This window comes from Grampus griseus, assembly GCF_964374135.1.
Source record: "Grampus griseus genome assembly, chromosome: 1".
Taxonomy (NCBI): domain Eukaryota; kingdom Metazoa; phylum Chordata; class Mammalia; order Artiodactyla; family Delphinidae; genus Grampus; species Grampus griseus.
In genome coordinates, this window is record NC_139017.1 from 73955981 (window position 1) to 74026056 (window position 70076).

At 43.8% G+C, this 70076-nt stretch overlaps 2 protein-coding genes across 3 annotated transcripts; both read left to right on the top strand.

Moving 5' to 3' along the window:
* The first annotated feature begins 15117 nt into the window (after positions 1-15117).
* S100A11 (S100 calcium binding protein A11) lies at positions 15118-20301 on the top strand. The gene is made up of 3 exons (XM_082661563.1): positions 15118-15207; positions 18982-19134; positions 19978-20301. The coding sequence occupies exons 1-3, from the start codon at positions 15205-15207 to the stop codon at positions 20131-20133; spliced, it is 312 nt and encodes a 103-aa protein (XP_082517689.1). The 5' UTR covers positions 15118-15204; the 3' UTR covers positions 20134-20301.
* Positions 20302-45860: 25559 nt separating this feature from the next.
* Positions 45861-55880, top strand: S100A10 (S100 calcium binding protein A10). 2 transcript variants are annotated; one of them, XM_082678927.1, is made up of 3 exons: positions 45861-46006; positions 52393-52555; positions 55468-55880. In XM_082678927.1, the coding sequence occupies exons 2-3, from the start codon at positions 52424-52426 to the stop codon at positions 55627-55629; spliced, it is 294 nt and encodes a 97-aa protein (XP_082535053.1). In that variant the 5' UTR covers positions 45861-46006; positions 52393-52423; the 3' UTR covers positions 55630-55880. The 2 variants fall into 2 exon arrangements, with proteins under 2 accessions (XP_082535053.1, XP_082535054.1); XM_082678928.1 differs by lacking the exon at positions 45861-46006 and adding an exon at positions 46141-46158.
* The last annotated feature ends 14196 nt before the right edge of the window (positions 55881-70076 follow it).

Genomic DNA, 70076 nt, shown 5'->3' on the forward strand with positions numbered 1-70076 from the left:
AGGAAGAACTGTTTCACACAATATTATGCATGAACCTTAATTATCCCATTTTGCTAAAAAGACATGTGACTTTATTCTTTCATCTCTTATAATGTTTATGCACTAAAATGTACTTGATATATTTGCCATAACAATGCTGAAGACAGGTGTGTGTAACAAGGCAACTGGGAAGAAATAGGTGATATAGAAATAAAAACATTCATTGGATTATTTGGTATTTATAAATCTAAAAATGAAAATGTTTTGCAATTATGGAATAAAGATGATACACATACATATAAGCCTATATATGTGTGTGTGTGAATGTATACACACATCAAACACACACACACACAAAGTGAGTATGTGTGTGTATCTTCAAATCCAGGAAAATATGGAACAAATATTTGAGTTTGCTATATCTAAATTCTTATTATAATTTCTAATAAATTTATTTTTTACTATTTCCTTCTTCTTCTATAAATTATAAAATGATTCAAAAGATAGATAGGTGGGTAGGTAGATAGATTCGATAGATAGATAGATAGATAGATAGATAGATAGATAGATAGATAGATAGATAGTTAAAAAGAGTGCCTTGGACCCAGATGGTAAATGGTGATCATTATTTTTCCTGGTATACTAAGGGTGTAAGGCGTCATGCGACTCCTATAATTTGACAACTCCTTCTAGGTGAAACCTGTAATGAATTAGGTCTGTCTTCCCCACCCTCCCAACACCAGCTCTGCGACCCACAGTAACTCCAGCCCCGGCTGCTGTGCCCACAGTTGAAGCCATAGGGCTGCCACCTTCTGGGATTGTGGACAATGACGGTGGGTGGAGAGCATGAGGTAGCATGACAGCATTTCTCTCTGGCAACTTCTGGGGCACGGCTTCCTGGCATTTTTAGAGCCCCCAAATATTTGTGACAACAGGTGGTGCTCACATCTCTAAATTACTAGAGTTCTGGCTACCAAGGTGTCCAAACTCAGGAAATTGAGTGGAACTTAACAGAGCCGGACCACCCTGAGGGCTGGGATCATTGAGCCCATAGCAGCTCTACTCAGGGACCCACCCACAAGCTCTCCAGAAAGATAAGGAAAGCTGCAACTCAGACAGTACATGTTTCTGAGTCATTTCCTGGGGAGTGGCTCTGAGCCTCTACCCTGCCGCAGGCCCCAAATCTGCATGAGCAAACATAATTTTTTCCACTCGGACCATCAAAACCACCACAGTTCCTGGTCCACTGCTAGATCTCTTACTGACCAGCCTGGCTTGGAGGGGAGAGACAGAGCAGTGAGTCTTCCTCCACAGGGACGAAAATCAGGAGACAGACTAGAGACAGGGTTCCTCTCTGCTCCTGATTTGTGGGACCAGAACAGGAGGCGCTGCAGCACTCAGCCCTGCTGTGCCCAACACTCCCTCACACATTCAGTCTGTGCCTTGGTGCTCTGAACTGGCACAGGGTACGTGCTCAATAAATATTTACTGACTAAATAACCTTCCCATCCTCACATTGTGAGCCTGTTTAACCTGGTTTCTTTCGTGTTTTAAGTTTACGACTTAAAAATTCATACTGCTTTGCTCTAAAAGAGCATTTGCTTTTCTCTCTTCCTCTAAAGAGCACCCAGCAAACCACAAGGAGAGGCCACACTCTGGATAATAACTGGGAAATCATAGACCTTTCTGGCAGCAGGGGCTTGACTGAGAAACGGGAAATTCCTGTTCCTCGGGCTGACGGGTTTTTTTGCTTTGGCTCCTTATCAAGGGGTAACTAAGCAACAGAGGGGGATTTTGCCAAGTGCCGAGAGGCTCACAGTGGAGAAAAGGGAGCTCTATAGGCTGGGCTGGAAATGAGGAAAGGGTGGCTAAAGGAAGCCAACCAGAACCAAAGCAACATTCCCAGTGGGCTCCAGAAATGCCTCATATCTAGGATAAAACACAAAAATGTACCACAGCATTTAACTCCTTTGTAACCATTTGGTGTTTTATGCCTCAGCTGACTTGCTGATCCACAGACCTAAGAAGTGACTTGCTTTCTGTATCAAAAACTACTAACCTCTGAAGGACAATTTTGCAACATCTGTTAAAAATTTAAATGCTCGTATCAGGGAAACCATTGATTCCGTAATACTTCCAAGAATTTCTCCTCAGTTATACCTGTATGTGTACAGGATTTCTGGAACATTTCTTAGGGAAAAAATGAAACCATCTAACTGTCTTTCAGTAAAAGTCCACTACTAGACCTTTGATATTATATCTGTATTATAGAATACTATGTAGTCATTAAGAAGACTAAGGTGGAAATATATGCACTGATATGAAAAGATGTCCAAAATAAATCATTAATGAAAACAAAGTAAGTGGTGAATGATGATATACAGTGTGACTCCATATATGTAAATCAAACAAAATAAACTCCTCAAGAAACAGATTACAGAGGGTAGTGGATCTAGAAGGAACGAGAAGCTGCTGCTTTTCACTCTAAAGCCTTCTACATTATTGGAACTTCCAATAATAAGCCTGTATTTCTTTTTCTAATAATAACAATGAGTTTTAAGAGAAAAAATTAAAATGCATATATACAGACATATATACAATGTCTAAGGAAAATATTTTATTATAAAGTGTTGAAGCACTTGATCTGACAAGTCTACAGAACGGCTGAAATTCACTATCACAGGAGAAAAATCTAAGATATGCAGTCACTATATGCACTCACTCTTTCGTCTGTTCATTTACATATTGAAGGCCACAACTGCGTTATGTGTTAATTAAAAAAAAATAACTAAGACATGGCGTCCATCTGCAAGGAGCTTATAGTCTCAACAGGAAGAGATGTACGCATAGATAAATAACTGCTTGCAGCAGTCAAGGACATCAGGGTACTGTGGAGACACTGGTCAGCTCTACTGGATGGGGAGTGGGTGGGAGAGGCCATCAGGATCACCTTCAGAAAGAAAGGGCTGCTCTGTTGAGTCCTAGGATGAGCAAGTATTTACAGTAAAGCCGGAGACCTAGTTCTAAAGAGTCCTCACCAATTCCTGCAACCCCTCTGGACTTCAGCTTCTTTATCTCTAATGCAATCAGCTCCAAGAATTCCAACCCATAGAAAATCATTCAAATAGACAGCTAATGAAAACCTGACTGTATAACACAGGGAACTCTACTCAATGCTCTGTGGTGACCTAAACGGGAAGGAAATCCAAAAAAGAGGAGATATATGTATATGGATAACTGATTCACTTTGCTGTACAGCAGAAGCTAACACATTGTAAAGCAACTATACTTCAATAAAAAATAAATAAATAAATAAATAAAGTGTGGCTTGTGTAGACTAAAAAAAATTTTTAAATAAATTTAGACAAAAAAAGAAAATCATTCATTCACCCAGCAAATACTTACTGAGTATCTCAGTGGTCCGAATAACAGAAACCTTGAAATAATAAAAACCCAGAGGGACCAAAGTCTTAGGGATGTCTCATCTTATAATTCAGGAAGCAACCAAAGTTACCTCCACATTTGATCAGTGGAGGAGAAAGAGGAGAGAGTCTCTCCTCTGGAATCTAGAAGTTGTTCTCTTCCTGCCAAAGGCTCAGATGTTCTACATAAGCCCAACTGTTGCCAGGTTGCAGGGCAAAAGACGTGCAGAGAACGGAAAGCCAATTCCGGGAACAGGTCACTTTAGCAGAACACTGCAAAATGCACTCAACAGAGATTCAAGTCTGCAACCGCCAGTTAGCTGGTGAAGACAGTGCTTGAAGCCTGAACTTTAAGAAATTGTCAACAAACTCTTAGACTTCATAGTAGGAGCTTTGAATATCAGGAAAGGACCGATGTGGATCATATGACGGAGGCAGCAAGGCAAAGAGGAGGTACATAAAAGTTCAGGGAAATAAGCAAACCCAAGATTACAAAGTAGAAGATCAAGACAGCAATAATTCCTTTAACCACACCTACTTAAGGAGTTTAGTCAGATCCCTAAGAGACACAGAATTTGTTACCATTTAAATAACACTAGAGCATGGACTTGAGGATATGGGGAGGGGGAAGGGTAAGCTGTGACAAAGCGAGAGAGAGGCATGGACATATATACACTACCAAACGTAAGGTAGATAGCTAGTGGGAAGCAGTCGCATAGCACAGGGAGATCAGCTCGGTGCTTTGTGATCGCCTGGAGGGGTGGGATAGGGAGGGTGGGAGGGAGGGAGACGCAAGAGGGAAGAGATATGGGAACATATGTATATGTATAACTGATTCATTTTGTTGTAAAGCAGAAACTAACACACCGTTGTAAGGCAATTATACTCCAATAAAGATATGAAAAAAAATAAAATAAAATAAAAAAAGAACAATTATAAAATACACAGAAAAAAATAATAAATAAATAAATAACACCATATTACTCTATTACTTATATATTTATGATTGAGTTAACACTTTAAAAACAGTATATAGATTTTTCTAAAGTGTGAATTCAGTCATTCTCATCTTCAGTTAAAACAAATAAATAAGTTACTCTGGGGAATACTTACTTGAGCTGAGTGGACCCTTCTGACAGCGAGTCAAGATCCTGGTTCCTAGAATAGGCAAAACGGGTAAGAAGATGCCTTAACAAGGATTACTCCTTCCAGGGTGGGCCGTACTTTAAGTAAAAAGGGAGTAGATAGTTGTCATTGATTATTTTCCTTGGATCCTGAACATCCAAATCACAACCAGCCATCTCCTACTGCAACTTCTCAAGGGAGATGTGCAAAATCACTGCTTGTTATTATAAATCATGAACCTCCAAATCCCATATAGAAATCCCAGACAGCGAATAAGTTGAACTAAACAATAAAATTCCTTTCAGGCTTCAACTCTTTCCTCACTTTAGGCCTTGCCCTTGATACCTAACTAATCCAATGACAAAAAGAGTAAGACACCAGAGAAAGCACTGAGGAAACACAATTCTTTCCAGAGTGCACCCCTGTTCCAGCTGTCTACTGCCGCATAACAAACCACCCCAAAACTTAGTGCCTCATAGAACGGCTCTCCTCTGCTTCACATGGTGTCAGCGGGGTAGCTGGAGGCTGGAGGGTCCACTTCCAAGATACGCACCTCACACGGCTGGCTGTTCAGTGCTGGCTGGTGGTTTCCCTGCACATGGGTCTGTCCATGTGGCCGCTTGGGCTTCTTCACAGCATGGTGGCTGGTTTCCTTGAGTGCGCACCCCAAGAGAGAAGCAGATAGACTCCATGTCACCTTTTAACATCAAGTCTCAGAAATCACATAGTGTCACTTCCAAAGTAGTCACCACAAGCCCACCCAGGTTCAAAGGGAGGAAACATAGATCCTACCTCCTGAGGAGGGGAGTGTGAGGGTCACATTGTAAGAAGGGCGTGTGGGAGGGCAGATAGTGTTATGGCCATTTTTGGAAAATATAATCTCCCAACACAGCTCCCCAACATCCATTCCATCCCTAAACAATTTGTCTCAGCTAATTGGGGTAATTCCATCCCTTTGGCCATCTATTCCTTCAGGGATAGGCAGGCCTAAACCGTGTGAGGTAATGGGATTTAAGAGAAGGCTGTTCAGGATTTCTGGAAAAGAAAAGCAAGTCTCTCCACCCGAGATGTGAACAAGAAAATACATGCCCTGGATGTGTCACCTATGATTATAATGGTAAAGTGGATCATGGGATAAAAAGGTGAAAGAATCTCACCCCTAATGACATCCCTGAGCTGCTGAACCAATCAACCCTGCTCTTCTGCTCCGGGGGACTCCTGTTGTAAAGACAATAAATAATAACGTTATGGTTCCTCAAACTGTCTTAAGTCAATTTCCTATTATCTTCACCCAAAAGCACCCTAACTCATATATTTTCTCTCTAAAGCCTGGGAACAGAGCTGAACTAACCTGCCCACTCCTAGGCCTTCCAAGAGCTGGGGGGTGGGGATATGGGGACCAGGGAGAGGTGAATCAGAAGGAAGTCTTATTGCACAAAAATGTCAAACCGTTGAAAAAGACTGCAACGCAGACCACAAGAAACTTTAAATTCTTCATTTGTCACATAAAAGTCCTCATGCCTACTACTAACCCATCACACACTTGTCCTAGACCCAGAGTATGGGTAGTAGTAGTTTGAATGACATTTAGGGTGAGTGGGTGGTGCCCCACAAAAAAGGCATTATACTATACCTGGTCCTCAAGGAGCTGACAGTCTAACAGGAAAAAAAGTGGTACATACTTAAATAGCTATAATTCAAGATAGGCTGTAATACATGCCACAAAAAAAGTGCAGATAAAAGGCTGTGGTAGATCAATGAAGAGACAGATCCTTTTTAGTTGGAAGAGATAAGTAAAAAGCTTCCTGGAGAAGATTCTTTATGAGTTGGGTCTTTGTACAGGTAGAATTTGGACATGAGAAGATGAAGGAAAAATTTCAGATGAAAGGAAGGAAACACAAGAAAAAAAATCAGTAAGTGGGAAATTCTGGGGCTCCTAAAGACAGGAAGATATTCAAACTGTGACCTAGCACTGACCAATCAGAACAGTGGCCAGGCTACGAGGCTGGAGCAAGTCCTAGAGACCCTCACCACTCCGTGCATTAATCCTTAAGTTACTTGATTATGGGAATCACATGGCCCAGGAGAGGGACTGAGGTGGCTGGGGCTTCAGGTGAATGGCACTCAGGGATTCAGGCAAGAAGCGAGGACAGGGCTACCCTGGTGGGCAAGTGGTTAGGAATCTGCCTGCCAGTGCAGGGGACATGGGTTCAAGTCCTGGTCTGGGAAGATGCCACATGCTGCGGAGCACCTGAGCCTGTGGGCCACAACTACTGAAGCCCGTGAGCCTAGAGCCCGTGCTCTGCAACAAGAGAAGCCACAACAATGAGAAGCCCGTGCACTGCAAGGAAGAGTAGCCCCCATTCGCTGCAACTAGAGAAAGCCCGCGTGCAGCAACGAAGACCCAACGCAGCCATTAATTAATTAATTAATTAATTTTAAAAAATTAGAGAGGACACTTAGCAACTGGTAGAGAAGAACTTCAATATTGTAACAACTAGTGTGGGCGAACCAGTGAGAACCGGCAGGAGGATCAACCCTGCCTACAGGCAATAGCGAAAAGTTCCCACTTGACCAGAGTTCGCAGTAAATGAAAGAAAATAATGAAAAAACAGAAGCTGGGATTCGAATTTCATCTTGAATTCCAAGATGAAAAATTTGGACAAAAAATGAGCAATACAGATCCACTGAGAACACTTTGATGACACATTCAGATCACATCGGATTAGACATGGATCTGATATGGTGTGGCCTCCTCGGAGTAGAAATGTAACATACATGCAACTATTTGCTGTGGGTCATTGTGAAAGAGAAAATTTCTCAACTCTGCCTAACGACAGTTGGAGACTAAGAACAACTATGTGGAGGACTTTAATGGTTTCCAGCCACCAGCATGAAAGATGCCTAGAAGAATATGAAGGAAAATGTAGATGTGTGCAGACAATGGAGGAAAGCAGTTAACTTCCACCAGCTTGCCCAGGAACTCCATGTCTGTCCTGAAGATGCCATCACCATAGGACAAATGAGGGAATTAGTGAGGGCCAGCAATTAGGGCAGAGGCAACGGGAAGTGAAAAGACAAGGGCTTGAAGGGATAACAATAGTGACACCAAGATCTGCAAAGTAGAGCCTACAAAGCACACTTTCATTTAATCCACACAGCAACACTGCAAGTAGTAATTAACATTTGTATAACACACCACCATTTGAAGAGCCCTTTTATATTTATTTTCTCCTTTATTGCTATCACCATTTTACACAAGGAAAACTGAAGCTCAGAAGTAAAAACAGTTTATCTAGGGAGAGGGCTGGGACTCAAACTCAGGCCTTTAGATTTCTTGCCCAGCATTTACATTTACATCACAGTGGCCTCAGAGATTGATGGGTCATTCCTTAATATTGCAAATGTGGCCTCAGTGCTGTGGGCAAGCACTGCAGATTATGGGAGAAATCAAAGGCTCTCCCCTTACAGTCCTTATCTTCAAGAGGTAAATCTTCCAGCCCAGGACTTAAATGGGAAGAGCCTCAAGAGACTGAGTGTACACCTTCTGATGCAGATGACTCAGTTTCTAGAAGGAGCCCATTCCTGTTTTTTTTTTTTAAAAAAAAAATACTTATTTATTTATTTAATTTATTTGGTTGAGCCAGGTCTTAGTTGCAGCTCCAGGGCTCCTTAAGTTATGGCTCCAGGGCTCCTTAGTTGTGGCATGGAAACTCTTAGTTGTGGCATGCATGTGGGATTTAGTTCCCTGACCAGGGAAGGAACCTGGGCCCCCTGTACTGGGAGCGCAGTTTTATCCACTGCGCCACCAGGGAAATCCCAGCCCATTCCTGTTTTATTAATCAAATTAGATTTGGGGATCCTCAAAGGCAGGAACCATGACTTTTTTATCTTTGTACCCTCAGGCCCTAGCACAGGATCTGGTACTTAATAAATACTTGCTGAATAACTTAACTTATATAAAATTTAAAACTCTTAACAGAAATAGCTTGCGATCCTTCCCCCAAAAAAGAAAAACAAAACAAAGAGTCAACAATTCTTGGAACAATTATTTAACATTGTCCTGAATGTTAAATCACACAGAATTAAACCAAATACAGCCCCTACTCTGAAATCATACTATTCGTTCAATCCCATGAATGTTCACTGGGTCCTACTATGTGCAAATGGCTATGAATGACACAAAAATGAACATGACGGATCCATAATTTCAAGGAACTCACATGCTATCAGAAAAGATACATCTATTAACATAAATCCCTGTAATACACAGCAGAATATTAAAATCCCTCCCCACAAGAAACAATTTACAAAATATTATGGAAGGAAGGGTAAATGTGGGTGGTGGAGATCAGAAAAGCTTCATGAAGGAGGAACTTCATTGAAGGAGCCATAGAATTTCATCAGAGGGAACTGAAATTAAGGATGTTTCAAAGGCAGAGAAAGCTTGGGTAACAGCAAAGAGGTAAGAAAGTACAGAGGATCTTTGAGTGATAAACAGTGGTTCCATTTGTTAAAGCATGGAGCATAGAAAGGAAAGTGGCAGATGACACGCTGAGAACCCCTGCCACAACCTGTCAGCGTCCTATACCTGTTTCACTTCAGACAGCATAACCTGCTTCACACTCTTGCTCTCCACTCCAGCTCCTCTCATCATCCCGGCTGAGCTCAGCACTGACGAGGATCACCCACCCAATGCCCCACCCTCATAGCTCTTGACCTCCCTCCTTGATGCCCACGCCACATACACTGCAGTCAGTTTGAGGCCCTTAGGCATGCTTGGATTTTGCCATCATAAGAGTTCTATCTACAAATTACTAAACTCACTGGAAGTTTGTATTATACGAATAACTTCTTAAATCCCCAGCTCTCTCCATCCCTCTTTTCCATTTAACTTGTTCTTTGATGTTATGGAGAAATTTTTTTGTGCCCACCCACCTTCCATGTCCTCACTCCTTCCTTTTTCTTCCTGTACTCAATGCCCAATCAAGTGGATTACTTTCTCACCCACACCCTCAACTCCTTCACTGCTTTATCCTTTTGTTATATCCATTCTGTAAAACCCTAAACCTATTTCACAAGCCTCTCTCTTGGATCCGGTGACTAGATTTCTAAACACACCAGAAGAAAGCCATACAGCCTCACAATCATACAATCATGTGTATTAGAGTCACTGCAAAATTATAGCTTCCTAAGCTTTTGCACCACTCAGCCATCTGAGTCAGCTCCTGTTTCCATTTCCCTCTGGGACCATAGAGAACCTCTTCAAGTCTCCTACTCAAATCCTGTGGGCTCTGTCAAGCATGTCCTTACCTCCCTCTTCGTATGCCAACAAGGGTATCAGGAAGGATACTCCTCTGCAGCCCTCCCAAGGCTATGGTCCCTCTATAGTCTCACTCCTCATTTTCCCCTCTTCCACTCTGTGGAGTAATTCATCCACCATAGCTCCTGAGACCTTGCTCTATCGTTTGTATCATCTCAACCTTGTACATGTGCCTTCCCATTCTGGTGACTCCTCCATACCCTGTGAACCCCCTCAAGGGAACACTGCAGTAAGCAGGATACTGGCTCTGCCCTCAAGTAGATTGCTGTCTAGTGAGGAAAATAACCAAGTAAACAGAAAATGACCGTAGAGTATAGTAAGAATTACAGTACAAGGAGCTATGGGGGAACGTATAGTGGATACAGGACATGCTGAATTCCTCCAGCTTTGAATTGTGACAACACATGCGAAGTTCTGTCTACCAGAGAACCTCATTAGAGACTCGGTGCCCAAGGCTTTTACTGGAGGCTGGTCGCATACGCACACTCTCTCCAGCATGTACTGGAAAACTCCAAACTCCCAGAAGGAAAGCAGGTGCTTGGCATAAACTACATTGTTTGTACCAACAGTTTAGGCACAATGAGCCACCTTAGGCACAGTGAGGCACAGTGAGGGAACAGATGAGAACCCTCTTGAAATCCAAGTTCCCAGATGCCAGCCGAAGTCCAGCCTTGCAAGCAGGCCTTTCCAAGGACAGCAGTCTCGGGCAGCTATGCTAACTCTTTTTTTGCATAGATACCTAGCACTCTCTTAGGAGATGAGGAATGCTTAGGGAAGATGATTTCTAAGTTATATGAAGGATGACACTATGGACTTAACTGTGTCTGTCCCAACAACAACAACAACAAAATTTGCATATGTTAAAGCCCTAATGTGACTGTATCTGGATATAGGGTCTTTAGGAGGCAATTACAGTTAAATGATTAAATGCTTAAATGTCATAAGAGTGGAGCCCTAATTCAGTAGGAATGTGGCCTTATAACATAAGGAAGAGAGAGAACCCTCCCTCTCTCCACCATGTGAAGACTCAGCGAGAAAGCAACCATCTGCGAACCAGGAAAAGAGTCCTCATCAGGACCTGAGTCGACTAGTACCTTGATCTTGGACTTCCAGCCTCCAGAACTGTGAGAAAACAAATTTCTGTTTAAACCAGTCAGTCTGTGGGAGTTTGTTATGAGAGTCCAAGACGACTAAGATGAGAAAAAGACTATTGCAGGCAGACCAGACAGATGTGCAAAGGCCCTGAGGTGAGACAGAGATTTGAAGAGCTATAAGTAAATGTGACTGTTCCCGGTCCTATTCTCTCCTAAAGTGATTTCATTCCTCTTCCAAACCCCCCACATCTAAGCAGAGGCCAAGTTTGATTGCTTTTGCCTTCTCGGTACTTGGAAATTCCCTGCCCCACCTCCATGGCCATCTCACCTTGGTTATTGCAACAGTATCCTAATATGTTCCTTGCCTCTAGTCTGTCTCCTCTCTGGTACATTTTCTATGCTTCCCAAAAGGTGAAGTGGATCAAATCTCCTGATTTAAAATCTTCAGTGGTTCTTGATAGATAACCCTCAGATACAATCCAAATTTCCAAGCGTAGCCCTTAGTGCTCTGACCCTTACCTCTCCAGGCTCAGTGCCACAGCTCCTGGCTCACATTTACCATCACCCCATACCCAAAGCCCAGGACTACCGAACCACCTGCAAGTACTGAGAATACACATATGCTTCCCCCCTGCTTACTTTTGCACAAGCCATTACGGAAGGGTTCCTCTGAAGACACCACTCTACGTTCTAAGTATTTTACATGATTACATCTTCATCCTCACAACAACCATATGAAGTGAGTACTACTACTCTCCACTTTATAGTTGAGGAAACCAAGGCACAGAGCAGATAAATGACTTGCTGGAGCTCATACAGATAATATGTTGCAGCACTGTGCTTCACCTTGCTTCACCACTGTGCCCATCCACCTGATGAATTATTTTATTTACTTTTTTTTTTTTTACACCTGGTGGATTCTTATTCATCCTTCACTACCCAACTCAAGCACCACTCTCTCCACAACACTTTCTCTGCTCCTCCAGAGTTAACCACTCACTTCATTCCCAGCAGTATCACTGTGCCTTGGTCACACCCCTGTTATTACGGTTGGCTATTGTATCCATTTAAGATCCTGCCCAGCCCTGCACAGAGCTCAGGTTGCACATAAGAATTACCCTGCACAGTGGAAGTCCCCACATTTATTTCCTGAATAAATTGACTCATCTGTACCTCATTTTTGTCTCTTGGTATCAACTTATCAGCCCTCACTCATCCTCAGCTCCCTGTCCACTTTAGCCCTTCACTTTGACACACCATTTACCTACTTTGCCAATTCTACTTTGCGTGCCATCTTCCTGAACTCTCCCCTCCTTTAACTGAAAACCCCTTTCATCATGACCCTGGTGAGTTGTCAACACAGACAGCCCTCCCTGGGCGGGGCTGATTCCCCAACCTGGTTCTGGAGAATTCATACTTATTTGATTCAGCTCTTTTCTTTGGTTTCACTCAAGCTACCTCATAGGGCAGGGAAGTTATTGAAAGAATAGAGGCCTTACATGAAATCAGGAAAACTAAACAACCAGGTGCAGGGAGAACAAGAACACTATTCTGCACATTTTTCCCAAACTTCACAGCTCCTACTTATTTATGGTGTCTGCTTCTTCCTAATTTTTATTTGCCGTGACCTCATGATTCTGTCCATGCAAATGTTCAGCTTCACTTTTCTCAATGCCTAATTTGCTATGTGTTGCTAATTTCAGTTTCCCAAAAAGCTGAAGGGTCCCAGCTCATCTTTTCACGTCACGTCGTGAAACATCCACTACTATCCATTCTATGGACTAGCAGTCCTTGAGTCCAGCACTAACCTCAATCCAATCAGCTGTGACAGTGGGCACAGGGTCAAATCATGCAAAAATTCACTAACGGGGCTGGATTTTCAGCAGAGGCAATAAATGGGGTGTTTTTCCTTAAAGAGGAATGTTGTATGGGAGGTCCCATGATTCAGGTACGGAGTAATTTAGACCAATGATTCTTTACTATTTTTGATCATAGATTTTTCTGAGAAACAGATGAAAGCTCTGAAGAAGAAGTTCTCTTATGCAGAAAATTTCACATATACCTTTAGGGTATTTGTGGACCCCAGCAGCCATCCATGGAACACCCCCCAAAACACCATAGGTCTAAAGTCTATCCATAGACCACCCCAAAGGCAGGCATTAATATCACATTTATGTTTGTATCTCTTGTACCTAGCAGTGGGCCTGGCACATAGTAGTTTTCCAAAAATATTTTTTGAATGAATAAATTGAAGGAGTCATTCATTAATTAAGGTTAAAGAGGATTTTCAAAGCCAGATAGAAGCTAAGAAGTTTGGATTTGATATAAAAGGCATTAGAGAGCCATCTTGTTTGGTTCTTTTGTTGTGTTTCGTTTTTAAGCAGGCACTTGATCAGAGCTGTACATTAGAAAAATGTGTCTTTAACAGTCAATAGAACAGATTGGAGGGCAAGAGACCAGTTAGGAAACTGGAGGAAAGAGGGAATGCAAACCTAAACTAGAACACTAGAGGTGAGAATAGAAAGTATGAGGGGCAGATCCAAGAGAAAGTGTAAAAATAAAACTGATGGGGCTTCCCTGGTGGCGCAGTGGTTGAGAGTCCGCCTGCCAATGCAGGGGACACGGGTTCGCGCCCCGGTCCGGGAAGATGCCACATGCCGCGGAGCGGCTAGGCCCGTAAGCCATGGCCGCTGAGCCTGTGCGTCCAGAGCCTGTGCTCCGCAACACGAGAGGCCACAACAGTGAGAGGACTGCGTACCGCAAAAAAAAAAAAAAAAAAAAAAAACTGATGGTACTTGGCACTCGATAACATTTGGGGGTAAGAAAGGGATTTAGAGTCAAAACCTGGCTCCAAAGTTCTCAAGTCGGGAGAACAGAAGAGTGGCAATACCATTAGAAGAGGTAAGGAAGACAGAAGAGAAACAGATTTAGGGAAAACAAGTATCTCTTGAATTGAGTTTGAGGCTCAGGTGAGACTTTCAAGTGGATTCAAGAACTGAAAATGTGGGTCTGGAGTAGGTGAGAAGAGATGAAGGTCTGATCAGAAGTGACCAGCTGAAGCTGCAGGAGCAGAGGGGATGCCAGGAAGCAGTTTACACAATGCCCTGCAGCCCATTATCTTTCCTTTGCATCTATTCCCGTTTTTGAAGCCCTCCCAAAGCCATCTCTTTTTTTTTTTTTTTTTTTTTTTGGTACTCAGGCCTCTCACTGTTGTGGCCTCTCCCGCTGCGGAGCACAGGCTCCGGACGCACAGGCTCAGCGGCCATGGCTCACGGGCCCAGCCGCTCCGTGGCATGTTGGATCTTCCCGGACCGGGGCGTGAACCCGTGTCCCCTGCATCGGCAGGCGGACTCTCAACCACTGCACCACCAGGGAAGCCCAAAGCCATCATTTTATCTGATAGTCATAACAATTTTGTGAAGTAGGAAAGGAAAGGGCACCTACTTTTACAGGTAAGGAAATGGAGACTCAGAGGACTGAAGGGTTTTGCCAAACGTATTGCAACGAAGTAATTACAGATCTAGGATTAGAACCCAGAGCTTCTGATTCTTCATACAACTCCCAACTCCGTTGCCAACTGCACACAGATAAATGCCCTACTTGCAGGGTTCAGTAGTTTGCAGTAGTACTGTACCGTTGCAGTTCTTTGGGGTCTAGGGTCTTGCTTTGTTTTGTTTGTTTTTTTAACTGTTTTCGGTTTAGAGAGAAGTCTGAGACAACGGTGCTCCAGCTGGCACAAATCACTACCATTTAGTCTGTTAACGTCTCCAGTGCGAAAGAGACAGCCCTGGTTTCTAGGGAACTTATAGCCCACACTCCACGTTGCACGTTTTTCAAAGGGACCTTTCTGCCTGTCTAACATGCATGACCAGAATGAGCTCGTGAGCTTGTACAGGGAAAAGACCCACAGACTTGGACAGACTTCCAGAAGACCGCTATGCAAAACTTTCAATTCGGAAAAGTTCAAAATCTTCAAGGTTCACGGGACAGGGGAGAGAGATTATTTAGGGCTCAGGGAGGACAATGGGTTTTGTGTGAGTTTTAAGGTGAAGCCGTATGCTTGGCAAAGAAAGGCGACGGTGACCCGTCCGGATCCGCGCGGCGGCGGACGGAGCGGAGGAGGGGTCGCGTGAGTCAGGCGGAAGCCGCGCGGGGCGGAGCCGGGTGGGGCCGGACCTGGGAGTTAGCAGACCCGGCCCGCCGCCCAGTGCGCGCCTCGCCGCTCCTCGCTCGCAGCCCTGTGCTTCGCTCCTCTCCGAACATGGTAAGCCGCGCTTTTTATTTGTCTTCCTCTTGCATGAAAAGAAAAAAGCAACAGCATACTTTTCACCAGACTTGGTCTTTGATTTTTATATGGACGTGTTAGGAACCAGAGCAGGACGAATGAATCTATGGCAGGGAATTAGGAAAGAGCGGATGGAAGGAAGAAGCCCTGAATTATACCTGTAATAACAGCCTAGGGGTAGCAACGGGAGGTTCTTTTGTTTTCCAGGCGAAGGTCTAGGGCTGGGATAGAGGAAATGCACTGCGAGCCGCGCCCCGCTCGGAGCCCCGCACAGGGTGAAGCCGCCCCGACCCCTCGCTCAGGCGGGACGGGGGCAGGGGTGTCCGACCGGTGCGGGACGCCCCTCGCCGCCGCTGTCCGCGGAGCCCGGGGTACGACCTAAAGACAGGGGTTGGAATTCTGCGCGGCGACGCTAGTTATGTACAGTTCTAGAGACCAGAAAGGGAACGTTTCAGACCTAATGGTCTGACCCCTAGGGGAAATCAGAGTTTCGGTAAAAGACCGGCAAACGGCCAAGGCGCAGAGACTGAAACTGAAGCGGGTCCCAGCTAGCCGAGCGGCGCCCAGGAATGTGGGAGGAGCCCGGCGACCGGAAGCCCCCTCCTCCTTTCTTTTTCCCCCTAGCCCACCATCTTGTTAGGTGCTCACCCCGTCTCCTGTTTTTCTTCTCTCAGCTCCTGCCATCCCCATTTTGAACTCTTTTCTTTTCCATTAATACACCTCCAAAATCTGCCTCTTCCTTGGCCTCTCTTTAGTGAAGGGAGGTCTGCAAACTTCCGCCCAAGGGCCAAATCGGGGTTCTGTTCGCCCACGAGCTACGAACGGATTTTACATATTTAAATAGTTGAAAGAAAGTCAAAGGAAGAATAATACTTTGTAACACGTGAAAATTATATGAAAATCAAACTTCAGTGTTCATAAAGTTTTATTGGCGCACGACCACGCCCATTCATGAGTTTTCTGTGTGGTTGCTGCCCTGCTACAAAAGCAGAGTGACAGAGACCATATGAGCCGCACTGGCCTAAAACTTATACCATCTGGCCCTTTACAAAACACGTTTGCCAACCCCTGCTTTAGTCTGCCAGTCTGTACCCCCGACTGCGCTTTCTCCTTTCCGTGCAAAAGCGAGGAATCAATGTCCCATGGAACATAGAAAAGGCAGACCCAGCACCACCAAGTGGTAAAGACCTGGAATGACCGCCCCGGCGGAAGGTGGATGCCACCAGGACTCCTTGGGAGGAAAGGGAGCATGTTAGTTAAGAATGAGAACTGCAATACTTGAGTTTTTTCAGGCGTTACTTTTTTTTTTTTTTAACTTTCTCAAATGTTGAGTGTTTAGCATGCATTTTTTAACATTTATTTTTGTCTGCGTTGGGTCTTAGTTGCTGTGCGTGGGCTTTCTCAAGTTGTGGTGAGCGGGGGCTACTCTTTGTTGCAGTGCAAGGGCTTCTCATTGCGGTGGCTTCTCTTGTTGCAGAGCACAGGCTCTAGGTGCACGGGCTTCACTAGTTGCGGCATGCAGGCTCAGTAGTTGTGGCTCACGGGCTCTAGAGCGCAGGCTCAGTAGTTGTGGCACACGGGCTTAGTTGCTCCGCGGCATGTGGGATCTTCCCGGACCAGGGCTCGAACCTGTGTCCCCTGCATTGGCAGGCAGATTCTTCACCACTGCACCACGAGGGAAGTCCCTAGCATGCATTTTTTAAATTCTCTCACAGCACGCATTTATCACGCTGTTTTCTCCTTCCTATCATTGTTCCCATCAAATACAACTCTGAGGATGCAGTGATGGGGAGCAGTGGCCTCCATCCAAGCAGGAGATCTCCTCCTTCAGCCACTGCTCGAACTTGAGCAAAGCTTTCCTGTCTCTGGGCCTCTCTGCCCCTCCAGCACTACAAATTTTGCAATTCCATTTAAGTAATTTGATAATTGTGTTTCTTTTCCTCTGGAAATTACCTCTGGGAAGAAATGCAGGGGTTTTAACTTTCTCCATGTGGCTGATAGCAACAGTTTTAAAGGGGAAAAAAAAATCTGTCAAGATTGACGTTAAGGAGAGAAAAAGGAAAAGCAGAAAGCCACTTTGAAACTGGAAAATCAAAAAGCAATCTGAATTCCGCAAAGAAAAGAGGCAGAGGACACATCTGTAGGTCTAGAAAAAGATCACAAAGCCCTTGCTCCTCAACCTGGAACCTTCTACCCTATCTGGTGTGCCCTTCCAGTCAGCCTTGTTCCTGTAATCTGACACGTTAGTAAGACTGTGAGATTGTAGTCCTGGTAAGAAAAGCTGTTGTGCAAACACATCTGTTTCTAGGCTGTGGTATTTTGTTTCTCACCAAAACTCTGAAGCTACCAACACTTTTCTAAAGAAAAAGTTCTGACAGTGTGACCATTGAGGAAGAATAGATCTCCAGAAGGGGCTTTATAGATGCTTCAGGATGCAATGAGCACCAGGCACCTGGCTAGGCAGTTAAAGCACCTGGAGAGACTGAAGGAGGGAAGGAGACTGGCAGCTGTGCAGCTAAGAGCTCAGATCAATAACAGGGCTCACATCAATCCTTAACATATTAATTATGGGGCCTGAAAGTCTCTAGCTCTGGGCTCCAGGAAGTCCATCCCAAGAACAAATTAACGGGCTAAGTGCCACATTGCGAATGTCACCATCCAATGTAGACATTGTTAATGTCCACAGAGAAAGCTTTGGAGGAAGGGTGTGGCCCTGCAAGATTTCCAGAAAGTCTGCAGTTCCCCTTCTTATCCACCAGGGGGAGCCCACGAGTTCCTCACGTCTGGGGCCCAGGTGCTGGCTGGAATGAGGGGCAGACTCGGCATGACAGAATTTCCTTGAAGACATCTGTTGTAAGGAAGGCAGAGCCCAGAACAGGATATGAAGCTTGTGCTCCTTCTAGTGCAGCCACAGCTGTGGTTCAGCTCCGTAGATGCGATGGGAGCTGTGTGAGCGGCAACCTAAGAGCCCCCATATCAACCTTCCTGGTGTGAAGTGACCAGAGAAGTTCCACCAGCCTTTTCTGTGGGAATTAGTGGCATCTGGGAATAGAAGGAGCAAAGGCCAAGGGCTGCAGAAAGCAACCTGGAGGCTGAGATTGTAGCAGTAGCTCTGCCATGTCAGTTCCCTTCTTATGCCTGTTTCCTCACGTGTAAAATTAAGGGGTTCTAACTCTCAAATACGAAAGCTGCTTTCCAATATCCAAAAAGTTCTCAGATCTCCTACCCCATACACAATAATAACTATGCTTTTAGTTTTCTTCTAGAAAATGTATGAGTCCTGGGAATTCAGTATTCCTTTAAAAAGAAATGCCATTTCACTTATCACAGTAGCCTCCATATACTCTTGGAAAATAGGGAACTTTTTAATCTATAGACAATGCTTGGTATGTATATGGATTTGTGGATATATAGTTATACATATATTTATCCACACATTCTAAAAATATCAGTAAACCCTGTCACCTCACGCTCATCTAGGCAGTCTACTGCTTTCAAACATACCAGCATGCTCCATATTTACCCTCACTAATTTTCACCTGGAATAAACATGTGAGGAGATGTGGGGAGGAAGCTCACCGAATGTGACTTTCTGTGGTTGTCTTGGGCCCCTTAGCCCCCTAAACAACGACCGAGTCTTTCAGGAAACTGCTTGACCCAAAATGAAGAGACAAGATCCTCTGGAGTTTTCCCTAGCACCCAGCTTTTGATATCTTGCCCTTGTCTGAACCCTGAATTTTTTTTTTTCCAAAGGCAAAAACATCCAGCCCTACAGAGACTGAACGGTGCATCGAGTCTCTGATTGCTGTTTTCCAAAGGCATGCTGGAAGGGACGGTAACAACAGCAAACTCTCCAAGGCGGAGTTCCTTATCTTCATGAATACAGAGCTGGGTGCCTTCACAAAGGTATTGGTCCCTGCCCCCACCCCCAGGCCACACACAGCATGAAACAAGACCCTGGGAGAATGGCTAGGCGTGAAGGACAGCAGCTGAGCCCCTAGGGCTGAGCAAACTCTGAATGACTATTAAAGGACCTTCTGTTCTCCTCTTCTTTGAATAAAGTATGTTCTAAAGATCAAAGTTATCAAACTACACTGACATAGGGAACAGTGATTTTTTTCATTTAAGGAGAGGGGCTTACAAAATGGTAAATGGAGTAATAGAAGAGTTTTCAAATTTTATTCCTCCACCCCAAAGCCTCTAGGGCAGCCGTAGAACTTTCTGTAGTGATGGAATTAATGTTCTATATATGCGCTACCTGATATGGTAGCCACTAGCAACTAAAGGACTGACTTTCTAAATTAATTAAGTAGCCATATGTAACCAGTGGATGTAAGTGTGCGTATGTGCTGGGGGCTTGGATGAGTGGAGGATGGGGCTGATTAGGCAGGGACCGCATCCTCTTTCCACCTCCAGTCACTCTGCTTTTATGTAGTTTGTATATTGGAGTTGCATGCAACACTTAGAAAAAGTTTTCCACTGTTTTTACAAAATTGAGTAACCCCTGATGGTCACAGAAAGAACCCTGGACTAGGAGCTAGAAAAGCTGGGTTCGTGTCCTAGGTCTTCCGCTTAGGCCACTCACTTCACCTGTTTGAGTCTGTTTCTGTCTCTGAAAAGTGCGAATATTAATAACCCCTACCCGGTACCTCACACTCTTGTAAGAATAAAATGTGGAAACATTTTTGAAAGCATCTTAGAAAGTACAATATAAAGGTACTAATATCATTATTATTATTATCTTTGCAGAACCAGAAGGACCCTGGTGTCCTTGACCGCATGATGAAGAAGCTGGACCTCGACTCTGATGGACAGTTAGATTTCCAAGAATTTCTTAATCTTATTGGCGGCCTGGCCCTAGCTTGCCATGACTCCTTTATTAAGTCTACCTCTTCCCGGAAGTAAATCGGAGGAGCCTTTGGGCCTGGCCTCCAGCCCCACTCCCTTTCCTTCAGCCTCCCAATTATCATCTACCCCTCACAGCCCACACATACCCTGAGCCCAGTGTACCCACCACCCCATGCAGGCCACTCCTGCTGGTAGTAATAAAACAATATTGTTTTTTAAAGCACACACTGGAGAGTCAGTAAATTTGTGCAAGGGAGGGAGATGACTGGGAGGAATATAAATTAGATTGATGGAAACAGTTACCAGAAGTTGCAAAGTAAATAGTAAAAATGCATCTTGGGTGTATAAATATCATGACTAATGATACCAACATAATCATCTAAATTACTCAGACTGATGGAGAGACATCACTTATTGTTCACTCATTAAACATCTATACACCCCTACTACAGGCACTGTCATAGGCTTTGAAGATACAGTCAGCAAGACAGATAAGGTCCTGCCTTCACTGAGGTTACCTTCTAGTGGGGGGGGGAACAAATGAATAAACAAACAAATAAACAAAGAACTATGAGTGCAAAAAGATAGTTGTTGTCTTTCTGAAAGCCAAATTGAATTCTTTTCAAAAACTTGATTAGAGAAACTCACTGAAGATAACTGTGGTTGATGTAGGTGTAGCTGAAACAACTGTAAACAAATGTGAAAAGCCTCATAAAAATCTAGAAGCATCTTTCACTCAGATTGCCTCACAAGTATCTTTAAATTCCTCCACTTAAAGGAACTGGGACTTCATCCTGGTGGTCCAGGGGCTAAGACTCCACGTTCCCAATGCAGGGGGCCCAGGATTGATTCCTGGTCAGGAAACTAGATCCCACATGCTGCAACTAGGAGTTCATATGCCACAGCTAAAGATACTGCATGTCGCAACTTAAAAAAAAAAAAAGATCCCACATGCTGCAATGAAGATCCCTCGTGCAGCAACTAAGACCCAGTGCAGCCAAATAAATACATAAGTAATAAATTGTTTTTTTAAAAAAAGGAACTGAAAATCGTAAGTGTGATTTATGCGAGAAAGGCAGTATAGCAAAATATTGGTAAATGTACATGTTTTAAGTTTAAATATTTAGAATATTTTTATGAATACCCATTTTAACTGATTTTTTTTTTTAAGTTAACCAGCCAGCTACTGGTCCCTAGCCTTCAGAAAAGACAGTCTCTACCATTTCCCAATAAACTCGTATTCTTCTCTCTGCCCCAGCTTGATCTCTTCCACTCCTTTCTCCACCCTGTGACCAAAGAGTTTTTAAAGGCAAGCTTGATGTCACTCCCTTGGTTAAAACCAAGCATTGATTCCTCTTAATAAGCAAGATGAAATCCACAGTTATCTTTGGGCACCCAAGGGCTTTCATGGTGGGTCCCTAACCCCTTCTCCAGCCTCATTCCCACTTCTCTCTAGACTTGCCAAATACTCCTGAGCTGATAACTAAGTGCTGTGCCTCTGTCCCTTCATAATCTCTTCTTGCTGCCCTGAAAGCCCTTCGCCCCTTTCCCACCTTTTCCTACTCTATAGAGCAGCACAAGTGTCATCTCCCCTTATACTGTGCTTCCACAGCACTCTGTTCTCACCTCTCTTACAGCACTTATCACTCTGTATTGCAACAGTGATGTCTTCCCAGACTTGACTTTGAACTCAGGAAAAGGGATCTAGTTAAATGCATCACTGTATCACTAGTACCTAGCGTGGTGCCCGGCATATAGTGGGTCTGAAAAAGTAGATAGTGCTATAAAATCAGACTTGGGACACTACGCATATCAGTCAGGGTTCCCACAGGAAACACGTGCACACTCACCAGGGTCACTGAAGAAAGTTTACTGAAGAGACTATTACAAAGTTGTGCTCAGGGATAAGAGAAACAGAAGGGATGTCAAAGCACCAGGGACTAACAAAATTAGGAAGCTGTTACCACCACTAGGCCTGACTGGGCAAACCAAGGAGCAGTTACTGGAAGCTAGCAAGAACCACAGGCAAGGGAGAGGAGTTCCCACAGATGCTGTGGCCTTGTTCATAGAAATACGGCCACTATCAGACCACAGGCGGCAGGAGGGAGCCAGGGGAATAAATACCGATTTCTCTCTCTTCCCATCTTCATGATCTCCTGCCAGCACCTCCCATGGGACAAGCCAGCTGGAAAGCTGAGAAGGGCAGAGAAGCATAGAAAGTGGATATGGAGGGGCAAAGAGAATATCTATCACATCGTAGAAAGATGAGATCATTATTTCCCTACCACAGAGTTACTCCTGTCAGAGAGAGAAGCAGAGGATAAAGTGCTAATGCAAATAAATATTTTTTAGTATATATCCTTAATTTATTAAATGTTTTTTTTGTGGTTAAATTTACATAACATGAAATTTAACATTTTAACCATTTTTAAGTATACAGTTCAGAAGCATTAAGTACATTCACACTGTGGTGCGACCATCACCACTATTCATCTCCAGAACTTTTTCTTCCATGACGGAAATTTTGTATTCCCCACTCCCCTCTACTCCCATCCCTGGCTACAGACATTCTACTTTCTGTCTCTGTGAATTTCACTACTGCAGGTACCTCATACAAGTGGAATCATACAATATTTGTTTTTTTGTAACTGGTTTATTTCACTTAGCATAATGTCCTCAAGGTTCATCCATGTAGCGGCACATGTCAGAATTTCCTTCCTTTTTAAGGCTGAATAATATTCCATTGTATGTCCATCGTATGTATATATTACACTTTGTTTATCCATTCATCCCCCAATGGACACTTGGATTGCTTCCACCTTTTGGTTACTGAGAATAATGCCACTATAAACATGGGTGTACAAATATCCATTAGAGTCCCTGCATTCAATTCTTCTGGATTATACACCCGGAAGTAGAATTGCTGTATCATATGGAAATTCTGTGTTTAATTTTTTAGGAACCACCATGCCATTTTCCACAGCAGCTACACCATTTTACATTCCCATCAGCAATGTACGAGCAATGTCCAATTTCTTCACATCCTCACCAACACTGGTTATTTTCTGTGTCTTGGATAATATTCAACCTAACAGGCATGAAATGGTATCTCATTATTTTCATTTTCATTTCCCTAGTAATTAGTGATGTTGAACAGCTTTTCATGTACTTATTAGTCACATATATCTCGACTGGAAAAATATCTATTCTAGTACTTTGCCCATTTTTTCCCTATTGAGGTATTAATTGGTATAAAAAAACTGCACATAATTTATGTATACAATTTGGTAAATTTGTCCATTTTTTAATTGGGTTGTGTGGTTTTTTATTATTGAGTTGTAGGAGTTCTTTATATATTCTGGATATTAATCCCTTATCAGATACATGATTTGCAAATATTTTCTCCCATTCTGTGGGTTGCTTTTTCACTCTATTGATAGTGTCCTTTGATGCACAAAAGTTTTTAATCTTGATAAAGTTTTATTTTTGAATGTGTCTATTTTTCTTTTACTGCCTGTGTTCCTGGTTTCACATCCAAAAAACTATTGCCAGGGGCTTCCCTGGTGGTGCAGTGGTTGAGAGTCCGCCTGCCGATGCAGGGGACGCGGGTTCGTGCCCCGGTCCGGGAAGATCCCACATGCCGCGGAGCGGCTGGGCCTGTGAGCCATGGCTGCTGAACCTGCGCGTCCGGAACCTGTGCTCCGCAACGGGAGAGGCCACAACAGTGAGAGGCCCGCATAAAAGAAAAAAAAACCATTGCCAGACCGAATGTAGAATTAAAAAAAAAAAGAAAAAAAAATCAAGCAAAGATCTAGCCCTTTTTAGGAAGGTTTGGCCCATGATGTTAGGACTTCTGTCAAGATTGAGGATGGAGCAAATACAGCAAGCCCCTTCCTACTGCAAATAATGCTGGATAAAATGGAACACCCCCCTCCAAAATAAGTTTAAATACTTAGTTCAAAATTCAGAAAGAGAAATATCCAGATGCCAAAAGCAAAAAAGGAACCCACAGTTGTAATTATGCCAGAATTGAGGTCATGTGAACCTAGGCTGCAGAACAGGAGCTCTTAGCTAAAGGAGACAAACCACTAAAGAGTTGCCCTATCAGTGATGAAGACTGAAAAACTCAGCCCACCACCCCAGACAAGACTCAGAATAAGCCATAGGGGGAACAAAGTTATCTGAGAGAAGTCAAAATGCTGCACTTGTGCTTCCTGGAGGCATGGGGCTCAAACACACACTGCTGCTTTGTACAGAATCTCCAGGCTAAGAAACTACCTTAAAAGTGCTCCAGAGCAGTAAACACAATAAAACCCTAGGCAAATGCAAACCACCTCATGGAGACACCCCAGGCATTTGGAGGATTTCCACAGAAGACAAATCCTGCTAAAATAGGCTGCAAACATTACAAACATTACACTGCACGTGAGAGGCTATCAGTATGTGCAAAAGATGAGAGACTTTGCACCCAAGTAAAGAGAGAGAGCAATCTGGAAAGGACTTTAACATGTTTGTTTAAAATGTTCAAATAAATACAGGCAGGAAGTAGGATACATGAAACAAGAACAGGGATACATGAAGTAGGAAAAAAAAAGAGAAGCAAATAGAGAGTCTATACGTGAAATATATAGTCATGCAGATACATAAAGGATCATGAAGCTGGACGTTTCACCAACAATTCCTGGCCCTGCTGGGGTGATGACGGGAGGATCCCGTCCTGCCCGCTAGACCTCAGGAAGACCTCACTGACTCACTGCACCCGCCCACCTCACAACGACCATGTTGTACTCTCCACGAACCTGGTGAGAGATGTTTCGGGAATTTGGGCAGAGAGACAGAGAGGACCACACCTGTAAAGCAAGATCGATAATTCACGCTTTGTTTCTCTGCTGTCTCTAATCTCCCCTAGTCACCAGTGAAAACATTCCTGAATGGCCACAGTCAAGAAAGAAGACTCTGAGAGGGAAAGACAAGTCTGCACTGGCTGGGAACTGGCTCTCAGTGACTGAAGCACCCTGTGAGAACAGGCAGCGAGGGCGGAGAGGAACAACGATAATCCCGGGCCCTCGCCGCACCTCTCCCGGCTGAGACTGCAGCCCACACAGAGAGAAATGTTGCTGTTGCCAGATTCATATTTCATCCTCACAGCGACTTAGTGTCAACGTTATCTTAAACATGATGCATGGAGTCACCAGAACTTCTGGTAGGAATGCAAAACAAAGACAACTCAGGAACGTTGTAAGTCCAGTCCACAAAGAGATTAACTTCTGACAGAGCAAGAAAACCAAATGTGGAAGTTGGAGAAGGTGTACGTTAACATCACCTAGGCAGCAGAGGTTGCTTCATAAATGCTAGCGACCCTCTCCTCATTTCATCACCATTAAACCTCTTGAACGGATGGCTGGAACTTTTGTTCTCATCCTGCTGACTTCTGGGGAGGGGAGAGGAACTAGATATTGGGTTCAATCACCAATGGCCAATGATTTAATCCATCAGGCCTATGTAATGAAGTCTCCATAAAAACCCAAAAGGACGGGGTTTGGAGAACTTCTGGGTTGGTGAACACATGGAGACAAGGAGAGAGGGGAGCGCTCTGAGGGGACATGGAAACTCTGAGCCCCTTCCCGCAAGCCTTGCCCTATGCCTCTCTTCCACCTGGCTGTTCCTCAGTTATATTCTTTATATAACCAGGAATCTAATAAATAAAATGTTTCTCTGAGTTCTGTGAGCCACTGTAACAAAGTGACGGAACCCAAGAAGGAGGTCATGAGAACCTCCAAAATATAGCCAGTCAGTCAGAAGCACAGGTGACAACCTGGACTTTCAGTTGGCTCTGAAGTGAGGGGAGGGAAAGGACTGAGCCCTTACCATGTGGATCTGACCCTATCTCCAGGGAGATAGTGTCAGAATTGAGTTAAATCGTAGGACACCCAGCTGGTGTCAGAGAACTGCTTGGTCGTGTGGGGAAAAAAACACGCATACAGTAGTTGGTGTCAGAATCATTACCTAGCATCCTCTAAAAGTGACCAATGGGGGAGTTCCCTGGCAGTTCAGTGGTTAAGACTCCGTGCCTCCAATGCAGGGGACACAGGTTCGATCCCTGGTCTGGGAACTAAGATCCCGCATGCCGCACAGCGCGGCCAAAAAAAAAAAGTGAGCAATGAGATCGTTTTGCTGTCATTATTTAGTATCATTAGTAACTCATGGATTTAAGCATATTAAATATGTTTCCATTGTTTTCCTTATCAATGCTCATAACTGTCTCATGTTTGGCCAGTGGGAGTTCCTTTGAGTTGGGGCCTAAGTTCCTATGACATGACCCTAGTAGTCTTTGATAACTTCCTTCTTCTTGGTATAAGATGTTCCTAGATCATCTAGTGCATTTCCTGCACCAGACCTTTCTTCAAGGATCCCTTCTTCCTTTTAGCAACCTCTCATCCTTTTTGTTTCCTTTGCCCACTCTTCTTTCTGTACCTTAAGACTCAAACTCAGTCTTTGAACTTCTCCTCTTATGTCCCTAGTTTCTCCCATCAATGAAAGTCATAACCAGTCACACTTCAACTAGCACTCCTAGCTGGCCTATATGTCTGCATTCTTTTTTTTTCTTTTTTAATAAATTTATTAATTAATTTATTTTTGGCTGCGTTGGGTCTTCATTGCTGCGCGCGGGCTTTCTCTAGTTGTGGCACACGGGGGCTACTCTTCGTTGTGGTGCGCGGGCTTCTCATCGCGGTGGCTTCTCTTGTTGTGAAGCACAGGCTCTAAGCACGTGGGTTTCAGTAGTTGTGGCTCGCGGGCTCTAGAGCGCAGGCTCAGTAGTTGTGGCGCATGGGCTTAGTTGCTCCGCAGCATGTGGAATCTTCCTGGACCAAGGCTCGAACCCGTGTCCCCTGCATGGGCAGGTGGATTCTTAACCACTGCACCACCAGGGAAGTCCAATTTCTGCATTCTTAACAAGAATAAGCTCTTCAACCTGGTTTGAACCTGCACCATCTGCCCTCCAAATTCTCGGGCTTTTGGACTGAGACTACATTATCACACCGGCTTTCCAGGATCTCCAGCTTGCAGGTAAATTTTGTAGAATATGTGGAATTAGGCCAAATAGAGGGGAGGGGAACAACAAATAGATTACCTCTGCACCTTTGCTGTTTCTTCCTTCACATGGAATTCAATTTGACATGATTCGACTTAAATTTATTGTCTTCCATGTCCTAAATGTTGTACCCTTATTGTTGGCATTAATAGTAATAATTCTAATAGCTAAAACTTATTAAGTACTTACTGTGTGTCTAAGAGCTTTACATATATTATATCTTAACAAGTATTCCTCAACAATTCTATAATATAAGCACGATTATTAATGCCTAGTTTATAGAGTAAGACACTAAGGCACAGAGAGACTGAGAAGTTTTCCCAGGTCTCACAGCAAATAAGAGGCAAGGCCAAGTCTGCCTGACTCCTCATGATGGTTAATTTTATGTGTCAGCTTGATTGGGCAAAAGGGATGCCCAGGGGCTTCCCTGGTGGCGCAGTGGTTGAGAGTCCACCTGCCGATGCAGGGGATATGGGTTCGTGCCCTGGTCCGGGAAGATCCCACATGCCGTGGAGCAGCTGGGCCCGTGAGCCATGGCCGCTGAGCCTGCGCGTCCGGAGCCTGTGCTCCGCAACGGGAGAGGCCACAACAGTGAGAGGCCCGCATACCGCAAAAAAAAAAAAAAAAGGGATGCCCAGATAGCTGATAAAATATGATTTCTGGGTATGTCGTGAGGGTGTTTCTGGAAGAGATTAGCATTTGAATTGGTAGACTGAGTAAAGCAAAAGGTCCTCCCGATGTGGGTGGGCAGCATCAGATCCCTTGAGAGGCTGAATAGAACAGAAGACAGAGGAAGGGCGAATTTGCCCTCTCTGAGCTGAGACATCCACCTTCTCCTGCTCTCAGACTTCGACACTCCTGGTTTTCTGGCTTTCAGACTCAGGTGGGGACTTGCAACATCTGCCCTCCGAATTCTCAGGCCTTTGGACTTGGACTACATTATCGCACCAGCATTCCGGGATCTCCAGCTTGCAGACAGCATATCATGGGACTTCTCGTCCTCCATCACCTCATGAGCCAATTGATATAATAAATTTCCTTCTATATGTATCTATATATGCTCTTGGTTATGTTTCTCTGGAGAACTCTGACTAAAAACACTTCCAAACCCTATCTTGACCACTAATCCATTTGTTGTTTCCCTCCCCTCTATTTGGCCTAATACCACATATTCTACAAAACTTACCTCAAGTCTCAGGTCTTCTGAGAAGCCTCCCTTCCTAGTCTGACCAGTGTGACTCGCCCTGTCCCTCAACTACTTCACTACCCATGAGGCACTTAAGAATACACTGCCATGCAGCTTCATTCCATTTCAGCTGCAGATTCTGATTCCCTGAGTCCGTGGTGGAACGGGAGATTCTGCATTTCTAACAAGCTCCCAGGTGATGCCGCTGCTGCTGGCCCATGAACCACATGTTAAGTAGCCAGGATATAGCAGACATACATATATAACTTCATCAACTATATTTACCAAAATATGAACAATGGTTATCTCTGGATGCTCCTTTTGTTCTTTATATGTTTCTGTATTTTTCATTTTTCTATCAATGGATACCGTTTACTCTTATAATCAGAAAAAGGTATATAAGTATTAAGCTTTCGGGACTTCCCTGGTGGTCCAGTGTGTAAGACTTCATGCTCCCAATGTAGGGGGCCTGAGTTCAATCCCTGGTCGGGGAACTAGATCCCACATGCATGCTGAAATTAAGAGTCCGCGTGCTGCAACTAAGAAGCTCACATGCCGCAACTAAAAGATCCCGCATGCCACAACTAAGGATCCCACATGCCACAATTAAAGATCCTGCATGCCACAAAGAAGATCTTGCGTGCCACAACTAAGACCCGGCAGAGTGAAAATTAATTAATTAATTTATTATTTTTAAAAAGTATTAAGCTTTCAATGTTCCTCACAGTATTCAAAATAAAGTTCAGATTTCTTCACTCAGCACCAGTAGCTCTTTGTGATTTGGCCCTTTACAGATTCTATGTCTTGATCTCCTGCAAGCTCCCATGTACCCACACATCCCACGTACCCACCAAACCTTCCAAATCATCTGTGGTTCTCTGGATGCCTCTCCCTTATTCCCTCATCCCTCCACCTTCTTCACCTGGCTCTTACTCATCCTTCAGGTTAGCCTCAAGTGGCTCCTCCTCCAGGAAGCCTCCCCAACTCCCCTATCTCTGCTCTCTTCTCTGCACTCCAGCCAACAACCAGAAGCACTTTGACCACAATACTTTTCACCTTACATGTTTTATTTGTCTGCCTGGCCTACTAGAGCGGGGTTCCTGAAGACAGAGACTATGTCTTTCTATATTTTTCTATATTTTCTGTATTTCTATATCCTCAGCATTTAGATAGTGCCGGGCATATAGTTGGCACTCAGTAAGTTTCTGAATGAATATACAAAAATGATCTGTATAATAAAGTGCAATGGCTTTCCCAAATATTGGTTATTATTATCCTCACTTTGAAGATGAAAAAACAAATTCAGAGAGGTTAGTAACTTGGCCTAAGTCTCAAAGCTAATGAATGGTAGAACCTGGTTACTATGAGGTCTCTCTCTCTCTATATATATATATACATATATATGTATATGTGTGTGTGTGTATATATATATATATATATATATATATAAAATTATTCTAAGTTGCTGATGTCTTAATTTCAAATGCATTTTAACAGCCCTGCATTTTTACTTCCCTCTTCCCATGATTATTGTTTTTGACATCATATTTTATATCGTTTTGTTTTGTGTATCCTTTAACTATTTATTGCAGATATAGATGATTTTACTACTTTTGTTTTTTAACCTTCCTACTACCTTTGTACATGGTTGGTTTACTACTTTTTCTATATATTTGCATTTTCCAATGAGTTTTTTCCTTTCGTAATTTTTTTTTTTTTTCTTTCGGTACGCGGGCCTCTCACTGTTGTGGCCTCTCCCGTTGCGGAGCACAGGCTCCGGACGCGCAGGCTCAGCGGCCATGGCTCAACGGGCCCAGCCGCTCTGGGGCATGTGGGATCTTCCCAGACCAGGGCGCGAACCCGTGTCCGCTGCATCGGCAGGCGGACTCTCAACCACTGCACCACCAGGGAAGCCCCCTTTCGTAATTTCTATGTTTCTAGTTGTACCTTTTCTTTTTTGCTTAGAGCAATTCCTTTGACATTTCTTTTTTTTTTTTTTAAGATTTAGTTTTATTTATTTTTGGCTGCGTTGCATCTTCGTTGCTGCACACGGGCTTTCTCTAGTTGTGGCGAGTGGGGACTACTCTTCGTTGCGGTGCACGGGCTTCTCACTGTTGCAGAGCACGGGCTCTAGACGCGTGGGCTTCAGTAGGTGTGGCGCACGGGCTTAGTTGCTCCGCGGCATGTGGGATCTTCCTGGACCAGGGCTTGAACCCACGACCCCTGCATTGGCAGGCGGATTCTCATCCACTGCGCCACCAGTGAAGTCCCCTTTGACATTTCTTGTAAAGCTGGTTTGGTGTTGCTCAACTCTTAACTTTTGCTTGTCTGTAAAACTTTTGATCTCTCCATCAAATCTGAACAAGAGCTTTGCTGGGTGGAGTATTCGTGTTGTAGGTTTTTTCCTTTCATAACTTTAAATATATTGTGCCACTCCCTTTTGACCTGCAGAGTTTCTGCTGAAAAGTCAGCTGATAGCCTTATGGGAGTTCCCATGTACAGAACTTGTTGCTTTTCCCTTGCTGTTTTTGTTTTTTTTTTAAGCTTTATTTATCTTATTTTTTATTTATTTTTTGGCTGCGTCAGGTCTTAGTTGCAGCATGCGGGATCTTTCATTGCGGTGTGCAGGCTCTTCATTGCAGTGCGCGGGCTTCTCTCCAGTTGCAGCGCACAGGCTCAGTAGTTGTGGCGCATGGGCTTAGTTGCCCTGCAGCATGTGGGATCTTAGTTCCCCGACCAGGGATGGAACTGGTATCCCCTGCATTGCAAGACGGATTCTCAACCACTGGACCACCAGAAGTAGTGGAAGCCCCTCCCTTGCTGCTTTTAATATTCTCTCTTTAATTTTTGCCATTTTAATTACAGTGTGTCTTGGTATGGTCCTCTTTGGGTTGATCCTATTTGGGACTCTCTGTGCTTCCTGGACCTAGATGTTTGTTTCCTTTCCCAGGTTACAGAAGTTTTCAGCTATTATGTCTTCAAACATGTTCTCTGCCCCTTTCTCTCTTCTCCTTCTAGGACCGCTATAATGTAAATGTTAGTACACTTGCTATTGTCTCAGAGGTCTCTTAAACTGTCCTCACCTCTTTTTATTCTTTTTTCTTTTCTCTGCTCAGCTTCAGTGATTTCCACTACTCTGTCTTCCAGATCACTGATCCATTCCTCTGTATTATTTAATCCACTGTTGATTCCTTCTAGTGTATTTTTTTAATTTCAGATATTCTTCATCTCTTTAGTTCTTCGTTATATTTTCTCTTTATTGAAAACTTCTCACTGTATTCATCCATTCTTCTCCCAAGTTGTTTGATCATCTTTATGATCACTACCTTGAACTCTTTATTGAATACATTACCTATCTCTACTTCACTTAGCTTTTCTGGGATTTTATCATATTCCTTTGTTTGAAACATGTTCCTCTGGTGCCTCATTTGCCTAATTTGTTGTTTATATCTCTATGTATCTGGTAGGTTGGTTATATTTCCCAACCTTGGAGAAGTGGCCTTTTATAGGAGATGTCCTGTGTCCAGCAACATACTCCCCTCTGGTCACCAGAGCTATATGCTCCAGGGGCACCCCTTATATGTGGGCTGCGTGGGTCCTGTTGTGGTGGCTGACTACTGTGGGCAGTCTGGTAGGCATGGCTCGTCCCTTGTCCAGTTGGCTGCCAGGCCCTGCCTTGTGCAGAGGCTGCCAGCTGCTGGTTGATGGAGCTGGGTCACAAGGCAGCTAGCTGCAGAACCCCAGGGGGGTCCTAGGGCTAGTGCTGGCACACTGGTGTGCACAGCCAGGTTCTAGGGTGGGTGGTTGTGAAGCCACGGTTCCCAGATCTAGTGTTGACCTGCTGGTAGGCAGGGCTGCTTCCTGACACAGATGGCTACAGTTTCCGGGGTGTCCCAAAGCTGATGCTAGCCCACTGGTGATTGGGGATAGATCCTGGGGTGGCTGGCTGAAGAGTCCAATGTGTCTCATAACTGGTGTTGGCCTGCTGGTAGCCGGGGCTGGGGCCCAGTGGTCTCTGGTTACAGGGCCCTGGGGGTCCTGAAGCTGGTGTCAGCCCGCTGGTGGGTGGGGCTGGATCCCAGGACCACTGGTTGAGGGGCCCACAGGCTGTGTTGGCCAGTTGGTAGAGAGGGCCAGGGCCCAGGGGCCTCCCAGGGCTTGTTCTGGCCTGCTGATGTGTTGGCTGTGTCTTGCCACGGCAGATTGCAGGGCTGCAGTGGTCCTGGGGCTAGTGTCTGCCTGCTAGTGAATGGTGTTGGGGTCCAGGGGACGTGGACTGAGCCTGGCTGGGAAGAACTCTGCAGGAGTGGAATCCTGCCAGGACCCTGCCTGACCATGAAACACGCACAGGTAGCCAAAGGTCAGTGCTCAGGGAAACAGACAACTGGGACAGCCTGTGTCTACACACTCTCACAAAGCAGGTCATTTCCACTTAGAAATCCCACCTGCAGCATTTTTATCACCTTCCTTCCGAAGCCAGTATTTCCTCTCCGCATTGGGCAGGTACCACAATACTCCAGGTGCCCGGGCTGGACAATTCTGGGTAGCTGTGCTCATCCTCTCCCTCATGCCCTGCAGCTCAGTAATGGCAGGACTCTTCCTGCAGATTTTTCTCAGATCTGTACCTTCCTGTCTACTCTTACCACCACCATTCCAGTGCAGGCCTGTATCATCACCAGCTTCACCTCCATCATCTCCTGGCCCCCATTCTCTCTCACCTCTGGTTGTCAGTGGTTCTGGCTTCTGCTGTTTAGTTGTGTCTACAATTTAAATTTTTAGTCTGCAACTCAAAACCATCAATAATCTAGCCCTTATCCCTCATCCTAACCCTTTTTCTAGTTGTACTTGATCCTTCTCCAAACCTGTCCCGCACATTCGCTCCTCTGTGCTGAGAGGATGGTCCTCCTTTCAGCACCTGTTCCACATGCCCCATCGATGCCTATCAAATGGGATAGAGACCCAATGTTCAAGGCTCTCTTCAAATCTTATCTCCCATGAAGTTATTCTTAAGGATCCCAGCAAAGGAAGCCTGCTCTTCTAAATTCTTGCTGGTCTTACTGTCTACACCCATGCAAAACTGGCCACACACACTACCTCCTATTAGAGCTATTTGGGAATATTCCCATGTTCCTGCCTAGATTACGGCTACGTTCCTAAGCAGCTGTCCTATTGCTGCTCTACCCCCCTCCCCAAAAGTAGAGGGTGGTGGTGGCAATAGGGAGGCTTTAGCAGTAGGCTTATCTGGGTTCTAATAGGGCCATACAGATGCCCTTAGGTAAGTTATTATTTAAACTCTCTGAGCTTCCTTTCCTCATCTGAAAACACACTTAGCATCTGTCTTACAGGGATTTTATGAGACTTAGAAATAATATATGTAAACCTCAATAAATTACAATAATCATAATTCTAATTGACCTAAAATACTTCTTGGGGTGATTATAAGGAACAAATAAAATAACACATGAGACAGAGCTTTGTAGACTATAAAATTATTATGTTAATTTTTAATAAGCGAGACCTGGATTACATTTTTCTTTTTATAGGACATGACCAATATAGACCTCAAAGATGCCCCCCATTAATTACCAGCAAGTATATCCTCCAATATCCAGGCACTTTGGCTTTCAGAATATCTGTGCCCAAAACTGTTAGAATGAATGCGCTTAAAAGCCAACCAATAAAACTGGTTGAATTCTATGTCCCAGTTGAGGCTTTTATCTATATAGCACCAAACGCTAGTTCAACCTAATGTCTCTATTTTCATGCTTTTTTTTTTTTCATCATGTACACAGAGCATTACTGTTCCCACTGTTCAAGCCCTGAGAAATGCTACCAAAGGAATGAGCCACTGGGGCAGGGTTCCCACCTAAATCACAGCCTCCATCTCAGTACAGCTCTGAACACTTCCCAGCACCATCTTCATCCCTCGGGTTTCTCAACAAAGCTTCCTGCTCCATATGCTGCCAGGCCCAGTCAGAAGAAAGCAAACCCAACTGCAGAGCTACTCACTCTGCAGCCACCAGAGGGTTCCACAGCATTAGCTAGGAAGCAAGGACACACCCTCTCCCAGCACAAATCTCCACCAAGCTTACACTTCCCCGGTGCCTCACAGCAGCTTCCCCTAGCTTCCAGCTACCAAACAGGATTGCCTGGAACCCCCAGAGCTACTTGCTGGCTAATACTATTGAGGCACCAGTTCATACTAAGTGGCCAGCTTTTCACAAGGGGTTTGTGTCACCAGGGCCCCATGGAGTCACATTTCTGTGGGTCTGAGAACTCCTCAGCCACATTCCATTATCCATGAACACAGAGTATCTGGGGCTTAAATAACTTTCTCTTTCATATAGCCCCCAGAATTTCTGTCTGGAACACCACTTCCTCTCAAGTTTTAATAAAGAAAAGGTAACTGCATATGAGACTGGCAGACTACAGCCCATGATGGGCAGGTCTCATCTTGCAGAGTTCTCCCCCAACTCCAAGCATTCTTGGGGTCCAGACAAGCTGGTGTTCTGTTCTGGACTGATTACTTAACTCAAGGTACAGCATCCTTTTTTCTTCCTCCTTTGAAGAGCTCTGGAAAATCAGAGTCCCTTATGACTAGAAGATGGAAGAGGAAGGCTAGAATTCCCAGGTTTTTCTTTGTCGACTACCCCAATCCATAACATAAGTAGACCCGCAAACTTGTGACTGATTTTCATTAAGTTTTTTTTTATAAATTTATTTATTTTTGGCTGCTTTGGGTCTTCGTTGCTGCGTGCAGGCTTTCTCTAGCTGCGGCGAGCAGGGGCTACTCTTCATTGCAGTGCACGGGCTTCTCATTGCGGTGGCTTCTCTTGTTGCGGAGCACGGGCTCTAGGCACGCGGGCTTCAGTAGTTTTGGTGCACGGGCTTAGTTGCTCCGTGGCACGTGGGATCTTCCCAGACCAGGGCTTGAACCAGTGTCCCCTGCGCTGGCAGGCAGATTCTTAACCACTGTGCCACCAGGGAAGTCCCTCATTAAGGTTTTGTCTGTCTCTTTTTTGAGTGTTTAAAAAGAGGCTGGATATATTTGGGAAAATACTTTAAAATAATTAAAAGACCTTGAGAGGTTGGCTGCTACCTTCAGGATGGCTGCACATAAATCACTTCATATAATCCCCATAATAACCTACCCCTGCCAGGAATATGAAGTCTATTTTATGGATGAGGAGACAGAAGGCATGGAGGCTTACTTTCTATGGCACAAAGCAATCATGCAGCAGAGCCAGGTTTCAACACAAGTCTGTCTGGCTCCAACCCGCCCTCCACTTATTAATAATAATTATAGTTAACAGGAGTGGGGCACTTACTATGTGCCAGGCACACTGCTAAGTATTTACTCATTTATAGCCACAATATTCCTAGGAGGCAGGTATTCCTTTTGAGTCCATTTTCCAGATGAGAGAACTGAGGTTTGGAAGGGTTGGTGACATGTCCAAGATCACATAGCTAATGAGCGGCAGAGAAAATATGACTCACTCCCCAAGCCTGCGTTCTTAACCCCTGTGATATGTAGCCAAACTGTCTCTCCGAATGTCCAGTCCCCCTCCCCCGTGCTCCCCTTGACACAGGCACACTGGTGTTTTTCAATTCCCATCCCAGACCAAGCCCCTCCCCACCTCCCAGCCTCTGCATGTGCTTTTCCCTCCACCCAGAAAGCTTCCTCCTGGTCCCTCCCTTATTTGCAACCCTAGTTCCTCTTCTTCCTCTAGGTCTGAGTTCCAATGTCCCCTCTTCAGTGTAGTCTTCCCTGACTTTCTACTTCGATTCTTCTCTCACTCAGATCCTTGTTTTTCCCATCAAGGCACTCATTACAACTTACCCAAAATTTTATTAGTTTCATTTTACTTGTATTTTATTTGCCTTTCCTGCTAGAATGAAAGGCCTATGAAGGCAGAAATTTGTCTGTCTTGGTCCCTGACATATCTCCAGTAGCCAGAAGATTCCAGGTATTAATAGGTGCTCTGTAAATATTTGATAGATTATAATCATTAGAATTTGCAGCTCACCAATAGAAGAAAGCAGATGGTTTCCAACCCCAAGCTAAGAGTTCTCTTGTGTTTAAAAAAAAAAAAAAAGGTTTCAGCTTCTGCTGCTCCAAGAGGTAAGTTAGCACAGCAAGCACAGCCTCGATGGAGTCCTCCCAGTGCCCTAGCAGGAAGACTGCTCAAAGGTGTTCACACACAAATCCCACACCAGGGACCTTGGGCCACAGAACAGCCCTGCTTGGCCTCCTTAAAGCTTCTTCTCCACAGGGAGGGATCACACAGAATCTAATCTGCTGCCCAGAAGCTGCTGCATACCAGGGCTGAGCTGGATGCCTCATGGTCATGAGCCAGTTCATTCTTTGCCATCACCCCAGACGATAGGCATCTATCCCTATTTTACCCATTAGGAGACTCAGGTTCACAGTGGTGAGATGGCTTTCCCAGAGCCACGCAGCTGGTAAGTGGGAGAGTCACTCACTCCCCCTTTAACATTCTTCAGTGGCTCCTTGTCACCTTCAGAAATGAACTCCAAATTCTTTAGCACGTAACAGAGCAGGACCCTATAGAACTTTCCTGGGACAGACCCTTCACCACCTTGTCCTCTGCCTGCCTCCTTTTTGTAGAAAAGCTGTAGTCTCCCAGGCCGCCCCTGAGTCACAAAAGCCTGGCTCAAGAGTTAATGATTGAGAGGATGTGAACATGTAGTGGCAAAAATAGCAGTTGGGCCAGGAGAACTGATAAGAATTTAAACAGTAAATCAGCCATATGGCAGTCACAGCATCTTTAGTTCTTATCTGAAGTATATAGATAACAGTATCCGATGCACATTTCCTGAGTTGTTTTACAGATGCTAAAACCCCCACCAAATGGAAGAAGTTAACTACTTGATGACCATGAGCACTGTAGCCCCCAGAGCTACCGGAGCCTGAGGATTGATAATGTTAACCCCTGTGACACCACCCTGTTACCTCACCATCAACCAATCAGAGAATTGTGCAAGAGCTGATCACATACCCTGCGACTCCCCTCCCTCACCTTGCCTTTAAAAATGCTTCCCCAACCTAAATGTCCATCAACAGAGGAATGGATAAAGAAGATGTGGTACATACATACAATGGAATATTACTCAGCCATAAAAAGGAAAGAAATTGGGTCATTTGTAGAGACATGGATGGACCTAGAGACTGTCATACAGAGTGAAGTAAGTCAGAAAGAGAAAAACAAATATCGTATATTAATGCACATATGTGGAATCTAGAAAAATGGTATAGATGATCTTATTTGCAAAGCAGAAATAGAGACACAGACGTAGAGAACAAACATATGGACGCCAAGGTGGGGAAGAGGGAGTGGGATGAATTGGGAGATTGGGATTGACATCTATACACTCTTGATACTTTGTATAAAATAGATAACTAATGAAAACCTACTGTGTAGCTCCGGGAACTCTATTCAGTGCTCTGTGGTGACCAAAATGGGAAGGAAATCCAAAAAAAGAGGAGATATTTGTATACATGTAGCTGATTCACGTTGTTGTACAATAGGCTAACACAACATTGTAAAGCAACTATACTCCAATAAAAATAAATTTTAAAAAGTAAAACATAATAAAAATGCTTCCCTGAAACCCATGCGGGAGTTCAGGTTTTTGAGCATTAGCTGCCCCGGACTCTTTGTCTGGCACCTACAATAAACGCTGCACTTTCCTTCGCCACAACCTGGGGTCAGTAGATTGACTTTACTGTACACTGGCGAGCAGAGCGAAGTTTGGTTCAATAACAAGCAGAGTATCCCAGGTGCCCTGGAGAAAGGCACCTCCTCTTGAGACTCATCCCCATCTGAGGCCCTAATGGACTTAGCACTCTCCTCATGCAGAACTGAGGCAATTCCTGGAATAGACACAACACCTCAGAATTCCATGCCCTGGCACATGCTTTTCCCTCCTATCTGCCCAACCACAGAATGTGGCTAACCCTACTGGTCCTTTAAGATCCCCATAAACAAACAAACAAAAAGGACAGTCCCTGATAGGAGTCTATCCTAAGAAAATAAACATGGGCAAAGATGTTTATTCAAAAGTAGTTCTTTTATATACAATTATTATTTATGACAGTAAAAATTGGTAACAACTTAAATGTTTGAAAAATATGGGAAATGTTTAATAAATTGTATTTCCCTATTTAGGGTGTACTAGTAAAGCCACACTTGGAGGTTTGTTGTTTTGTTTTGTTTTGGGGGTTGCCAGCAAAAAGTCTTGACCAGGCAACTGTAAATTGGTAGTTCTCAAATGAACTGCCATGGAGGACTGTTGTGACTCCTTACTAGGGCTCTGTAATTGGTGAATAAAGTTTCCTTTTGTTACAACTATGATTCAAACCATTAATACAATGCTTTGGAAACCCAGGACTTTGGAAGTCCTGTCCATCTTGTGGAGCTGCAGCCACTAAGATGTGGGAGCCCTCAGAATCTGGCCAGCAGGCCGAAGAAGAGAGCAGAGAAGCCACAGTGTAACTGAATACAGTTTTCCCTTGGTACCCTTGTGGGTACTGGTTCCAGAAACTCCCCCCATACCAAAATCCATGGATGCTCAAGTCCCTTACATAAGATGGTACAGTATCACATAAAACTTACACACATCCTCCAGTATACTTTAAATCATCTCTAGATTACTTGTAATACCCAATAGAATGTAAATACCATGCAAATAGTTGTAAGTAGTATGTAAATGCAATGTAAATAGTTGCCAGAAAGGCAAATTCAAGTTTTGTTTTTTGGAACTTTCTGGAATTATTTTTCTGAAAATTTTCGATCCATGCTTGTTTGAATCTGAGGATGAGGAACCCCCAGATATGGACAGCCAACTGTAGTTACTTGTTGAGTGGGAAAAAAAAAAAAATGAGTAAATGAACAATCATGCTCTTGATATTTAGTGACATACAAAGTAATAAAGATAAGGTATTATGGGACAAAAATAGAATACATAATTCTATAATCAGTGTGGTCACAATTTAGGAATTTCACATCAAAAGCAAAAAGAATGAATTTGCTTATTTTTAACAATTTTCAGCACTTCCTAGCTCTTCACTAAATAACTACCACCCAACCCACCAATGGATTTGATAGCAGTTGTCACAATGGCTATTGTTTGCCAATTCTGGCTGATGCCTGACAACTCTGATGAAAACTGGATGTACTCTGTTGGAGTAGAGAAAGCTTTGGAGTTCTTTCTTCCTATTGGATTGCATCTGGAACTTTTCCTTTGCTGCCCACTTTTTTAGTGAGCAAGTTTGGTGAAAGGTGGGAGAGACAGATCCATTGCCTCAATTAACTTTTTCTGAATTCCCTTTAAGGATCAAATTCAACAATCCCTTCTGGGGTCAATTTTCAAAAAAAAAAAAAATCCTCCCTGGACTTCCCTGGTGGCGCAGTGGTTAAGAATCCACCTGCCAATGTCGGGGACGTGGCTTCGAGCCCTGGTCCAGGAAGATCCCACATGCCGTGGAGCAACTAAGCCCGTGCACCACAACTACTGAAGCCTGTGCACCTACAGCCCGTGCTCCGCAATAAGAGAAGCCACTGCAATGAGAAGCCTGTGCACTGCAATGAAGAGTAGCTCCTGCTCGCCGCAACTAGAGAAAGCCTATGCGCCCAACGAAGACCCAACACAGCCAAAAATAAATAAATAAATAATTCTAAATCCCCAAATTATATATATATTTATTTATATTTATATATGTAATATATGTGCATAAAAAGACTAAAAGGTATGGACAGAAATAATCCAAAAAAATCTATAAAAGGAATAAAAAATAGTTGTATTTGAGCCAAAGTGAGGATGATATCAAGGGAGACACAGATTCAAGAAGCACCTGAATTGTGTTCCACTGGACTACAAATGAGGAGGCTTATAAACGCAAAAACTGCAAAATTACATAAGTTGTTTGTCGAGAATTAAAATTAGATCTGGCAAGAAGTAAGGGTGCTTATTAAGTAAGGGTTGGTTGGTGCCCCAAATGGTTGCACAGTTACAAAGGAAGACCTTAAGACCATGAGGTTGCAGCTGGCAGCTGCTAGCAGATACTGGGTTTTTTGTTTGTTTTGTTTGTTTGTTTTTTAGCCACGCTGCACAGCATGCTGCATCTTAGTTCCCCGACCAGGGATGGAACCGGCGCCGCCTGCAGTGGAAGCGAGGAGTCTTAACCACTGGACCACCAGGGAAGTCCCTAGCAGATACTGTTTTGAGAGGGGCTGGTGGTGTTCTTGAGTCTGATACAGTTCAGAAAATTCAAGTTCTTAACGATGTAGGAACTATCTGAAATCACATTCACAATGGCCACCCAACTCCATTTAGGATGCCTGAGCCACACTTACTCCATTTTGATTTTTTAAATGCACTCTTTTCTTTAATGATTAAAGCAGATGTACAATGCATGTTTGGCAACAAAATAGGCTGTTCTAGTTAGCATAAAGTTTAGGTGAAATCATGTATAAGCCAAAATGGCTTCCCCATACCTCATAATGTAAAAACTTCTTCCATCAAAGGAAATATATAAAAGTATGTCTCTTTGGTCCATGAGTTTACAAATAATCTTATTTTCCTTTTTATACATTGGTATATTTTCCAAACCTTCTACAATAAGAATGTAATCTTTTTTACAATCAGATTTAAAAGTCATGGTAGAAGGAAACAACAGCAAAGATCAATAAAACTAAAAGCTGGTTCTTTGAGAAGATAAACAAAATAGATAAACCACTAGCCAGACTCATCAAGAAAAAAAGGGAGAAGACTCAAATCAATAGAATTAGAAATGAAAAAGGAGAGGTAACAACTGACACTGCAGAAATAAAAAAGATCATGAGAGATTACTACAAGCAACTCTATGCCAATAAAATGGACAATCTGGAAAAAATGGACAAATTCTTAGAAATGCACAACCTGCCAAGACTGAATCAGGAAGAAATAGAAAATATGAACAGACCAATCACAAGCACTGAAATTGAAACTGTGATTAAAAATCTTCCAACAAACAAAAGCCCAGGACCAGGCAAATTCTATCAAACATTTAGAGAACAGCTAACACCTATCCTTCTCAAACTCTTCCAAAATATAGCAGAGGGAGGAACACTCCCAAACTCCTTCTACGAGGCCACCATCACCTTGATACCAAAACCAGACAAGGATGTCACAAAGAAAGAAAACTACAGGCCAATATCACTGATGAACATAGATGCAAAAATCCTCAACAAAATACTAGCAAACAGAATCCAACAGCATATTAAAAGGATCATACACCATGATCAAGTGGGGTTTATTCCAGGAATGCAAGGATTCTTCAATATACGTAAATCTATCAATGTGATAAACCATATTAACAAATTGAAGGAGAAAAACCATATGATCATCTCAATAGATGCAGAGAAAGCTTTTGACAAAATTCAAATTCATTTATGATAAAAACCCTGCAGAAAGTAGGCATAGAGGGAACTTTCCTCAACATAATAAAGGCCATACATGACAAACCCACAACCAACATCATCCTCAATGGTGAAAAACTGAAACCATATCCACTAAGATCAGGAACAAGACAAGGTTGCCCACTCTCACCACTCTTATTCAACATAGTTTTGGAAGTTTTAGCCACAGCAATCAGAGAAGAAAAGGAAATAAAAGGAATCCAAATCAGAAAAGAAAAAGTAAAGCTGTCACTGTTTGCAGATGACATGATACTATACATAGAGAATCCTAAAGATGCTACCAGAAAACTACTAGAGCTAATCAATGAATTTGGTAAAGTAGCAGGATACAAAATTAATGCACAGAAATCTCTGGCATTCCTATACACTAATGATGAAAAATCTGAAAGTGAAATCAAGAAAACACTCCCATTTACCATTGCAACAAAAAGAATAAAATATCTAGGAATAAACCTACCTAAGGAGACAAAAGATCTGTATGCAGAAAATTATAAGACACTGATGAAAGAAATTAAAGATGATACAAATAGATGGAGAGATATACCATGTTCTTGGATTGGAAGAATCAACATTGTGAAAATGACTCTACTACCCAAAGCAATCTATAGATTCAATGCAATCCCTATCAAACTACCACTGGCATTTTTCACAGAACTAGAACAAAAAATTTTGCAATTTGTATGGAAACACAAAAGACCCCGAATAGCCAAAGCAATCTTGAGAACGAAAAACGGAGCTGGAGGAGTCAGGCTCCCTGACTTCAGACTATACTACAAAGCTACAGTAATCAAGATAGTATGGTACTGGCACAAAAACAGAAAGATAGATCAATGGAACAGGATAGAAAGCACAGAGATAAACCCACGCACATATGGACACCTTATCTTTGATAAATGTGGCAGGAATGTACAGTGGAGAAAGGACAGCCTCTTCAATAAGTGGTGCTGGGAAAACTGGACAGCTACATGTAAAAGTATGAGATTAGATCACTCCCTAACACCATACACAAAAATAAGCTCAAAATGGATTAAAGACCTACATGTAAGGCCAGAAACTATCAAACTCTTAGAGGAAAACATAGGCAGAACACTCTGTGACATAAATCACAGCAAGATCCTTTCTGACCCATCTCCTAGAGAAATGGAAATAAAAACAAAAATAAACAAATGGGACCTAATGAAACTTCAAAGCTTTTGCGCAGCAAAGGAAACCATAAACAAGACCAAAAGACAACCCTCAGAATGGGAGAAAATATTTGCAAATGAAGCAACTGACAAAGGATTAATCTCCAAAATTTACAAGCAGCTCATGCAGCTCAATAACAAAAAAACAAACAACCCAATCCAAAAATGGGCAGAAGACCTAAATAGACATTTCTCCAAAGAAGATATGCAGACTGGCAACAAACACATGAAAGACTGCTCAACATCATTAATCATTAGAGAAATGCAAATCAAAACTACAATGAGATATCATCTCACACCAGTCAGAATGGCCATCATCAAAAAATCTACAAACAATAAATGCTGGAGAGGGTGTGGAGAAAAGGGAACACTCTTGCACTGCTGGTGGGAATGTGAATTGGTTCAGCCACTATGGAGAACAGTATGGAGGTTCCTTAAAAAACTACAAATAGAACTACCATATGACCCAGCAATCCCACTACTGGGCATATACCCTGAGAAAACCAAAATTCAAAAAGAGTCATGTACCAAAATGTTCATTGCAGCTCTATTTACAATAGCCAGGAGATGGAAACAACCTAGGTGCCCATCATCGGATGAATGGATAAAGAAGATGTGGCACATATATACAATGGAATATTACTCAGCCATAAAAAGAAACGAAATTGAGCTATTTGTAATGAGGTGGATAGACCTAGAGTCTGTCATACAGAGTGAAGTAAGTCAGAAAGAAAAAGACAAATACTGTATGCTAACACATATATATGGAATTTAAGGGAAAAAAATGTCATGAAGAACCTAGGGGTAAGACAGGAATAAAGACACAGACCTACTGGAGAACGGACTTGAGGATATGGGGAGGGGGAAGGGTGAGCTGTGACAGGGCGAGAGAGAGTCATGGACATATATACACTAACAAACGTAAGGTAGATAGCTAGTTGGAAGCAGCCGCATGGCACAGGGATATTGGCTTGGTGCTTTGTGACAGCCTGGAGGGGTGGGATAGGCAGGGTGGGAGGGAGGGAGACGCAAGAGGGAAGAGATGTGGGAACATATGTATATGTATAACTGATTCACTTTGTTATAAAGCAGAAACTAACACCCCATTGTAAAGCAATTATACCCCAATAAAGATGTTAAAAAAAAAAGTCATGGTAAACGTTATTATTATTTTAAGAACGTCTATCAAATGTTTCTCCTCCAGGAATTGTTCTGCGACCATTCCATGGGGACTTGGAGGCCCCTCCTCAATGTTCTCACAGTGTCCCTTCGTGTCCTCTACCATTCACTGAGCTCACTGGATTTTAGCCATTTGCTAATCTATCTTCCAACAAGATTTGAAGCTTTGAGAGACAGGACTGATTCTTTGATTTCTGAATCCCCAGGCCCTAGCACATACATTAAGCATTCCTAAATGTTTGTGAATCAAATGAAGAAATCAAATAAGGAGTCTATAGTATACGGAACTCAGGTATTCTCATTCTAAACCCAGTTGCATATTTCCTGGAACGAAAGGGATCTAGAATTTTCTCCATTCTTGACTGTAACCTAGGGCCTAGCAAGAATTTAGGAAGCCTGTGTTTTTTGCAGGAGTTCCCCCCGAACATTCAGCACCAGTGTTGCAGGAATCCAGCAGAGTGAGAGCTGAAATCCAAGTTTTTTCCTGGCAAGAGCCAAGATTAGTCACTTAGAGGCACTTGGAGGATTCCCCAAGTCTGCTCATTCCTTTGGGATCACTCAGTCCTCCCAGGACCTCCCCTGGGAACAAAGGAAAACCCAAGACTTGGGACTGGGCCCTTTTCCAACAACAGCTGCTAGTAGTTTGCATTTAACCCTAAACCACAATTAAAATAAAGGGGGGGGGGCTACTTTCCTGGTGGCGCAGTGGATAAGTCTCCGTGCTCCCAGTACAGGGGGCCAGGTTGGATTCCTGATCAAGGAACTAGATCCCACATGCATGCCGCAACTAACAGTTTGCGTGCCACAACTAAGGAGCCCTCCTGCTGCAACTAAGACCTGGTGCAACCAAATAAATAAATATTTTTTTTAAAAAATGGCGGGGGGAATAGCGTCAGCTAGGAAACACTTAGGTTTTCTCTAAATTTCTTCTAAAGAGTTTGAGGACCAAACAGGCCAATTTCAGGACAAAAAAAGGAGACCCTGAAACAGGCTTTAACAATATCAACTACGACAGAAACCATTCACACTAAGAGGGGTAAATCTCCAGTTCAACAAAGGGTTTGTAACGCCCTCGAGCTGACTAGCCACCAAACGGCAACCACCCCCCTCCACTCCGCGAGCAGGCGCCGGCAGGGAACTCGCCTTCTCTGAGAGCTGCCCGTGGACTGGGGGCCCAGGCCTTGGAGACCCTCCCAACTGACCTCCTAGGGCCTTATCTGAAATCAACCAAGTCTGACGCCCTCGCGGTCGTTAGGACTCCACGAGCCCCTCCCTGCAGTATCATCTAGAAAATAATTCCTAGACCCGTAGGTTACGGACGAGCGCTTACAATCTGGTTCTGGGCCAGCGCGCCCCACCCGCAGAATGGCTGGATTCTTGGATTTGCACACTCATTCGCTCTCTAAAACCGAACCCGAGAGGAAGGGCATGGCCGAGGGTGGGGATGTCCTAAAATATTCCAGAGTATTTGAGTAGGAAGAGAAGTTTACAGTATTGTTCTCACTGGGGGCGGTGTGGAGCCCTGGAGCGAGGCTCCTCCGCACAGCGAAAGAAGGGTGTGTGCGCTGCGCCCGGGGTGTGAGTGTTGGGTGCGGGGGCAGGAAGAGGAGGGAGGAGAAGGGGTGGGGTGAGCGGAGGCCCTGACACCGGCCCAGGCTCCTCCTGCCTCCCCCGCTCCCCGCCCCCACTTACTAAGGCGCCCAGCCCGCGGCGCTCTGCTCACTGGCCGCGCGTCCCCGCCAGCCGAGCGCCCCCGCCAGCCGAGCACCCCCGCCTGCCGAGCGTCCCCGCCGCGCCTCCTGTCACGGTGAGTTCCGCCCGCCGGTCCCGGGCGGTCCCCAGCCCCAGACCCCGCGCCCGTGGAAACCCCCGCATCGGCGGCTCTGGCTCGCCCGGCTGACTTCGCCGGGTGTCCCGGGCGCCGGGGGGCCTGGTCGAGGATCAGCTGCAGATGGGGAGGTATCTGGGCCACACCCCGGCTTGGCGAGCAGCGTCCCCGACCCGCCCCGGCGCGACCCCCCAGATCCTCGCGGGGGGGGCGGGAGGGAGCCCTTGTCCTTCACTACTGTACCTCCGTTTTGGTTGACCCGGGGTCTGCTCTCTCCTACCTTTCGGTTTATCTTTTTTTACACCCACTTTCCTACTTTTCGACTAGTCTCCCCAGTTACCCGAACCCCCGCTTCTGGTCCCCTGTCCTGGCCGGCGTATTTCTTTGTGTGCTCCGGCTGCAGGCTGACCTCTGTCCAGATGTTCGTAGCCACCTCCTAGATGGACGGCCCGTGCAGGCTCGGGGAGGGCTGGCGGTTTCCCTACCCAAAGGACACCCCTCAGCCCCTCTCCCCGATGCTTCAGGTTTGGTTTCCTGTTGTTTGTCTGCTAGACGGGAAGGTTCTTACTGCCGACCGAGGGAGGAAAGTCTATTAGTTTTCTTTATAACGCAGTTTTGCTGAGGGGTGGGGGTAAGAGGGGGAGGGAAGCCCATGTGAAACCTGTGTGAAGTGATTTTTGTACTGAAAGGGATCCCTTCTTGCTGTCTTAAACAAGTGGAACTATACAGAGATAGAGGAAGAGCAGGCTTAATGAAGGATCTTCTAACCCAGACTAATCTGTCCCAGTGCAATGAGCTGTAGGTACCTGGTCACAATTTGAGCCTGGCCAGAGGAGGGGCGCTTCCCCCAGGCCTGGATACCACACTCTCTAGCCGCGGCCGGACTCCACCTAACTGAAACCCGGAATCTGCCTTGTTGGGCCGGGATGGTGGGGAAAGCAGAGCAGCAAGCCCCGTGCCAGGCGCAGCCGAGCCCTGGGCCGGACTCTGGAATACATTAAGCCCACCCCCTTCGCTGGGAGCTTTCTGCAGGGCGTGGTTAGCACAAAGGGCTCCCGGATTCTCCTAGTGGAGGCCTGTGACTCAGTTGTAAGCCCATGTGGGTGTGGCCCGGATGGTTCCAGATCCTCTCTGCAGATGGTTCAGACAGAACACTCCCTGAAGGAAAAGGGGAACTGTGCCATCTTAGAGGGCATTTTCCAAGAGGAAGTGAGTCACACCAGGACTTGGCCCGCAACCTGAAGGAGAGGTTTCTTGACTGAAGACAGCAGTTAGACTGGTAGGGTGAAGACAGCAGTTAGACTGGTAGGGCCGTGGCAGAACTGCTGCTGGGTTATCGGCCTGTATGCCTGCTGGCAGGCTGCCCCGGCTTTATTTGGGAGGTAGCTCTTCCCGTTAAGAGGTTTGCAGTTGCTGCAGATGCTTTTTCCCCTGCAGCCTGAGTTTCAACCTGCAGCAGTGGATTTTTATATCCTGCACCTCAGGTGAGGCCAGGCTCAACACTCTGTCAATGATCTTTGCCTCCAGCGTGTTTCAGCAAATTGCAAAAGGTAATGACAGGCATTAGGGCAGGAATGAGTTCATATAACTCATTTGGAATTTCTTCATCAGCCCTGCCCCCACAGATTCCTCTCCAGTTTCTATTTAATCATCTCTTCCAAATGATGTATTCCTTCCTTGACAGCCAGAAGCTACTTTCTTCACTGGGTCCTTGATATACCATTTGGAGATTATTTTGGTTCTTCAAATTTTCCTGAGGGTCTACTGAGCATAGCACCCTGACTTCTAGGTGATGGTCTTCCCTGGCTTTTCCTGCATACAACATCAGATGGCCCCTTTTCCTTCCATGTCTGGCCCCTGTCCAGCCTCTCCAGCAGCCACTCCAGTGAGGTCAGGCCTTGCGCTAGGTGGAGCTGAGACTGAGTGCCTCCTTGCTTTCCATGGACAGCTCCAAAAATGTGAATTTTTTAGAGCACTACCCACTTGGTATGGCCTTGATCCAGTCTAGTCTTTTAAAGTTGAGGGAAACAATGGAATCCTTTCAGAGTTATAATGTGCAGATTAGCACTCAGAGTGCTGGGAAAGCTAGACTGATCTTTTTATTAGGATCTTTCTTAAGCTTCTCTTTTTCCCGGGACTCAACAATTTAGGAATCTCACATCAAAAGCAAAAAGAATGAATTTGCTTCTTTTTAACAATTTTCAGCACTTCCTAGCCCTTCAGTGGTTTTAATAGCAGTTGTCACAGTGGCTATTGTTTGCCGTTCTGGTGATGCCTGACAACTCTTCAAGGAAAACTGGATGTACTCTTTTAGGGTAGAGACGGCTTCAGAGTTCTCCTATTGAATTGCATCTGGAGCTTTTCTTTTGCTGCTCACTTTTTTTAGTGGGAAAGTTTTACATTTGGTGAAAGGTGGGAGAGACAGCCTGGATCAGATTCATTGCTTCCACTCACTTCTTCTGAATTTCTTTTAGGGATCAAATCAAGAATGCCTTCTGGGTTCAATTCCCCATCCCACCCCCCCAATTTTTTTCTTCTTAAATTCCTCAAAGCAAAAGGAAGGAAACCTAAAACACATTTTAGATAACAGATGTTTGTTTTTACCGACATTCTGCCAATTGTTTTCTGGGTGGGCTGTAAGAAAAGTAGGGTATAGACAAGACACAAAAGAGCAAAGCAGATCAGACTTCTTGCTCTTTGGAAGTCTCCTTTTTGAAATTATGGCCTGGATCTGGGCATGGGTCCAGAGCAAACATTTGGTATTACTTAGGAGCAGACACTTTTCTAAGGAGGCCTCCTACTTCCCTGCTACTCCCAGAAGGATCAAAATTTACATTATTGTCAATTTCCTTCTTACTGATTCATTGAGCAGGCTCTGAGGACAGGGTGCTAGCTTATGTGACCCTGCTACTGGAGCCCACAGTTTAGTGTGGAAAGAAACGAACACAGTTAACTAGAATTCAGGACATATTTTAAAATAGTATGACCTTAGCTGGTGAACTCCCCAGAGGCAAGCATCACAGGATAAAGGTGGTGGAGAGCACACCCACGTGTGCCTAACACCGTGACAGGGTCATGCAAAGTAGGTGCTTGGTGAAGGAACAGAAAAAATGGAAAATTGAATTCCCACCACTGTAAATTTGTAAAGCTCAGAATTCTTTTCGGAAGAGAAAACTACACAAAGAAAGACACGTGAGCTTCCACTCTTCAGACCTGTGTAGGAGATACACAGACATCAGAATAAAATGATTCAATAAAAGGTGAGTGAATGATGAATTAGTTAGAGCCTGTGGAGCTCACAGTGAGAGAGCAGTAAAATGGGATAAACCAAAACTCAAGAAAACGGTAAAACTGAGAAGAGAAAGAAAAGGCAGGTCGTGTTGGGTGACCAGACCTGTTTAGCAGGACACACCGTTTTCTCCTCCGCTATGGCATGTACTCTGCTATGGAATGTACTCTGAGGTTCATTCATAGGCCGCCCCTTTCCTGGCCCTTCCCAGCCCTCACCTCCTCCCACAGAGCTCCCAGCCTCAAGGGTTTCAGCCCAGACCCGGTAATCACACCTGCACCTCAGCTCCAGCCAAGGGAATTGTTTGATTGATTCATTCACTCATTAGCAAACACTAAACCACTATTTAGTTGTTAGTGGATAGAACTGAATAATTCACAGTTCTTAACGTAGAGGAACTTAAATCTAAGATAGAGAGACGGGCAAATGATTGGATGGAGTGTTTCAGGTGCCGGAGTAGGCTGTCTGGGTAACAGAGAGGACGCTGCGGCCTCTCAACCCCAGGCCCAAGGCTATCCATTGGAAGTGTTTCCGAGCCAGAAGCTATAGAGTCCCGGGGTGGGACTCTTCTGGGGCGGTGGAAACGGCGAATTCAAGTCCCTGAACTGCTTGCTGCTTTAGCAACCAATGGTCAGTGCTTCTGTCAGCCCAGGCCGGGCAAGCCCCTCCCAAAATGGGAGGGCCGGGCAGGCTGACTCAGTAGGTCAACCGCTGCACTCTGGAAGAGCTGTATGATTCATCCACTAGCCGAAAGAACAGTATTAATCACATCTTCCGCTCTTCCTTCATCTCACTTTAAAACCAGTGTACTTGCTTCACCTTCAAAACGGAATAACTTGCTCGTAGCCCAGGTCAGTGCCCTCAGGGGCCCTGGTTACTGATGAGAGGGTGGTCATCTCTGGTTTTCAAAGCTGTTTTCACTTTCACAACCTTAGATCTCCTGAGTAGCCCCTGATCTACATTCTTATTGCAGAACAAACAGGGAGTCTGTGCTGACTGCGGTGTCCACAGCCCATGTGCTGAGTAAACAGCAGAGGGAGATCCAGTGGGGCAGGAAAGCTCTGTAACTTCATAATGAGCATAGACAATCCCGGGGTGGGTTTGGAGTGACCTGAGTGCTCACTAGAGGAAGACTGGCCTCACTCTCTTGAAGAAGGTACTCAGGGGTGGCCAGGACTTCCTCAGCTTACAAGCTGTATTTCTTAGAGGTTCCTAAATTAGCCTGTTTCCTATTTTAGGGGTCCTTACCCTGCTGTATTCCCTTTCTTACTTCTCTGGCTTTGCAGTGCATTTTCCTTCTGCTCTGCCCTGTGAAGAATGTGAACTAGGTGTCCCACAGCCAGTTCCAGTATCTGGGATCTTTGGGCATTTGTTGTGAAGTGCTCTGCCACTTGAGCTTGGGCACGGGTATTTTTAAACCTCTGTGGTGGCTGACTCCTTTCCTGAGATATTTCAGAACTGGGGTGGGATGCCACAGCCTTCTCCCATAGGTGACTCATTCAGTTCAGTTCTCTTATGTTGCTGGACTTCCAGAGCCAATCCAGGCAAGGCTGACTCCCTCTAAGCCCACTGCCATCTGAAGCCAGATCCTGGCTGTGTCAGGAGAGAGGGGAAAGGGTGTGGTTCCCCTGGAATTCATCCCACAGTGGACCTTGAATTGGCTGCTCTCTCCAAGAGAACTGCTTTCCAGATGAATCATGCCAGATTCTGGTTTATAGCATTCTCCAGAGTATAGCATTCTTTGGCATGCTGATTTCTGTACTTTTCTGGGGATTAAGGGGTAGAACTTTTGACTCTTAAAGTGTAATTTTTCAATCCTCATGTTTACCAACTCCACCTTCTCTGTAGCAGACAGCATTTACGGATCTGTGTTGAGTATGCATGTGTCAGCGGAAGGAACCAGACTGAAAGCATGTCTCCGGTTCCTATTGAGACTCTTCAGGGGAAGTTGCCAGCCTCTCCTTCAATCTCTGCTCTAAACTTATTCTTGATGGGTTTTTTTGTGTGGTTTTTTTTTTTTTTTGAGTGGTATATTACAGTCTCAATTCAAATTCACCTGTTTCCTATCCAGTAGTGATTTTAGGTGGTGTTAGCCAAAGCTACTCCATTCTGGCTGAAGCATGCTCTCCAGTTAAGCAAAATTCATTGGGCTCCTATTAAGTACCAGGCATTGGGTCTTGATGAGACATATGCCCCTAGATTATTATACCTGAATATAATGATCTGACACATCCTTTCCTTTCTTTCTTTTTTTTTTAAATTAAATTAATTAATTTATTTATTTATTGGCTGTGTTGGGTCTTCGTTGCTGCGGGTGGGCTTTCTCTAGTTGCAGTGAGCGGGGCTACTCTTCGTTGCGGTGCATGGGCTTCCCGCTGCGGTGGCTTCTCTTGTTGCGGAGCACAGGCTCTAGGTGTGTGGGCTTCAGTACTTGTGGCACGCAGTCTCAGTAGTTGTGGCAAACAGGCTTAGTTGCTCCACGGCACGTGGGATCTTCCCAGACCAGGGTTCGAACCCACGTCCCCTGCATTGGTAGGCGGATTCTTAACCACTGCACCACCAGGGACGTCCCTTAACTTTGTTTTAAACTATTCACAATGAAAAGCTCTTCCTTTCCCACTGCACCCCAGACTGTGAGAGTAGCTCTTTTGTCTAGTGCTGCCAAAAGTATATCAGATCCCCAAAGGAATTAGGATATACTATTACTTGTTCCTTCTCAAGGAAGTAGATAATGGGCTTTGGATAGCTTTTATTTGGGTAGGGCAACTGCATGTTACTACCAAAGATGCAAATGTCTTTGTTACAATCAATAACAAGTTCAGAACTTTAGTAAAGAATACATGGTGGGCTTCCCTGGTGGCGCAGTGGTTGAGAGTCCCCCTGCCGATGCAGGGGACACGGGTTCGTGCCCCGGTCCAGGAAGATCCCACATGCCGCGGAGCGGCTGGGCCCGTGAGCCATGGCCGCTGAGCCTGCGCGTCCGGAGCCTCTGCTCCGCAGCGGGAGAGGCCACAACAGTGAGAGGCCCGCGTACAGCAAAAAAAAAAAAAAGTTAATGTAAGTTGTTTCTTTACAGCCTTTAATAGGTTCCAACAGACCTCACCAAAATGCCCTCTCAAATGGAACACGCCATGGAAACCATGATGTTCACATTTCACAAGTTTGCTGGGGATAAAGGCTACTTAACAAAGGAGGACCTGAGAGTACTCATGGAAAAGGAGTTCCCTGGATTTTTGGAAGTAAGTGTTGAAAGGCTCAGAAAGAACCAGAACCAGATGTAAAAATCAATGCTTCTGGGCCCTAGTTCCTTTCCCTTCCTCTTTCTAGCCCTTCCCTGTGGAAGTCACTACTAGAAAGGTGTTTTCATTCATTTACTTATTAAACATTATTGAATGCCTACTGTTTGTAAGATACTAGGGGAGGAAACAGAAGGTAAAGAAGACACAGCCCCTGCCCTCAAGGTGCTTACAGTTTGGAAGTGAAATGAGACTACACACAAATCACCATAATGCAAGGTGTTAGAAGGAATCCATCTGGAGTCATCTGTGTCCATTGAGACAGAGTTGCAGGAAAGAAGGCCTTTCACCAGAGTAATCAACCAGGTTGCCTTGTTGCCCTCGGGTCCATAAACCTGGCACTGGAGGTACCACATCCTGGTCACATCCACTTTGAGCAACTTGAATCTCCCTTCTTGAATTAAATCCCTTTAGATAAAGGCTTTAAAAGTTTTTTCCAACACTGCTCTAAAGCAATGGTGTCAAGTATCTGCTGAATGAGTGCCAAGCGGCACTCCAGAAATAACTTCTTTTCACATTGAAAATGCAATGAGACAGGAGCACAGTTTGAGTTTATGCCTCACCTTTGACAGATCGAGGGGTCCGTGAAGACCAGAAGAGGATCTGCCATGAGCTCAGATACATCACTCAGGACATTAGGCAACAAGGCACAGTTGCCCTTTTACATCATAGGCCCTCAAGAGACGGCTGTTGCATTTCACTGAAGGTGAAACATTGCCTAACAAAATATTAGATTGAAATGCAGGCCCTTCTCTCCCTGCCACAGCCAGAGTCATTTGAAGGGATCAGTACTGTGTTTGGTGTGCATTAGCCTCTAAAGGGTGAAGGGAGGAGATGGTAAAAGACAGGGTTCTGCCTCTTGTCATCTCCTGGTAAACAGCATTAATCAAGCCCCTGACTCCTGACTCATTAAACATAGGGTTTTGTAGTACATGATGATTTACATGTTATCAATACCAGTCAGATAAACAGATATAAATAGCTTCACTAGTATCTCAGAGCTGCAGTTACCACAATTCTATCCCAGAATGAGTTAGAGGATACAGCTGTTCTGCTTTTGTACAGTTCTGTGATAGAGCCCCAGACCAGGACCCTAACTGGGAAGGTTGCTTCAGCTTTCTGTACCTCAGTTCCTGCCTCTGGAAAATGAGAGGCTGGACATGATTATCTCCAAGACCACTTTCACTTTCTGTGACCCTTCCAGGCAAGCATAAAATTCAAGGACAAAATGTGCTCATTGTAAACCTGCCCATCACACAAACAAAGGCGTTCTCGGTCTACTTCTGAACACTCATTAATTGTGTTGTCGCATAAGTTAGAAGCCAGGATGATATCACATGAGACGAAGATCCTTCCTCCCTAAAGGCTTTGTGGCTTGGTAAACATAAAGTGTTCAGTACCAAGTACTGAACATGGCAGTATAATTTATTCTAAGCATGGGGTCATAATTCCAAGCACACCCACACTCGCTGCATTCACAGATCGTTTTGTTTCTAAAGTTGACCGCTTAACGTCATCCAAATTTCACTCCTGACCACGGCCAGGAAGCTGGGGTTAAGGCCAGAATTAACTGAAACCCACCAAAAGCAGATGTAGCTGCATAGACAGGTTATAGTTGATTGCTTAGGGCGTGTAGGAAATGCTGCTTTACCTTAAGGGATTTCTGAGTGCAGTTTATAAACATCCAGCACACTTGAGACACTGAGTATCAGTTCCCTCACTCATTTATACAATCAATGAAATTCATAAATATTTTACCTGAGTCCTTTAACACCTGTAAAGGGCCATATTTCCCTCTGGTTGATGGCATGGACCCTACAGGAGAAACCATACTTTCCCACTTCTAAGCATCATCACTACGAAAAGGAATAATCAAGCCAATCACCTTGAAAACAGAGTAAAAGAAAAAACAAAGGGGATCTTACCTGCTCATCTTAGTTCCATGTATTCATGCTAGGCATTGAGAATCATGGGGAGTTTTATAACTCCATCACACATACTGCTTTTGAAGTACATCCAGTGTAAAACAAAGAGTACATCCAGCAAAGAGTACAGGATGGCATAGATTGACCAACTTATTAAGAACAGAAGCAATCTTAGAAACACTCTAGTCCAACCTCAATTCTTAGTTGTTACACGAAGGCCCACCAAGCTGTGTGACTTACTCTAGGTCACCTGGCTAATATGATATGAAGCCACCCTAGACTGGCCTCAGCTGTGCCAAGAAATGAGGACCATCTGCCTGAACTCTTTAAACCTAACACACCCCAGGGCATCATTAACACCTCTTTAAAATCCATAGGACAATGATCTGAAATTTACTCCCTAAATAATCGCATGAGGTCTTTCATAGGAGTTTCCTTCTTTAAGGACTTGACCATGCTATCAGGAATGAAAGCTTGTCAAGAGAATATAAGTTTAAACTAAAAAATGGGGGAATTTGGGGTGGTTCTCAGACAGAATTTTGTGATTTTGAAAATTGTAACAGTTGGACTGTAAGTAAAGCATGTCAGAAGGGCATGCTGGTTTCTAAGTGGACTTAGAGTTCAGAGTCGTGAGTCTCCCTTCTCTGGCACTGAATCTCCTCTTTCTAGAAATAGGCTGTTTCTAGTCCCTGAGTTATATAAAAGAGTGCCATGGAAACCTCTTTCCTAGCTTGAAATAAATATGAATTTACTGAAATGCTCCCTCAAAGCAGAAAAATACATTTAGACGACCTCCAAAGATCACTATGACCTAAAGCAAGAATTCAAATAATTAGGAGATTATATATATAGCTGTCAGCAGTACAAATCAAAGAAGCTCATCATTACAACCATTGACTCGTATTTCTTGCCTCTGTCTTTTTTTTTCAGAATCAAAAAGACCCTCTGGCTGTGGACAAAATAATGAAGGACCTGGACCAGTGCCGAGACGGCAAAGTGGGCTTCCAGAGCTTCTTTTCACTAATCGCTGGGCTCACCATCGCGTGCAATGACTATTTTGTAGTACACATGAAGCAGAAGGGAAAGAAGTAGGCAGCACTGAGCAATTACTCCCACCCTGATAAGAATTCTCATAAAGGGTCACTTAAGGAATCTGCCCCACAGCTACCCCTGTATAAGGATTTCCTGAGCAGATTGGGACCCTTAGAAAATGTACAAATAAAATCCAGCTCCACCTTGAGAAGCAGAGAAAGAAAAGTCAATTAAAGCCAGATAAGCTTTTGATTTTTATATTGCTTGCATCCCCTTGCCCTCAATAAACAAATTCCTTTTTTAGTTCTGAATTTGAGACAGAATGTTTGTTCTTCTTCAGAAATGTTTGTTCCCTGCTTCATTCACAAAGAGGCCACATGCCCTTAAGCATCTAGCGCAAGGCAGAGCTCTTTCCACAGAACCTGCAAAATGGGAAAGCACTCTCCACTCAGGCTTGGAGTCTAACTTCTCAAATTGATCTGCCCTGTAGCTGTTCTAGCTGAAGGACAACAACTCCAAGGATTAAAAGAAGGCACTTCAGGGTATATTCCACCTTTATAATTCCTGAGCATAGTCCTGCCCAGTTAAATCAGTGCCTTTCCAACCAGCACTTTGTATGCCTGAGATGTCTGAGTCCATTTTTCATAGCAAAGTTTCAGCAAACTAGGGTAAGAATAGTTCCATAAGACAACTAATCAAAATCAGTCTAGTGTGATGCCTCTAACAATATAACGTTAACGTTTTTAGAGCTGTCATGAGATGCCATGATTGTACTAAGATGTCAGGAAATAGGCTAGCCATGATTTATAATATAATGGGGTGGTGCTTTTTTGTTGAAAATGAAATGCCAGTACTTATGTCTTGATAAATAGCAGAATGTTTCTCCCAGCCCTTTCTGTGTCTGTTACAAACTTCAGCAGATATGCATTCCATAGCTATTATTAAATAGCTATGCTTATTAATAATACAGTATTCTATATTTTTATGGAGAGATGAGGTATTAATTGGCACATGAAATTGTCCCAATTAAATAGGCCAATGAAGATGGAAACATCAATATAACTCTGGGGGAAAGTTCAATATAAGGTCATCCACCATCACAAGGAAAAGCATGCAAAAGGGAACAGGATAGTCCAAAACTATCTTTGGGGAAAGGATATCTGTAATAAAATCAAGGCCAAAGATAAAATTCCAACCATTTTATTTTGTCTCAGCCAACAAATGAACAAGGTAAGGCAACTTATCTTGTTAGCTATAGTTAACAGATAGCTTTGCTGCTATAGAGTTATATCAGTCAGCAGGTTTACAAAGAGAAGGATTTACTACAAGATATTAAATGGAGGAGCGGAGTTGGCCAGCTAAAGAACTGACTTGAGGAGTGATTCCCAAATCCGTGCTATAGAACTGGGCCCCCAAGGGAACTGCTGGCTCAGGAAGCTGCCTGCTGAACGGGGAAGCCGTTGCTACAGCTAGCAGCTCCAGAACCACACAACCCATGGCACAGTCCACACTACCAAATATGGGTACCCATTACCCTGCCTCTTTCCACACATGACTTGGCTCCCACATCCAAGTATCAATGAAGTGCATCTCATTACCAGAAACTCAATCACATCAAAACCTGATGTGATGTGCAAGGGAGTCTGGCAAATAAAGTTTTACATTTTCCAACCTCTACACACTAGGAGTTGGCATGCTGGTCCACCATATCTGCCACAGTGACAATTCTTAATTCTAAGAGAAATCTTCCAGTGGTCCTAGAGACTGTCGTACAGAATGAAGTAAGTCAGAAAGAGAAAAATATTGTATAATATTGCTAATATGTGGAATCTAGAAAAATGATACAGATGAACTTATTTGCAAAGCAAAAATAGAGACACAGACATAGAGAACAAACATATGGATACCAAGGGGGGAAGGGGGAGTGGGACGAATTGGGAGATTGAGAATGACATATATACACTATTATGTATAAAATAGATGACTAATGAGAACCTACTATATAGCACAGGGAACTCTACTCAGTGCTCTGTGGTGACCTAAATGGGCAGGAAATCCAAAAAAGGGGATATATGTATACATATAGCTGATTTACTTTGCTGTACAGCAGAAACTAACACAACATTGTAAAGTGACTATACTCCAATAAAAATTAATTTAAAAAAATAAGAGAACTCTTCCAACCTGTAGGTTAAAGAGATTATTGCTCTAAGGAAACGAGACTCTAAAAGATAACCTTTGACAGCTACAGGGAATAGAGAAGCAAACTGGCCCATCCCAGTAAGGCAAACTTGTATCAGTCCAAATTTACCCTTTTAGTTTACACCACCTGCATCCTGGGGCAACTGTGTTTACTGGGTGTTATAAAATTGGTGTTCAGTTTGCAAATGGGGAGGTGAAAGTGTAACACAGGGATATTATAGGCTCAGATGTCCCGAAATACATAGCAAGCTTTCACACGCTAAGCCTCTTTACCTGAAAACAGAAAGAGAACTATTCCAGGAGAGAGGGCTCTGTGGCTAGGAGACAGGAAGTATCATTCATCTTCACAGTGGATTTGTAGAGTCTAAAAATTTCTAAAGCAACGTATTATCCCCAGAACATGGCCTCAGATGCTCTGGCCAGGGAATCATCTGAGTCACTGTATTTGAGATGTGTGTGTGGTGGGGCTGGGAGGAGAGGAGAGGGAAAGTGGACAATAACATACTTTTTCTCACCTTAGCCTCACTGCTTGAAGCACTTAGTAGGGAGCTAGTACAAGGAAAACTAAAAGGCTATTTATGGTTTGAAATCCTACACGGCTTTCCATGCCAACGAAAACACAGGGCTCCCACAATCTGACCTGCTGAAACAGCCATTCAGGCTTTCGGAGCCACAGCCTAATGGCTCCCAGGGGCAAAGCTGCAATTATGCCAACAGTCATCAAGAGGAACCATCTGGAAAATTCCACTCATTCTGCTACACGGCTGAGTTGTAAAAGCAGATTCTGCCCCTCCCCACACCCAGCTGTGAAGGAAGAAAAACTAACAGTACAGAAAGCCAGTTTCAAACATGCTGCAGAGCTGACCTTGAAAAACACCTCATTTTCTCTCTTGGACCCTGACCATGAGCCAGTTACTTGTGATTTAATACTTTTCTATCCAACTCATCTCAGTGGGAGACCAAGGGCAAGTATATAAACCTCTCTCTCAATTCGACCAATTTGAAAGTGATTGTTCAGGTAACTTCTCTGGCTCTTAACCACAGAGGAATAGTTGTGAATAGAAGTTCAGTCGTTTGGCAAATATTTACGAGGGGGACTATATGAATGACACCAAGTAAAGTTCCGTGGCAGATATAAAGAAGCAGAACAGGGCCTGCTCGGAGAGATTATGATCGGGTTGCAAGTGAATAGATAAAACAGACAAAAAGTTAAATAACAACACAACAGAGGATTGGCAAAGGTGAGATGTGATGGGCACCCTTGGTCACTGTTGGTAAGAATGTAATTTATACAACCTCCGGAGGAGGCAAAAGTTGGCAGTAGGTACCAGGATCCTCTGATGTGTTTTCTTGGATCCAATATTTCTATCCCTAAGCATTTCTCGTAACAAAGTAATCAAAGATAGTGGCAAAGATTCATATGCAAAGATGTTTAACGCATCATTCTTTAGAATAGTTAAAACCCAAATAAAACCTCCATGTCCAACGATACGGTTATGGTTAAATAAGTTAAGTGTAGATGCACATGGGATACTATATGACTCATGAAAACCATGACTGAAGAATATTAAATAAGATGGGGAATTGTCTATGTAAAGTAAAGCAGACAGCAAAATTGGTATATAATGGGATTCTTCCCTTTTTAAAATATGTGTCTGCATACACACACAGACAAAGACCAAAGGAAATATACCCACGTGTGTTTTAGTTTCCAAGGTAGGAGTTACTGGCCTGGGAAATTGTTGTCTTCCAAAAGAAGTTTATGAGCTTATTTTAATTTTCTTCTCTACACACTGCTACATTACCTAAATTTTCTATAATAATTCTACTTTTGCAACCTGGGAAACAAAATTCTAAATAGTATTTTTTTTAAGTGCATGTGAGGGGCTTCCCTGGTGGTGCAGTGGTTGAGAGTCCGCCTGCCGATGCAGGGGACACGGGTTCGTGCCCCGGTCCGGGAAAATCCCACATGCCGCGGAGCGCCTGGGCCCGTGAGCCATGGCTGCTGAGCCTGCGCGTCCGGAGCCTGTGCTCTGCAACGGGAGAGGCCACAACAGTGAGAGGCCCGCGTACCGCAAAAAAAAAAAAAAAAAAAAAGCGCATGTGTATTTATTGAGGGTCTACCATGAGTCAAGACCTGTATGAGTTACCTCTTAAACATTATCTTATTTAGCCCTCACAGTAACCCTCTTATGGTATTATGATATCCATGTTACAGATGACAAAACTAAGACTCAAGTAACTCCCTCAAAGTCCCACAGTGACAATGTCAAGATCTGAACTCAGATATTGTCTTTTTCTTTCTTTCTTTCTCTTTCTTTCTTTTTTCTTTCTTTCCTTTCTTTCTTTATTTCTCTTCTTTCTTTCTTTCCTTCCATTCTGCAGCTGTGTCAAGATGCTATTTGCATGTTATAACATTCAAAAAAGTAAGAAATCATTGTGGGCTGGGCAAGACTAGTCAGAGAAGGTTTTGTATAAGAGGTAGGATCTTATCTGGTCTTCAAAGAGTAGAAGAAATTTGGATAATAGTGTTCTTACTACAATCCAGGTTCTGTTCTAGTGCTTTACAAATATTAACTCATTGCTCCTCCCAGCTTATGAGGTAGGTGCTATTACTTTACAGGTGGTTTGACCAGGGTACCAAGCTGATAAGTGGTGGGGGCAGAATTTGAACCTAGACCATCTAAGGTTTTAACCGCTCTTCCCTGGTGCATCTCTGGACATGGTAATGATAGCACAAAGTAATATCCAGACAAAGAACACCTGGGAGGCCTTTCACAGTCCAGCAGGCTAGAATGGAGTGTATTCACGTAAGGAAGTGCATGTAGGTGGCACAGGAAAGGTAGGAGGTGATAAGTGAATGATAACTGGGAAATAGTAAATGATATGAGAAGTGTGGTGGGTGAGGTCACTGGATTAAAAACTCTACAAATCTAAGGTCTGAGTTATCTCTACTCTTTTGGGAGACAGAGATGAGCCTCTTGTTTAAAAGGAGGTAATCAGCAGAAAATGTGTTCTTGTGAATGTTCTACCCACTTTTTTTCTAGCTTTCACATTCCAGTCACATTCCAGCTACAAAAGATAAAGCAGGGTGGGGATTCTTATTTGTCTTTCTAAGAAGCTCTGAGAACAGAGGAGGAAGGAAAAATATTGACCACTGCCAAGTCCTGCCAAAACCAAGAGAGGGAGAAAATCAAGATGATGGGGCCATAAGGTCTGGGTGAGAAAGCTGCCTCCATGGAACACGAATTCACCTTGTTTCCCACCATGAGTCCCATTTACCTGCAAAATGGCATGTTCACTCCAACTGTAGCTACCTTATATATATATTTTTAAATTAATTTATTAATTTATTTTATTTTTGGCTGCGTTGGGTCTTCGTTGCTGCGCGCGGGCTTTCTCTAGTTGCGGTGAGCCGGAGCTACTCTTTGTTGTGGTGCGCAGGCTTCTCATTGCGATGGCTTCTCTTGCTGCAGAGCACGGGCTCTAGGCGTGCGGACTCAGTAGTTGTGGCTCAAGGGCTCTAGAGTGCAGGCTCGGTAGCTGTGGCGCACGGGCTTAGTTGCTCCGTGGTGTGTGGGATCTTCCTGGATCAGGGAGCGAACCCGTATCCCCTGCATTGGCAGGCAATTCTTAACCACTGCGCCACCAGGGAAGTCCCTATCCTATATTTTTTTAGGGTAAAGTCTGGAAGAGTTATGTAAAAGTAAAAATGGTTGTATTATTAAAGTTTTCTTTAACATTTATACATCATCCTTTCAGTAAGATTGACCAAAGGTGGAAAAATAATTTCAATTAGCTCTCCAGACACAGAACTTGTACTGCTCAATGTAAAAATCCTATTTGTCACGTTAATGAGCAGCCCCTGCATTTCGGGTTCTTCCTGCAAAGGTTCAGCCTGTCCCTTTCAAGCTCTTCTGGGCATATCCATCAAGGCTCTAATGAGCATTAATAGCACTTAGCCTCAAGCCTGTTCTTCTAGAAGGAGGAGGGAGATGATTCAGCTTTGGTCTCAGCAGGGAGGACTCTGCTCTGTCCTACCCAATCCTGGGTGAGTCAGCGCACAGAGCCAGGTTTCTTGGCATTCTCACAAATTTTACAAATGTTAAAATTTCCTTTCAACGACGTGATTTAAAGCACTACAGGAGTAGCAAACGACACAGAAAATGTGGTCACTGGCCTGCAAAGAGTTTACAGTCTGGTGGAACAAGAGCTGTACATATCACAGCAACAATACATGACAGTGTGTGAGGTAAAGAAATAGCATCAGTGGTGTTAGCTCTGAGGGTTGGGGCTTTCATGGAGGAAGCATCTTGGCCACAAAGGACTGAAAGGAAGATCCACTTTGGGCAGGGAAGGCTGGGAAGAACAGAAAGGAACACATAGAAAACGTGGAAAGGCAAGAAGGAGCAGTGAGAAGCCTGGCAGGGCTGTGACCTGGGATGGGAGTGCTGTCAGATGGAGGATGGACACGGACCTCCTCACGGCTAATGCGGGGTGGGGGCCGCTGGTAGGATTCATCAAGATGTTGAGCAAGGGAGTGGTATTTCAGCACAATTAATGCGACACAAGTAACAGATGTGGGAGAGACTAGAGACCTACCAATCAAGTCTACTGCTCACTGGACTGCTGTGAAAACACTTAGGGAGATCTCAATGTGCTGATTTGGAATGGTCTCCAAGACACAGTATTAGAGTAATAAAGTACAGAAGAGTATGCATCTGTCTGTCTATGTGTCTATTAAACGACCATTTGTGAAGAAATGACAGCGGAGAATGTAAGCACATAATTACTTAAATATGCAAAAAACATATCCAAAAAGAATATACAAGAAACTGATGAAACTGGATGATTCCCAGAAAGAACAGGATGGCTGCAGGAACAAGAATTGGGAAGGAGAATATTTATGTGTCCTTTTGTATCATTAGAATTTGAGTCCACGTAGAGATACAAAAAATTAATAAAATTATACTTTAAAAAATAATTCATTGTTTTAAAAAATATTTTAAAGAACTTTCCTGTCTTTAGTAAACATGTATTGTTTTAATAATCAAAGCTTCACATTATTCTCTTAAGGTTTTATGTGCATATTGTAATAATCTGAGTAAGATAAGTTAAGGTTCAGACTAGAGTACTCGAGGCAAGAATGTAAGGATGAGGTGGATGCAAACAGACAGAATGATATCGAAAGTGAGGATGGGTACTGGAATTGAAGAAGAATTTATTCTTCAAAGGCCACTCTTCACACCGAATATATACGATAAACAGCAGATAATTAGGATCTGCTAAGGATTCCCTAAGCCTGTGCTTCTTCACACTGTGGCCAGGGGGTTTTGGGTGAGAGTCAACGACAGAGTTTACTCAAGTTATAGCCTCAGTAGGGAGCACTTTTCTGGAGCACCCACTTTACTTAATGGTGTCATTTAAAACAATTTTATACTAAAACAGATCTTCAGCATAAAACACAGGACTTCTAAGAAAATTCCCTCCTACAGGGTGTTCCTTTTGGCTGCACCTTTTGGATACCTCCCCACAACACACACACACACACACACACACACACAAGGCAGGTGTTCACTTTCCTCTGCTACAACCAGCACTTTGGAGGATCCACTTGAGAAGCCCACATTGGGCAGCCAGGCTCACCCCATGCAATGCAAACAGCCCCATGTGGCAAGCTTCCAGCATCCTCACACCCCTTCTACCCTTAGACCCCCACCATTTACCCTGACCCTCTGGGTCCTTCACTCTCCTGTCTCCCCCATGTCTGACCTCTTTGTTTATGCTCTTATTTACCGCCCTGCTCCAACTTTAGGACTGAGGCACACTCACACTTTGCATGCTAACAATACTGACTTCCTTCCTTAACAGAGATTCTCCCTAATCTATGTTTTCTCAGACCACCCTGAAAAATCTAGAACCTTCTACACGACTGCAGTCTCCTAGGCAGCACCACTCCCACCAGGCATTCTCAGGTCACAGATCCAGGGACCAGAACACAAAACAAAGTATTTTAAAAATGTAACAGGACTCGATGACCCATTAAAATGGGTGGAAAATAGAAGTATTAGTTGCACCTTCAAAATCTATGCAAGCTTGACCCCTTGGGCTGGGGGCTGGGGTGGCAGACTTCCAAAAGAAGCCCAACTGCAGTGAATCATTATATACGAGGATTTGTCCAAACCAAATCCTGAATTTGATCTGGCATTAGCCCATAGACTTTGCACATTCTCTGCTGGGATCTGTCAGCAACACTGTGGGTCAGGTGTGTGACCTTGGCTGCTCCTGTGGCCTCCACTTACACTTCATGGACCAGGTTTTGCCTTCTTATCCCTCCTTCACTGGCCTCCAACTCTCAGTCTAGGCCTGGTTCTGCCTTCTCAGCACTGACCACTCATCACAGTGGGAACAGGAAGAGGGAGGGGTCAGAGGAGCTGCTTGAGTGGACAGAAGATTGAGAGGTCCACTGACAACATCCCAGAAGCCTGGGAGAGGGGCTTGCGAGCCCTGTGATGAGAATGCTTGGGAGGTACCTGGTACAGTACTTAACGTTAGGGCTCTGGAGTCAAGCAGACCTGTGCTCAAATCCTGCCTGTTACTGTCAACTTTATGACATATCGATAAGAATAGGTACCACCTATTGCCCATTTTCTATTGGCCAGGCATCTGCTGAGCTCTTAATATGCTTTATCTCATTTAATCCTCACAGCAACACTTTGAGTTGAGTATTCTTATTGTCCCCACATTACAGATGAAGAAACTGAGCTGCAGAGAAGTTAAGCAATTTGTCCAAGGTCACAAAACTTTTTAAGTGGTAGAGCTGTGATTCATACCTAGGTCTGACTCCGAAGTCTATGCCTTTAGTCAAATAACTATTGAGTAGACAGGGAAGAAGTCAGAAAAACAGATTTGAGAATCAAGTCCAGTTATCCTCGTCATTAGAGACCAACAGTCCCAGCCTGCAGGGCAATATCATAATTGTTTAAGAGTCCACACTCAGGAGCCAGATCTTCTGGGTTCAAATTCTGGCTTTGCTACTTACAGGCTATGTAACCTTGAACAAGTTACTCAGCCTCTTTGTCCCTCTGTTTTCTCCTATGTAAAATGGAGACAATAACAGAACCTACCTCAAAGCATTGCTCTAGGATTAAGTTACTATGTCTACAACACCTAGAACAATGCTTGGCACTATATAAATATTGACTATTATTAGTCATGCAACTTTTTCTCAGTTTAAGTTTAGGAAGTTGGAAGGAGAAAGACAAAATCCTGGTAGACAGGTTATATGCCAGGGAATATTATAAAGCCACATAATTCACCTTCCAACCAGCAGGTCCCTCCCTACCCTCAAGCTACACAAAATAATGCTTTGTTGAAAGAGCAAGAGCTTTGGAGTCACAAAGACTTGGGTTCAACACTTACTTCACCACCTCCTCTGTAGCCCTGGGCAAGTTACTTGACCTCTTTGAGCTTCAGTTTTCTCATTTGTAAGACAGACCCAATTATATCCAAGTGGCAGGACTGTTAGGAGGAACAAAGGAGATAATTATATAAAATACGCATATTTGGTGTTTCTCAGCCATACACAGAGGCAGAAGCAAGGTTCTTTATTCTAGCAAAGTCTTGCTCAGGAAGAAAAGGCAGACCTTTGGTACTGAGTTGGTCAAACATTAATTAAGGGCAGCCTCTTCTGCTAGATCTCTACCAAATGACACCGCACATTTGTGCCAGTAAAAGCTCTTTCCATTCTAGCTTATCAAGTCATAAAACAAGGGAATAACTAAATGTTAGTAATTTTCAGGGGACTTCCTATGGGGAACTTAAGCTTATAAAACACTGCAGACAAATGAGCATCACAGTTTGGGTTCAAAGCAACCCAGGGGTCAGAAGACCTAGGTTCTCCTTTTTGACTTTGAGCAAGTTATCTAACTTTGCCGGGTAACTTGAAAATTGGGGAAAACAATATCCATCCCTGTAGAGTTTTGTAATGACTAAATGCCATAATATATAACCCACACTGATTCTTTCCTGCCTTTCTCCTTTTCAAATAGACAAGACATCTCTCTTCCCCCTAAGGTTAATCCCTCCTCCTGTGCTCTAGTTTTCAGCTCCTCCCTGACCTCTAAGAGATTTCACTCCACCAGTCATCTACTCTCTTCTATACCTTCTTCCCATCACTCCCTCTACCAGCTCATTCCACTCATTTCCATCAGTGTTTATGTATGCCTAAATCCTCCTACTAGAAGAAAAAATTACTCCCTCAGATCCATATTCCGCAAATTTCTTGAAAAAAAATTAATCTCACCTGCTTTCTCCATTTCCTCACCTCCTCCTTCTTAATTCTTTCTGCTCTATATTATGTCCATACCACTCCACTGAAAATGTTTTCGCCTAAACTACCAAAAAACTCCCTCCAATAGATAATTTTTAGCCTTTAATATATTTGACCTTTCAGCAGGATTCACTCTTGTTAGCTATTCCTTCTTTTAAAACATTCTCCCCTTGGGTTCCACAAGGTCTCGTTCTTCCGATTTTGCTCCTGCCTCTCCGGTTTATTCTTATTCTCCCTTGTTGGTATCTCTTCTTCCTTAAATGTTGATCTTTCTTAAGGATATTGACTCGGCCCTTTTCTCTTCCCACATTAACTCTGCCCTGGGTAGTTTCATTCACCACACCCCTTCTCCCATTCAGTTACCATCAATATTGTAAAAACCCCACTTGGATGTTCCACAGGCTGCTCAAACTCAACATAAAAATTACATTCATGAGTTTCCAGTCTGGCATGTAAGAAGTTTGGAAGTCAGCACTCCACCTTAACAACAAGTAAAAAGTTGAACAAACTGAGAAATCAAAACTCTTCTTAGATCCATGGGAGAAGTGAGGTCACAGGGAAAACCACTGCCCCTCAAATTGGATAGGTCAACAGGAGAATATAAAGAATCACAACCCACTAGAACAGACACGTCCATAAGAATCAGTGTCAGAGTAGGGACATCTGAACTGTAACTGATAAATTACTGGAGGCTCAATGTGGGCAAGTCTGAAAGACAAAAACTCCAGGGAGGCCCAGTCATTGGGAGGCCCCCACACTTCTAAAAAGTTTAGCTCCTGAAGTTCCACCAGGTTCTCACAGTGACTATTAAAGAAAAATCCCAAAGTGCTTCCAGCGGGGAGAAGAGAAATGAACCATTATGAAATACTCCAGAGCATTCTGTTTTTCTTAACAAGGTCTGTCCTCAGAAGAAACTATTAAAACCAGAACTTGCTAGGGTTTTATCAGAGCCTAACTGACCTGAGGCAAGGGAAACACCCAACTCCAGCTGGCTCTAGCCTTCCACAGTTGGGAGAAGGAAATACCAAACTTCAGCCCACTGTAGCCACCTTGTTCCACCTAAAGGGAGGTAGGGAGGAACAGAGAAGTATGTGTGAAGTCCACAGTCTAGAAGCACAGGCCTACTAAAAGACTGAGATTAATCAGGACTATAGAATGCTTCCCCTCCCCTGACACCTTACCAGTACTGTTACTAAAGGCCTATTTACAGCAGTTCCTTTTACCTAGTACATCATGTCTGGGTATCAAGAAAAAGTTACAAGACATACTAAAAGGCAAAAAATACAGTTTGAAGAGACAGAGCAAGCATCAGAACCAGACTCAAATATGGCACTGTTGTTGGAATTACCTGACAGGTAACTTAAAACAACTATGATTAATATGCTAAGAACTCTAATGGATATAATAGACAGCATGCAAGAACAAATGGGCAATGTAAACAGAAAGATAAAAATTCTAAGAAACAGCAAAAAAGAAAAGAGATCAAAAACTCAGCAACAGGGCTTCCCTGGTGGCAAGTGGTTGAGAGTCCACCTGCTGATGCAGGGGACATGGGTTCATGCCCCGGTCCGGGAGAACCCCACATGCCACGGAGCGGCTAGGCCCGTGAGCCATGGCCACTGAGCCTGTGCATCCGGAGCCTGTGCTCCGCAACGGGAGAGGCCACAACAGTGAGAGGCCCGCATACAGCAAAAAAAAAAACAAAACTCAGCAACAGAAATGAAGAATGCCTTGAATGGGCTTATTAGTAGACTGGACATGGCTGAGAAAAGAATCTCTGAGCTTGAGTATATCTCAGTAGAAACCTCCAAAACTGAAAAGCAAAGAAAAAAAGGTCTGAGAAAAACAGAATATTCAAGAACTGTAGAATGACTAAAAAAGGTGTACCATATGCATATTGGGAATACCAGAAGGAGAAGAAAGAGAGAAGAACAGAAGAAATATTTGAAACAATGATTGAGAACTCCCCCAATCAATGTGAGACACCAAACCACAGATCCAGGCATCTCAAAGAACACCAAGCAGGATAAATGCCCAAAACACTATACCTAGGCATATCATTTTCAAACTACAGAAAATCAAAGATAAAGAAAAAATCCTGAAAGAAGCCAGAGGGAAAGAACACCTTACCTATAGAAAAGCAAAGGTAAGAATTACACCCAGCATTATGCAAGCAAGAAGAGAGTAGAGTGTAATATTTAGTGTTCAGAGGAAAAAAAAACCCTAGAGTTTTGTATCTTGTGAAATTACCCTTCAAAAATGAAGGAGAGGACTTCCACGGTGGTACAGTGGTTAAGAATCTGCCTGCCAATGCAGGAGACATGGGTTCGAGTCCTGGTCCGGGAAGATCCCACATGCCACGGAGGAACTAAGCCCGTGCACCACAACTAGTAAGGCTGCACTCTAGGGTCCGTGAGCCACAACTACTGAAGCTCGCATACCATAACTACTGAAGCCCGTGCGCCTAGAGCCCATGCTCCGCAACAAGAGAAACCACCGTAATGAGAAGCCCATGCACTGCAACAAAGACCCAACACAGCCAAAAATAAATAAATAAATTTTTTTAAATGAAGGAGAAATAAAGATTTTCTTAGACAAACAAAAACTGAAGGAATTTGTTGCCAGTAGATCTGTCTTGCAAGAAGTGTTAAAAGAAGTTCTCGGGACTTTCCTGGTGGTCCAGGGGCTAAGACTCCACGTTCCCAATGCAGGGGGCCTGGGTTCAATCCCTGGTCAGGGAACTAGATCCCACATGCGTGCCTCAACTAAAGATCCCGCATGCTGCAACAAAGGTCCTGCACACATCAGCGATATCCCGTGTGCCACAACTAAGACCCGGTGCAGCCAAATAAATAAATAAATATACAAAAAAAAGTTTTCTAGGGAGAAGGAAAATTATATAGGTCAGAAATTTGCAACTACATAAAGAAAGAAAGAGCATCAGAAATGGAGTAAGTGAAGGTAAAATTAAAACTTTTATTTTTCTTATTCTTAATTGATCTAACAGAAAATACATTGTTCAAAATAATAATAGCACTGTATTCAATTATGCAACAGGAAAAAAAATCTGTTAGGACATAGTTGAATTCAACAGTACCATCAACTGGATATAACTGACATCTATAGACTACTTCATCCAACAACAGTTGGATTCTTCTCAAGTCCATATGGAACATACACCAAGATAGACCATATCCTGGGCCATAAAACATACCTTGACACATTTAAAAGAAATCATACAATGACTGCTCTAATACCACAATGAAATTAAACTACAAATCAATAATATGGAGATTAAAAGCACAGCTCTAAATAACATATGTGTCAAAGAAGAAATCTCAAGCAAAACTTAAAAATATTTTGAACTAAATAAAAATAAAAACACAACTTATCAAAAGTTGTGGGATGCAGTGAAAGCAGTGCTTAGAGGGAAAGTTGTAACATTGAATGCATATATTATAAAAGAAGAAAGCTCTAAAATCAATTACCGGGACTTCCCTGGGGGCGCAGTTGTTAAGAATCCACCTGCCAATGCAGGACACACAGGTTCAAGCCCTGGTCTGGGAAGATCCCACATGCCACGGAGCAACTAAGCCCATGCGCCACAACTACTGAGCCTGCACTCTAGAACCTGTGAACCACAACTACTGAGCCCACGTGCCACCACTACTGAAGCCCATGTGCTCTAGGGCCCGTGTGCCGCAACTACTGAGCCCACGTGCTGCAATTACTGAAGCCCACACACCTAGAGCCCATGCTCTGCAACAAGAGAAGCCACTGCAATGAGAAGCCCACTCACCACAACCAAGAGTAGCCCCCACTCGCCGCAACTAGAGAAAGCCCGCGTGCAGCAACAAAGACCCAACAGAGCCAAAAATAAATAAATAAAATTAAAAAAAAAAAAAACTTAAAAAAAATCAATTAATGACACAAATGAACTTACTTACAAAACAGAAACAGATTCACAGGCTTA

Excerpts from the sequence above, each read along its gene's own strand:
- S100A11 (XM_082661563.1), top strand. Across the intron at positions 19,135-19,977 it reads AGCTGGGTGCCTTCACAAAG|AACCAGAAGGACCCTGGTGT; the intron begins GTATTGGTCCCT and ends TTATCTTTGCAG.
- S100A10 (XM_082678927.1), top strand. The coding sequence starts at position 52,424 with ATGCCCTCTCAAATGGAACACGCCATGGAAACCATGATGTTCACATTT. Across the intron at positions 52,556-55,467 it reads AGTTCCCTGGATTTTTGGAA|AATCAAAAAGACCCTCTGGC; the intron begins GTAAGTGTTGAA and ends TTTTTTTTTCAG.